Genomic DNA, 72,089 nt, shown 5'->3' with positions numbered 1-72,089 from the left:
TGAGCGTGCAGTTCTTAAAAGTTGTGCCTCTGATGTTCTTAATCTTTTGAGTAATGTTATTCATGCTCATGATCCAATTCTTACTCTCACAATCAGGAATCATTTGACATCCAAACTTCTTCCAGAAATTGAAATCCTAAGTTAGATGAAGGGTGTTTTGGAGCTGATAGTCACTCTGAAACAAAGGGGATATGGTGTTGTGAAATTTATGAAAACTCTTCCCGTTCCACCCAAAGTTGTTGTCAAAACAGAACCGAAGGGTAATGAAGCTTCGGGTTCTGGTGTTCAAGATAAGAAGAAGGGCATTTTTGGTGAAAGTGACGAAGATAATGAAACGATAGCTGAAGTCCTGAAGCGAAATAAAAGGGACAAAGTGTTAGATGATAATCTTTGTATCACTAGAGAGACAGAAGAGAGAGAAAGAAAGAAAAAGGAAGAGTATGATGCCTTTGTTTTCAAGAAGGCTCTGTTTCCTCCTTGGACTAGGGAAGGACTGATCAAAGAAGCAATTGAGTTTCCTATCATGTACTGGATGGAACCTGTTGTCTCTTTTGATTGTGACAACTCGAGGGACTCTCAATTCGATATGCATATAACCATAAATGAATTTGTATTTCACTGTTTTGATTCAACAGCTGAAGTTCCTTCTCCTCATCCTTAGGTTGATCGTGATCTTATTGAATACTATCTCAAGTTCGGTCAACCTCAATACCTAACGTGGAGTGCTCAGAAGATAACCACTATCAAGGTGATGAAACCCTCACCTGTTGGGAAATTTTTCAATATTTAGTTTCGGATAACCGAGGTTCGGACAACTCGGTCCTTACAATTTCTTTGGTAGATCTTCCTAACCTAAATCCTCACGATTGGATTTTACTGTTTAAAACTTTCTCTCACAAATTCGAAGGATTATGAGCTGATCCTCAATCATCTTAAGAGGATGTTGGCCTCTTATATCCTTGAAGTTGCAAAAATGGATCAATAGGTGGCTCATGTTATGAGGAACAGACCGACAGTGAAGCCTACTAGAAAGCCTGGAGATGTTAACAAAATGAAGCTCGATCAAATTGACTCTTCTAATCTTACTGTTATGTTCACAAGAGCCGAAGGTGAAAGGTTTTTGTTCGTTCTTGTTGATAAGAACTTGTTCTCCACTGACTTCTTAGAGCACATTCTTGATATTATTCACTGATGTAAGCAGAACATAGAGTCAGACAAGAGGAATTTCACGGACATGCTTCGGTGGTATATCACTTTTCGTCAAACTCTGTTGGCCATTATACCGAACGTGTTCAAGACTGTCAAGAAATATTCTGTTGCTCAACCGATCTAATCTCTCACCTCAATTGACGCAAAGGGGGAGATTGTTGAATATTAGAGTTGCGTCATTGGGCTTAATGTTTTATTTGTTTTATATATCTGGATTAGGCATGTCCATCCCTGTTTTGATTAGGGTTTAGCTATTTATAGTGCATGCATGTATTGCATTAACTACGAAGTTCCTTTTGTTTAATAGCTACATTGTAACCCTAAACACCTCTATAGTCAAAGTTCTTAATAGAGCTCTTCTGAGGTGTTAAAGTTTATTCATTTGACATCGTTTGAGCCATTCTTGAGTTCCTTACATTATTGTTCTTACTTTTCTGTTTAGAATCAATCAATCCAAAAAGTATATTGTTTCAACAGGATGTGTTAGTGATACCTAATGATGACGTGCAATGGTCTTAGGGTATCAGAGGGGCATCTCATCAGCCCATTGTTCCTGTGACAATCTCTTTGAGTCTTGATTTCAACCCATCATCTTCGAAGGGTAGTCCTGAGTAGTTGTTTCAGGAGTCTGATGTTGTAGGGGTGCTGCATAATGCACCTCTGTTTGTTCTGGGATGGAGTTTGCGGTCTGATTCTCCTTTGTTTGTGCTTTTTGTTGCATTGGATTTTACTCGTCATTCTTTTCCTCCTGCTACCATCGAAGATATGTATTCAATGAGTAACTCTGCCTTGGCTCACAACCTTGCTTATGCCGCTGCACATGCCATGACATACTTGGCCGCTGGGTCCCGTCGTGTGTAGCAGTTCGACGAACTAGATCATACTCACTTTGTTCTCTCGGCGAGCGAGGCTGGTTTATGGGGCGAGGTGGTGGACCTTGGTGCCATTGTTCAACGATTGGAAGGTGAGAACAAAGCTTTAGTGTCATAGAAAATGGTGTTAGAGGATGTTCGTAGTGATTTGGAAGGCAAGGTTGAATCTCTAACCCATGCGAATGAAGGCCTGATGATTCAAAATGAAAGCCTGGAGTGGGATCTTGTTGATAGCGAGCGAGAGTTGGAGGTGTTAAGGGTTGACCACGACTGGCTACTTCAGTTTGGCCTTGTGCATGTGATGGATAAACTTCTTGAGCATCACGACTTTACAAGTGGTATTAGCATATTCGTCATGATGCTTTTGTTGTTGGTGAAGAATCTGGTTGGGCTAATCTAAAAGCACAGGTCGACGTTGGGACTTATGAGCCTTCTGCCAGCGACTCGTGGTCGAGTCATTCTTTAGCTTTGAATGATGCTCTATTGGCTTTTGCGACCATGGACTTTGTTGGCTTTCTTTGGTTGGGCCACCTGGATATGGACGGGGTGTGGGCGCTATGTGCTTTTGATGGAGGTGAAGACATTGTAGAGGATTTGGGTGTTAGTGGTATGGGTGATAGAGTTGAGGGTGATGGTATTGGTGGAGCGAGTGGTGGAGTCCAAGGTGATGGTGCTGGTGGAGCGAGTGGTGGAGTCAAAGGTGATCGTGCTGGTAGAGCGAGTAGTGGAGTTGAGGGTAATGGTGCTGGTGGTACGTGAAGTTTTTTGGAGCTACCCTATTAGGGTGTGAAAAAAAAATTAATCTTTGTTGTTATGTTTCGAATGTTTGTGGCTTCTAAGGCCTATATTGCATTGATGATTTTGCTTTTATGTTCCCTAAGGCCCTTACATATGAATGGACAATGGCTTCTTGTTTGCTAGGACCTATTTTCTTTCTGTGGTTATGTTGAACCTCCCGTATAGGTTGTTTGTGTTTTTTTTGTATTATGTATGTTATCGTCTTGTCGTGTGCATGTGTATTCGCTAAGTAACCCCTATTTTGCATTTTCTATCTTAGAGATGTGTTGGTCATGCTTTCTACATTTCATACTAAAGATAATGCAATTTATTTTATTTATGTAATTCTGATACATAGTGATGTTGCACTTTAATTCCCTATTAGACTACCCTAAGTGTCCACCTGCTGGTCTGGGTGATCAATCCTACCACGAGATGTCTTCCTTGCTTTCCCTGCTATATAGGGGTTTACGACTTCTGTTCGAGAGTTTCATGCCATCATCCTCCCTTCTATACAGGGGTTTGCTATTGTTCTGAAATGGAACCTTCTCATGTTCATTGCATTCCATGTTCTTGGTATTTGTCTTCCTTTCAGGGTTTCCAGGGTGTATGATCCATTGCAATGTGCTTCTGTTACATTGTATGGTCCCTCCCACGTCTAGATTAGCTTCTCGCGGGGTTGTGCATGGCTAGCTTCATTCTTCCTCAGGACGTAGTCCCCAACCCAGAAAGCCTTATCCTTAACTTGTTTATTGTAATATCTTTTCACTAGCTTTTTGTAAGTGGCCTGGCGCATGCTCGAGCTCTCTCGCCGTTCTTCCAGGAGGCCAAGTTTTCCCTTAGATTTTCACTGTTTTCTTGTTCCTGGAAATACTCTGTTCGTACTGACCCTATCATAGTTTCTGCTGGTATCACGGTCTCAGCCCCGTAAGCCAAACTGAACGGTGTTTCATGTGTGCTAGTCCGTGGTGTGGTTCGATATGACCAAAGGACTTGTGGCAGCTCATCTACCTAGTTTCCTTTTTCTTTCCCAACCGCTTTTTGACCCCTTGTACCGACATCGTATTAGGCACCTCTGTTTGGCCATTGGCTTGGGGGTGTGCTACGGATGTGAATCTCTGCTCTATTCCTCTTTCGCTACACCAATCTCTATAAGGATTCTTGGGGAACTGTAAACCGTTATCACTGATTAAGATTTTGGGTGTCCCGAATCTCGTTATGATATTCTTCCAAACAAATTTGATTATCTGTTTTCCATTGATACACGGCAGCGGTTCGACCTCTAACCATTTTGTGAAATAGTCGACCGCTACGACTAAGAACTTCACTTTCCTTGGTGCTTCAAGAAAAGGGTTGACAATGTTGATCCCCGACTGATAGAATGGCCAGGGGTAACTATACTCGTTAGTTTGGATGGTACTACTCCTTGTGTTGGCTAGAAAGTTTGACATTCTACGCAAGTCCGAGTTAGTTCGACATCGTTTTGATGTATGTCTGGCCAGTAGAGCCCCATGCATAATACTTTGCCTGTGAGCGCCCGCGCTCCCTCATGGGCCCCAGTTGACCGCGCATGGGCTTCTTTAGGGTTTTCTTCCCTGACTCACCATCTATGCACTTGATCCATGAAGTCGTATGGCCTTTTCTATATAGTATCCCCCCCCCCCCCCCCAAGATTACATATTGGGGGCTCGTATCCTTGTTTTTTTAGCCTCCTCGTGGTCGTCGGGGAGCATGCCATGCTATAGGTAGTCCATGATGGGCGTCATCCAGTTAGGATGTGTTGTTGATGGGGAGTCTACCTGGTGCTTGTCGATACTCCTTTCTTTTAGTACCTCCACCAATACTTCCTTTCAAAGGTGCCCAAAGCACGTTGATGCTAGCTTGCTGTGGGCATCTGCTCGTCTGATGTTTCCCCTCAGGATCTGCTTTATTGTGAAACTCTTTAGCGAATTCGTGATTCGTTGTACCTCCTTGACATACTTTTCCATTCGTTCATGGAGCACCTTTTTTATCTTTTGTAGTGCCGATTCGGCTTTTTCGATCCATTGGAAGTTACTTTTTTCTATGCACCCTTTGAGTGTATAGAACAACAACATTGCTTTTTCAGTTGACTTGGAAATGAACCGGTTGAGTATTGTTAGCTTTCCATTCAAGCCTTTCACGTTCCTTAGCATGCTAGGTGAAGGAGTTTCCTCGAGCTCACTTATCTCTGATGGACTTAGCTAAAAACCTTCCTTTGTTACGTAATACCCCAAGAATTGTCCTTCTTCTACCCTGAAGGTGCATTTAGCAGGTTTTAACTTCATCTTAGCTCTTTCCAAGGTTTGTAGTGTCTCCCCTACGTCTCGTAGCAGCCTCTGCTCATCTTGGCTTTTGATGACCATGTCGTCAATATAGACTTCGATGTTCCGACCAATTTGGTTGGTGAATAAAGAGTCGATGAGTCGATGGTAAGTTGCTCCAATGTTCTATAGTCCAAACGACATTTTCATGTTGCAAAAAGTACCATGATCTGTATAGAAGGTTGTTTTCTCTTCGTCGTTTTTGCTCATCAAGATTTGATGATACCCCTTGTATGTGTATAGGAATCATTTCCGATGGAACCCTTGAAGAGACTCTACCTTCTGGTCTATTTCTGGTAATGGGTAGCAGTCTTTAGGGCATACCTTGTTGATATCCGAGTAATCGATGCACATACACCAACTACCGTCGTGCTTCTTTACCATTATCAGGTTAGCAATCCATGTAGGGAAGATCGATTCTCTAAGGATTCTGGTGCTGGTTAATTTGGCTACCTCTATGTTGATTGCCTTGTTTCGGTCCCCTCCTTGGACCCGCTTCTTCTATTTTATCTCCTTCGTTCCTGGCTTTATCATCAGCTTGTGTTCTATGATTCCTCGGTCGACACCCACCATGTATGTGGGCATCCAGTCAAATACGTGCTTATAATTTTGTAGAAGCTGGACAATTACTTCTCTTGTTTTTGCGGGGAGGGTTGTCCCTACAATCACCCGCTGGTCTGGGTATTCCCTATTGATTACTCCCCCCCCCCCCATCCGATAAATCCGGTCTCGAACTCTTGGCTTCGGTTGTGATGTCTTCGGCTGCATGATCTCGTAACATTTGAGCTCCCTTGGGGGTGTGGCTAACATCGTTCCCAGTCCTTCGGTTGTGCTGAATTTGATTATCCTATGGATCGTCGATGGGATTGCTCCGAACTTCAGTAGGGTCGTCCGTCCTAATATGATGTTATGCTCTGATGGGTGTCGTATGACTATGAAGTCTATCATGGCAGTCTGTCGCCTGGTTTTGTCTTGACTGATTAATGTGAGTGGAAGTGGATCGTACCTAAGGGCCACAAACTGTGCCCAATGAACCCTATTAGTTGGGCTGTGGTTGGCCTTAGTACATCCTTCCAGGCGCTTGGTAACTGTCGGAAACAGTGTTAATAAATGATGTCTGCAGAAATTCCAGTGTCGACATATACTCAGTGGACAACGACATCCCGAATGGATCCTTGGATGAAGAGGGGTTATCTCCGCTCCAACCAACCGGGCTTGGGTTGTGTATGAAGAATGTTAGCCCCCACATCGCCGTTGCAACGCTCCGTGTGCCTTCCGTGTGTTCTGCTCTCCCCGTTTTGTGGTGCATCGTCAAGACTTCCAACCTACGATCTGTTTTTCCAATGGCATCTTTGGGGTTTTCTGTGTCGAACTTAGCTCGTATGCTCTTGGCGATCTCTAACACGTTGCCTTTTAGTTGTTTTTCGTTGATTTCCCGTTTTAGGACTGCACAATTGATCGTGTCGTGCGTCCTGCTTTTGTGATAATCACAATATCGTATTTTAGTGCCTTTTACTGTTGGTTTCTCGCCGACTGCATAGACTTCTGCTCGCCTTCCCTGCCTTTCGTCTTTAATGAAGGGTCTAAAGCGTCTTGGCAATCGCTAGTCTCGTCCCATGAATCTGCCATCCCCCTTAGGGTCAGGATGGGGAGTAGGGTGGTGGCTACGCTTTCCAGCGGACGCTGTCAGGACGTTAAGGTATGCTTGCTTCGACGCTTCGCCTTCCTCCTGGCGTAGGAGTCGCTCCACTCACTCTTTTAGTTCGACCCTTGTCCGAGGCTGCTTGCCCATGAGTTTTTGGGATAGTGACCCTGGTAACCGTCCCCAAGTGAATGCCCCTGCAATCAGCCCTTCGTCATGCCTGGGACATCCAGCGTTGCTTTAGTGAATCTGGCGAAATAGTCCTTAATTGTTTCCCCCTCCCATTGTTTGCACCCAATGATCAAGTGACAATCGCCCTTGTATTTTCGAAGTTGCATGAAGTTAGTTAGGAAAAGGTACTTTAGCTGGTTGAAGTTGCTGATGTTGCCTGTGCCTAGTGTCTTGAACCATGTCCCCACGTTTCCATCTAAGGTAATGGAAAAGTATGTGAACCAGAATCATTCGTCTAGTTTGAGGGACGTCATGGTCCATTCGTATGTATCAATGTGGCTATATGGGCCGGTAGTACCATCGTATGTTTTAAGGTGGGGTAGCTTGGCAGTGTTAGGGATTTCATATTCCAAGAGCTCTATGACGAATGGTGATGTAACACTTCGTGATAGGCAGTCTTGGGTTGGGGTTTGCTGGTTAAAGTGATATTGTGGTTGTTGCATCGCCAAGAAGGGCTGTACTTATATGTTGTTATAGGTTGTAAGGTTCGTCGTTACCGAGCCGTAAAAGTTTGACGGCTGAAAGTAAGGAATGTGTGAGACATGGGTATTTACTGTTGGGCTATGGGTATTTGTTGTTGGGTCATGGGTATTTGTTGGTAAAGCACAAGTGGTGATGTTAACACGGCGCCTGTCATCAATGACGATTGGTTCTGCAGCTGTGGAGTAACGTTTGGGCTGGTTATAATGTTATTAACATGTGAGTTGTTCACGAAGAGTATCATGGGTGTTGTTTGAAGGTTGTTAGGATTGATGGCGTTGGAGAATAACGATGGTGAAATGGGTACAATGTATTGGTTAGATACACCGTTGTTTAGGAATGGTGGGGGTGTTGTGTGAGTCGAAGTGGGTGGTGATGTTTGGTTCTGGGTTAGAATCGATTGCGTGATTGCGGCAACAAAGGGCGACAGGTCATCTGATAGTTGTGCCGTCCTGGGATATGGTGGCGGACCACCGAATCTCGGTGTGGTCCTGAGAGATGGTGGCGGGCCGCCAAATGGCACTGTCGATTCCTGATATGGTAGCGGACCACCGAATAATGCCACTGCCTTGAGGGATGGTGGCGGACCGCCGGAAGGTGTTGCTGCATCAAGAGACGGTGGTGGGTCATCGGAGGATGGCGCTGTTGGGGTGTTAAGTGCTTCCAACGACGCCATCGGGTGTATCGGGCTATGTGGTGGTTTCGATGGCTCACCCGTCATCTTTTTCGTCATGCATGGCTGAGTTGAAAAAAAATAGAGGGTTTGCGTATCTATTGTCAAACAAACGGATGGCGCCAAATGATGCGACCTGGTTCCAAACCACCGTGGCTGCTGAGGGATGACCGCCAAAATGGAACCTGAAAGGCCACAAAGAAAGAAGAGACATCAGCCACTCTTCGGGAAAAGGCCCCGGAAAGTCGTTCTGACGGTCAAGTTAGTGAGGTAAATCTGTGAGTGTGGAGGTGGATGATCTGGATTGAATAGCTTACCTCCTAAGGCAGAGTGACCGTCCTTTTAAACTGAAATTCTTCCTCGATCCGTACGAGGGACAAGGACTGCGGTTCCGACAGGAGCCGCCATTCTTATTAGAGGTTCATGCTCCACGTTTGTATACAACCCAACGATCCATCCAGGCGATAATGCTCTGACTGCGCTCTTTGTCGCCTAGAGTCGTTATCCTTGGATTGTAGCTAAAGGACAATATTTAGCGACAATGGACTTCCTACGCAGTCGCCTCGTGGGAGTCCAGGATCGTTGAGGCGGCCGAGTTGCTGGGTCGGCTTCTCACTGCGAGCGTCTCGCCGGGGGTTCGCTTGTCTCTGGCCCGCTGTGAAGGGCGCGTCAACACACACACACACACACACACACACACACACACATATATATATATATATATATATATATATATATATATATATATATATATATATATATATATATAGGGTTAGGTTCATTTGAGACCACCTATATTTTGTGAGACCGTAAGACGCATTTTTTTATTTTTTTATTTTTATTTTTAATTTTTTTTAGTTAATTCAAGTTCCAAAAATAATCTTTAAAAAAACTATTTTCGGATTTTTCCAATCATTTTGCATTTTAAAACTATTTTTTAGAATATGTACAATGTAATATTCTATTAGAATATTTCACGTATTTTTCAAAAAAAAAAAAAAACAAGATTTTTTTTAATTATTATTTTTTTTAGTTAATTCAAGTTTCGAAAATAATATCTAAAAAAAGAATTTTTAGATTTTTCCAATTTTTTTGTATTTTAAAATTATTTTTTAGAATATATATAGTGTAATATTCTATTACAATATTTCACGTATTTTTCAAAAAAAGTGAGATTTTTATTTATTTATTTTTTTTTTTATTTTTTTTTTAGTTAATTCAAGTTCCAAAAGTAATATTTAAAAAAAGAATTTTAAGATTTTTCCATTTATTTTGCATTTTAAAATTATTTTTTACAATATGTCAGTGGAATATTCTATTAGAATATTTCACGTATTTTTCAAAAAAACGGGATTTTATTTTATTATTATTATTTTTTTGATAATTCAAGTTCCGAAAATAATATTTAAAAAAAGAATTTTTGGATTTTTTCATTTATTTTGCATTTTAAAATTATTTTTAGATTTTGTCTCACGGTCTCACAGAATTAGAATGGTCTCAAATAAACCTGAACATATATATATATATATATATATATATATATATATATATATATATATATATATATATATATATATATATATATATATATATATATAGGGTTAGGTTCATGTGAAACGGCCTAATTTTGTGAGATCGTGAGACGCATTTTTTTATTTATTTTTTATTTTTTTAAATTTTTTTTAGTTAATTCAAGTTCCGAAAATAATATTTAATTTTTTTTTTTGGATTTTTCCATTTATTTTGCATTTTAAAATTAGTTTTTAAAATATATCCATGTAATATTCTATTAAAATATTTCACGTATTTTTCAAAAAAAATGGAATTTATTTTTTTTTTTTTTTAGTTAATTCAAGTTCCGAAAATAATTTTAAAAAAAAAAAATTTTTGGATTTTTCCATTTACTCTGCATTTTAAAATTATTTTTTAAAATATGTCAGTGTAATATTCGATTAAAATATTTCACTTATTTTTCAAAAAAAAAAAAACGGAATTTTTTTTTTTTATTTTTTTAGTTAATTCAAGTTCCGAAAATAATATTTAAAAAAAGAATTTTTGGATTTTTCCATTTATTTTGCGATTTAAAATTAGTTTTAGATTTGGTCTCACGGTTTCACAAAGTTAGAATGGTTTCAAATGAACCTAAACATATATATATATATATATATATATATATATATATATATATATATATATATATATATATATATATATATATATATATATATATATATATATATATATATATATATATATATATATATATATATATATAAGGATTACTCGTGTCCACACGAAATTTGAACATGAAGCACCTCAATCAAAGCTTTAAGACATCTATATTGGATAGAAGGTATAAGTTCCTATGTATGTACCAAATATTATTCATCATCGTGTTCATCCTTTCTAAAATATACTTGCATCCTCAAGTTCTTGGAATCCCAATATGCATGTATTGAACACTTGTATTACCAAAATAAAGAGAATATATAATTGATTAATTTCACATATAAATAGCTAGGTTGATGGATGGAAACTAAGTAAAGCAATTAATGAGAATAAAGGGAAAGCCACTTGCAAAAAAGTATCAATCCCTTCTACTAAAAAGCCAAAAAGAAGTTTTATAATCATCTGATTCTAATCAGACAAAAAGATAAAGAATTAAATAACGTAGCTTGTAAGAATGTTCCATTCTTAATGCCCAAAGCATGTGTCAAATGTTCCCATTATATTTCAAAGATTCATCATGCCTATTCGTTTTTAGTAAATAGTATAGGATTCGATACATAAAGTATACTTATTAAAGGAAACGTACCATTGTATTTGAATGCAAGTAAAATTCCGCATTTGTTACAACACCTTTTGATCCAAAGTAGCTATCGTCATTTGTTCTTATGTAAATATAAAACGAAGGATAGACCTATATGTTAAAAAAGCTATGAATATGCATAGTGTTTTATAGTATAAAAATAGAATAAAAAGATTTTTTATTCTATTACAACCTAATAATTTGTTACGATAATGCATAAAAGTGGAGATTTAACGGCTTGCTGGGGAGCAGGGGAGATCTAACGAAAATGAATGGAAAAAAAAAATCGTATAACCCTAAGCCTAAGCAAAAAAAAAAGTATAACGTAAATCATTGAAAAAAAAAAAAGATAAAAACATTCGACCACTAAGTGATGTTCGTTTTTTTGGAAAAAAAAAAATTGAACACTTATATCTACACATAAAAAAATATGTTTGTGTTGTCTTGATGTTTGTTTGTTTTTTAAAAGACTACAGAAGTGAAAACATATGTGCATCAAAAGACATCGACCAATGTTTTCGGACAGGAAGATCATCTTTTGCAGGCCTATATATATATATATATATATATATATATATATATATATATATATATATATATATATATATATATATATATATATATATATATATATATGGAAAAAGTGAATATACCCTTAAGGGTATATAAGCTTAGGTACCCAAACTCACATATTATGTCGTTTTGTACCATGTATATACATTGTAATTGTCTAATGTTCTTATAGTTAAACTTCTAACTTGATTTCATTCAAAGATTTTTATAAATTTCACATTTATTTTCCTCTTACAAAATTTTCATTTTCAACTATAATATATATAGCCTAATTGATATTCGTCAAAAAGATGTGATGTAAGAGGAAGATAATAATGAAATTTTGAAAATCTTGAAAGTAAATCAAGTTAACGATTGAAGTTGAAGAACATTATAATAATATCAAACAAAACGACGTATTATGGTGAGTTTGGGTACCTAAGCTTATATACCCTTAAGGGTATATTCACTTTTCCCTATATATATATATATATATATATATATATATATATATATATATATATATATATATATATATATATATATATATATATATATATATAGGTGGGTTCAATTGAGAAACTAAAAAATGTTGAGAATGGGGGAATCATTCTCAGCCACTCATTTTATTCAAGCATAAAAAGACATGGTGGCAAACTTGTAAATATGAGAACAACCTTCAATCTCAAATACGTATCTGTAGTTCAAACTCATTCATCGTTCATCATCCAAATTTGTTCTCCAACTTTCAACAATCATCCAGATTTCTTCAATTAAACCATAATCAACATCATCCAGTGCTAATCAATCATCGATCTTCGTCAATAATCAACACGATTCAACAGTTAACAACAAAAATTCGTTTTTGGTTCTTTTAATTCAACCTTCAATTGTGCTTGAATACGATCAGATCTTCAACATCTATGATTAATTATACTCCTAACGTTATTAGATCAACATCATCGATAATCAACAAAAATCCACTTCATATCATTCATTCAACATCGATTATCAAATAAAACTTGAAAATTAAGGTTAGAAAAATATCAAATCGTTTTTTTTTTTTGAAAATTTTCATATAATTCTCTATCAATCTACTCTTTTGTAGATTTTAATAGTCAAAATATCATGTTTCTAACATTTTTTAAAAAAAAGTTAAATTGTATGCACTCCAACTGTTTAATGAAATGCATGAACTAAATTAGCACGTTATATTCATATATGAATATGTTTTCTCAGTATATGATTATTAAAACAAAAAACCAAATATGCAAGTCTGTATGTTATTCATATGTGAATAACATATAAAAATTATATATATTTGTGAAAATACCTTGTAATATTCATATGTGAATATACTGTGTAATATTCATATGTGAATATACTGTGGAATATTCATAAGTGAATATATCATCTAATATTCACAAATGAATATACTATGTAATATTCACATGTGATATACCATGTAATACTATGTAATATTCAGATATGAAAATATTATCTAATATTCATAAGTGAATATACCATCTAATATTCATAAGTGAATATACTATGTAATATTCATAAGTGAATTCATGGTCTAATATTTAAATATGAATATACTATGTTTATTAAATGCTATATTCATATATGAATGATATTTAAACTGCAAAATAAATAAATAAATAAATAAATAATAAAAATAAAAATAAAAAAAAAAATCATAGTTTTTATTCATAACTGAATAACGAATGTATTGTAGTAAAAATTTGATTCATTTTTATTCACTTATGAATAACGATAGTTGAACATATAAAAAAATATATATATTTTATCTTAAAACTATATCAATATGGATGTCTATTTGTAGAGAATAAAAAATCATGAATTTTGGTATATTTAAAACCATTTTTCGATAAAAATAACTTCTTAAAAATTAAAAAAATCGAAAAAAACTATGTTTTTGTATAGATTAAGGTAATGATTAGCATAGTTTAAGGAAACATGTTTTGTTCGAAAACACATGTTTATTCCTTTCCCATTTCGGCTGGTACGATGGAGGTTTTTGTGGCAAAAAATAAATGAGTGGCTGAAAATGATTCTCCCATTCTCAACCTTTTTTTTCTCAATTGAACCCTCCTATATATATATATATATATATATATATATATATATATATATATATATATATATATATATATATATATATATATATATATATATATATATATATATATAGTAGGATCAAATGAGAACACCAAAAAGGTTGCAAACGCGAGAACAAAGTATATGCATTTTTGATTCCATATATTCATTTATGGAGAAATGATAAATTTTTACGTATTTAATTTCAATTGAATAGAAAAAGCACATTCATGTTGATTGTGCGTAAAAATTTATCATTTCTCCACAAATGAATACATGTAATCACAAATAAATATACTTGTTCTCGCGTTCTCAATCTTTTAGGTGTTCTCATTTGATCATTTCCTTATATATATGTATATATATATATATATATATATATATATATATATATATATATATATATATATATATATATATATATATATATATATATATAGGGTTAGGTTCATTTGAGACCACCTATATTTTGTGAGACCATGAGACGCATTTTTTTATTTTTTTTTATTTTTTTTTATTTTTTTTAGTTAAATTATGTTCCGAAAATAATATTTAAAAAAAGAATTTTTTGATTTTTCCATTTATATTGCATTTTAAAATTATTTTTAGAATATGTACAGTGCAATATTCTATTTAGAATATTTCACGTATTTTTCAAAAAAAATAGATTTTATTTTTATTTTATTTTTATTTTTTTTAGTTAATTCAAGTTCCAAAAATAATATTTAAAAGAAGAATTTTTAGATTTTTCCATTTATTTTGCATTTTAAAATTATTTTTTAGAATATATCAGTGTAATATTCTATTTAGAATATTTCACGTATTTTTCAAAAAAAAAAACGGAATTTTTTTTATTTTTTATTTATTTTTTTATATTTTTTTTATATTTTTTTTATTTAATTCAAGTTCCGAAAATAATATTTAAAAAAAGATTTTTTGGATTTTTCCATTTATTTTGCATTTTAAAATTATTTTTAGATTTGGTCTCACGGTCTCACAAAATTAGAATAGTCTCAAATATATATATATATATATATATATATATATATATATATATATATATATATATATATATGGTATGAATTTATCTTTATAGAAAATTTATAGAAATTTATTTTTTATATGTTTATTTACAACATTTTAAAAACTTTTTTTACAACTTTTTTTTACTAATGTTTTATATATTTTTTTTACAAAAGTTGTTATATTTTTTATTACATTTTAAAAGTTTTTCATAACATTTTAAAAAAATTACATAATCTTTTTAACTTTTTTTACAATGTTTATTTATAGCATATTTAAAAATTTTCGCAAACCTTTTTAAAAATTTACAAATTTTCTAAACTTTCTCTACAACATAAAAAGGTTTTAAAAAAACAAAATAAAATGTTTTAAAAGTTTAAAATGTTATTTAAAATGTTTAAAAAATTAATATCTTTTTAGAGGTTTTAAGAAAAAGTTTCAAAACGTTTTTTTACAACTTATGTTTCTTCTTAACTTTTTTAAATATAATTTTTATAACAACCAAAAATTTTAATTTTTTTACTTATATTTTTTCCGGCTACATTAGGTTGTATTTTTTTAATAAGGCTTGTAAATTAGTTTGAAATAGTTATTAAAAAGGTTTAACAAAAGGTTGTGAAAATGTATAAAATTAGTAAAATACTTTTTACTAAATGTAGTTTTGAATTACGATTGTAATTTTATTTCAATGTTGTTACACTATAATTATTTTAATTTCGATGTTGAAAACTTACTTAACCCTTAAAAAATCACTTTATTTAAATTTCAGTTTATTTTAGCAATCTACAGATGTTAAAAAACAAATATTATTCTTCTTGTAGATTGCAGACATTTTGTAACACCCAAAATTAGAAAGGCCAAGAAAGAAAAGAAAACCCTAAGTCAAAGGGTCAACTCGTCGAGTCCAGGGAGGAACTCGACGAGTCGGAGCGGGATCCGGGGGATCAATTAAGTAACCGACTCGGAGAGTCGGCAAAGGGGACTCGGCGAGTCTGGTCTGAACGAGGAAAATCCTGAATCCGGGATTTGGAACCTATTTAAACGTCTCATTCTCTTCCCTAGGGTTCCTTTACTGCCTCTCTAACCCAGAACACCAAACCCTAGCCACCATATTCATTTTTGGGCTAATTCTTGCCTTGAAGAGTGCATTAATGCTTGGAGAAGGAAGAAGGATCTTGGAGGTGCGAGAAGGGGCTATAGATCCGGGATTGGGAAGACATTTCAGAGCATTTGGAGGTAATAAACTAGTACTTGGACTCCTTTGCATCTAGATCTATCTTGGTTATGAGTTTTGGGGCTTTTATGCCATGTCCTTGAATCATTTCGAGTTGGAGCCCAAATCTGAAGTTGCTACTTTAGATCTAAGTGTATCCTGGCCTAGAAAATCATAAAGCATTAGTCTTTGGGTTTGGTTGTTAAGCCTCTTTGTCTTAAACCCTAGTTTGAGCCTTGATCTCCTTAGTTATACGTAAAGTTTGCAACTTAACATGGGGAATGGACTTTGGAAGTATGGATCTATGATTTGGAGCCCCTGCATGGCTCGAAAAGCCACTAAATGGATTAAGAACTGGAGCGACTCGGCGAGTCACATGGGTGGACTCGGAAAGTTGGATGAAGTTGGGCTGGAACTCGGCGAGTCTATTCTTGGACTCGGCGAGTAAGGTCGCGAAACCCCAAACCATTCGAGTTAAGACTCGGATCAGTAAGTTGAGCGGAGACTCAGTGAGTTGGATAGGTCAAGATTCGTAAATCAGTAGACTCGACGAGTCAGGGGTTTACTCGACGAGTCGAGTCGCGAATGAAAGGATTCTGAGTTAATGAACTCGGCGAGTCAGTAGGCAGACTCGGTCAGTAGGGTTGACCTGCAAGGTTGACTTTGACCAAAGTTTACATAGTTGACTTTTGGATATCAGTTAAGCTAAGTGATATATGTTTTGATATTGGTAGCTCGGGGAGCTAGTGGAGCAGCAGTTCAGGGAATTATCGGTCAACATCCAGAGGGGTTACCAGCAAGTTCAGCAGTACCAGGTGAGTTTCTTTCCAGTAGGAACGGGTCTAAGGCCACAATGTTGGGCCGTTTAGATAGTAGTAGTTTCCGGACTTCAGTCCGATGCAGTAGTTAGTATGTTTGATGCTTTTGTGGCTCAAACAGGATTTATGTGTTATGTGTCCCGGGCTACAGCCCAATGCAGTATGCAGTATATGTGTTTATGCTAGTTGATATGTTTATGTTATGCTACGTTCAGTCAGTTTCCGGACTCCGGTACGATGCAGGGGGCAAGGCCCCAGTTAGTCCGGACTTAGGTCCGATGCAGGGGACAAGGTCTCAGTCAATTTCCGGACTTTGGTCCGATGCAGGGGGCAAGGCCCCAGTTAGTATGGACTTCGGTTCGATGCAGGGGACAAGGTCCCAGACAGTTTCTAGACCTCGGTCTGATGCAATGGGTAAGGCCCAATATGTGTTTTATATGTTATTGTATAGTATGTGGTAGTTTGGGGGAGCTCACTAAGCTTCGTGTTTATGGTTTTTCAGTTTTAGTTTTAGGTACTTCCAGTAGCGGAGGGAAGAGCTCAGGGTGATCGCATGGTACACACCATTGATTTGTCATCCTGGGATGTTTTACTCTGATAATGAACATATGTTTTGGAAATTATACACGGAAATTATGTTATGATTTATGTTGCCATTTTTATAAACATGGTTTTAGTAATGTTTTAAAAGAAATTTTTAGTCGTGATTTTTGGGATGTTACAAGTTGGTATCAAAGCCATGGTTTGAGGGATTCGAGCATACTCTCGGGTGTGTCTGAACTCAAACTAAGGGATTGGATAAAAAGCTTTCAAAATGAAAAGATAGTTTTGTAAAAAGAGTTTTTAGAAATGAAACAGTTTTAGAAAAGCGAAAAGAATTCAGAAAGAAAAGAATTTTGATAAAAGAAAAGGGTGTGGTGCATGCAATCAGCCGAGCTCAAGTAAGTACTCCCAAATTACCCATACAAGTTTATGATTATCAGTTTCAGTTTCAATTTTAGTTCCAGTTTTAGTTTCAGTAGAACAGCATACTAGTATAGGACTAAGGATCTAGGAGGATGCCTTATGTGCCTGCTTATGTGTTTCAGCCTTATGAGAATTGCATGCTAGTATTGAGTAGACAGCAATAGGATAGCCTGTTTAGGTTATGCCTGATAGTATGAGTTCAACATTGTATGCTAGTACATTTTCTTAATTATGAGAATAGTTTGCATGAGTATGTTTCCTTTATCCAAATGTTGCTTGCTCTGTGCTTAGTGGGACTCTGAGTGACGGGAGTTAGCCATTAGGTGAATACGTTACATCACATGTGATCAGGGTTGAATAATCTCAGAGTGTTGGATTTGTCCCTATTGCGCAGCTCTCATCTGAGTTAACCGTTTTGGGGATGAGTCTTTTACTCGAAGGATTATCTGAGCCTCGTCACATGTGATGGTATTCAGGTGGTGGCTAATTGGCATTACGAAGAGGCCTTCAGCAGCTGAGGACTGTTTGAGTGGAGTCAGAGGTTCCCTAGGGCAAGCCTAGGATGAGAGTAGCAAAGATTAGCAGTAGAGGAAAGGGATTTGGTGGAGTTGAGGTAACTCTTGAGAAAAGTACGGATAGATGTGGAAGGTAGTATGGACCCGTACTACTGAAAGAAGAGGATCCGTACTCGATTCAAGAGGGGCCGAGGCAAAACCAGGGAACTAGTAAAGTGTGTGAAAGATCCCTCAGCAGTGGTATGTATATTGATTAGTTTTGTGATGTGTTTCCATCACAGTGACGTTGCGTGAGATATCAGTTGGCAGTTCAGGTGTCAGGGAGGGATCTGGCTCAGGCTCTAGAGCCGGACAGTTTGATGACCAAATGAGAGATGTCATTTCTACAGAGATTATGCGCAACATCATTGATCAGACTCTCGTGATATTTGGTTCAGTTAGGGAGGCCATTATGGAGCTTTTGGACAATCGTCTTGAGGCCTTTAGGATCGTGATAGTTTCAGGGCAGTTTGGGGCTCGTCTAGAGCCCGATTCTTATGGAGTTTAGGGATCCATCAGGGAGGGAGATCCCATTTTTAGCTCTTGCCATCAAGGGACGGGAGTGAGCGGGGCACCCTGTCTCCAGGAGAGACCTCTACATGATTGGATAGTCAAGGAGGTTGCGTGAGCCATTACGAGGAGCTGCCCAACATCGTTGGATAGATCACTGGTAGGTTGACCGCGAAGCTCCAGGATCAGACAACAGTTGTTCAGACGATGGATGGGGTTGACGAGGTAATGCATGAACGAGAGTCAGGCAGGGAGTCGGAAAGGAAGACGAAAACGGATGAGACTCAGGTAGCCAAAGGTTTGGACAAGTGGACCAAGGGGTTGGATTAGAGATCGAGGGACTATTAGAGCCGCAGTCGATGTGGGAAGTGTGGTAGGATGCACGAGTTCTCAGGAGGCAGTCACTAAAGCAAATACAGTGAAGGATTGAAGAGCGCTCAGTTAGTTAAGCAAGAATGGTTCGGATCTGGTAAGGGCTAGTTGGAGTGCCAACTAAGGTAACCGAGGGCGGGTAGCATATTGACCCTTTTTCATGGAAGGAAGGTTGGGGAATCCTTTTGACCATTGAGCAGTAAGGAGTTAGCCAGATCCAAGTGGGGGAGAACCCTCCGAGTATACAAGGGTAAGAGTATGTAGACCCAAAATAAGTACGCGGCCTCTGAGAAGAAAAGATAGTAGCACAGCGATGGATGGATTGAGGAGTTCAGGTTGGGAGTTTGAGGAACTTCCTAACAATTAGTTCATGTGATCGAGATGGTTAGTAGGTGGTTGGGAATCCAGGGTTGGAGGACCGCCTGTAGGACTCTAGTGAGTCGGAATGAGGATCTTGAGAACGGTGAGCAAGAGATGCTTTCGTGTTAGTAGTTAGTGGCAGAGACAGCCAGCAGAGCATGATGGAACGGCAGGAATGCCGCAACATTTTTTCAGCAATAGCCAGTTAGTAAGGAAATTGTTGTAGCATTCACTAGCAGTCAGATAGTAGTAGAATGTTGTAAGTCTGTGGGGGTAGCCATAGCATTCACTAGCAGTCAGATAGTAGAGAGTGTTGTAAGTCTGCGGGGGTAGCTGTAGCATTCACTAGCAGTCAGATAGTAGTAGAGTGTTGTAAGTCTGTGGGGGTAGCCGTAGCATTCACTAGCAGTTAGATAGTAGTAGAGTGTTGTAAGTATGCGGGGGTAGCCGTAGCATTCACTAGTAGCAAGATAGTATTAGGGAGTTGTAAGTCTGCGGATGTAGCTAGAGCATTCATTAGGTTAGTATTCAGTATGAGCGCATTGTTTGGACACGGGGGAAGCAGTAGTACCCACCAGTTCGGGTGCAACAGTGAGGATATGGGAATCCACAGGTTGGATGTCGGATTTTCAAAATGGTTCAACTATGGTTAAGTCGGCGATTTGTCATTGGATCGTCACCACAGTTATGAGATCAGGGAAGTAATGGACCGTTTGGGGTTCGTGTATGTTAAGGACTACCGATAGTCTGGGAGCCATCATTTTTAGTCTTGGATTTGATGATGTCAGGATTCGACGTATGGACCCGGTCAGTTGGATCGGGAGGTTGTTAGGGTCATAGTGACAGGATGACTAGTGGAAACTAGTTCCAGAGAAAGATTTCGTTTAGAAGTCGTGGAAGTGACTAAGTAATGAGTCCTTGGGCTCCACAGTTGAGTTGGAACTCGGTGTTGCAGATAACCGACGAATGATTGGAGATCAGGAAGGTCTTGAGATATTTTGGGAAGCAGCCATATAGCAGTTCAATGTTTCAGCCAGGTCATTGCTTCAGTTAGTTTAGTGTTTCAGCCAGTTCAGTGCTTTAGTCAGTTCAGTGTTTTAGCCAGTTCAGTGCTTTAGCCAGATCAGTGTTTCAGCTAGTTCAGTGCTTCAGTCAGTTCAGTGTTTCAGGCAATTCAATATTGTAGCCAGCTTAGTGTTTCGGGTAGTTTCAGTGTTATGGACAGTATTAGTATGAGTGTTGGAATGCAAGTGTTGACGGTATAGTTGGTTGATTTGGAAATGGCAAGTCCCTCTCAGCAGGATCAGTTGAGTCTTCTGCCAAGTATAAGTGATCTGCAAGGATAATTAGGCAGGTAGCCTTTCTTTCAGGATGGAAGGCTCGAGTTAGTGGAAGTTGAGTAGTCAGATGGGAGATAAGCAGGCTGGTTCCAGTAGCATCGATTCAGTATGAGCGGCAAAGTGGATAGAACAGTTATAGATAGTTGAAGTATCTTCAGAAGTTGCTGGAAGCGACTAGGAGGTTGCGATGGGGTGTAGTGATCAGTGGGAGTCCGGTAACCAAAATATCAGCAGATTAGTTAGACCAGGGTGGTCTCAGTGCATCCGGAAGGCGGATAAGGGACAACAGAGATTTTCAGTCATTGGCAGTGGAGTTAAGAAGTGTCCAGTGGATACTGGCGGTAATGAACCATACTGGAAGTAGCGGGGGTGATGGAGTTGGTGAAGGATAGAAGCTTCACAATGACAGAGGAAGTAGTTGGTTATGGAATGTTGCCTTGGAAAGGCCGAAAATCGCACAAGGAAGAAGGGATGAATCCCCAGGGTGTTCAGCATGAGTACTTAGGGAGTACCAGAGGGTTTGTCAGTTGAGTAACTTGTGTTTCCAGGATGACCAGGGTGATCAAATACCATTCAACCTTAAGATCTTCCATCCTCTGAACTCGTGAAGAGTACTCTTGAAATATGGTCGAGTCTGGCACCTCAGTCCATTTCCCATGTCGTCAACTGAAGGCCTTAATCTTCACCCTGGCTGATGAGTCCTCCTTCCTACTTCCACACTTGCAATGGCATCGTACTCTAACAGAACACAGCCCATGCAAAATTACCATTCTCTTAAACATCCAATGACCAACCACTTATGCATCTAACATCTGCAACTAATGTTACCTTCTTTATGCTACCATTCCTATCCTAGCAACGGTAGTGCCTTGAGCTTCCAAATTTCTTCCATAGACAATTGTTGACCATACCTGGATCATGATAGAACCACTGAACGCTAACTTCACTGAAGAACTATCACTCTATCCCTGGTCGGATATCCTCTCACTAATACTCCTGCACAGATCCCGAAAAAGATCCAGAATGATAACGGTACATGCGGAACCCACTCTGCAAGATGCGTCCCTCAGTGGGTTCATAAAGGACTTCTCGGCATGCATGATGGCATATATGATCCTTGATAACCCATACACTAGCAGAAAATTGACTCGAGGTCTGAATTATTCAAACTCACTCACAATTCCAAAGGGATACGTATTCCCAACATCCATCTAGTAGCAGTAGAAGATGACATACCCGTAACATCTGGAGGAATACAGATAACCTTCAGCAGACATGATCAACCCTACCACACCTATAGCAGCCTAAACCCTTGGAGCGACAAACTCCCTTGTACATTTTCCCGTATGTGTAGTACTAACTCCGGCCCTGCTGGCCTTTCACATGAGGATCAGAAGTCATGGATCTCTTCCCGGGACCCCCTACTATATGTAACTTGCATGACCCTCTCTTCCCAGGGTGCTCCAAATCAATCTCACATCTGCAACTCTTGGAAATCATATCCTTAAGGGTCTGGCACCCTGTCACGCTCACTAACTCACTTTCCAATGGCTAAGCTACAACAATTGGAACATCCTCTGTCCCGAAACCGGGTCATAAACTCCTATCAGTAGTACGGGCCCAATACTACCTTCCACACTTATCCATACTTTCCTCAACAATCCTAACAAATTCTCCAAGTCACTGCCTCAAACTGATGCACCCAAGTCTCGCTAAACCTCACTACTAACCCACAAAAACATACTCTAGGTTTTCCTAGATTCCCTAAATCACCCAGTCCTCAGCTGCTAAAAGATTCCCAGTAATGTCAACAAGCTATCTCATGAATATAGCTAGCTCACATTACTAATAATCCTACAAAGCACAAAGCAAACATCATTCAGATAATGGAAAATCTAATCATCACATTTTAATCAAACCATTCTATCCTCTACTCAAGAATCTGTACATGCAATTCAAAGGATCATACAATCAGACATAACCTAAACAAGCTATCATATCACTGATTGATTAGTACTAGCATGCAAGTCTACAAGCACATACGGCATATAAGGCATCCTCCTAGATCCTCAGCCCTAATCTAGCACATACGGCATATAAGGCAAGTTTTGAAACCTTTTTCAAAACATGAGGGTTTTAACTATTTAAATTTCAAAACAACAAAACTTTTGAGTTCAAATTTAAACTATAAAACCTAAATGGGAAAATATGAAACTTTTCATAACACAAGGATCAAATAACAAATAATCTAAATTAACATTTAATTACATAATTATTCATATTTGATTTATTTAATGATTTCTTGCAAAACAATTTACCAATTTAATCAAAATAATTAATCAATTATCACATAAGGAAACAAATATTTTATTAATTGATAAATATCTTCAATTAGCTCAAGAATATAGTCATATATATCATAAAATCGGATTCATATTGATCTAATGTGATAAAGGCAAGTATCTCAAAGATAAACAGCAAGAAATCCCGAAAATAGCTCCATCTGACGCTCGAACTCGCCGAGTACCCCCATGGACTCACCGAGTAGGGGGGGCAACTCGCCGAGTCCATCATGCAGAACCACAAAAATCGAATTTTTTCAACATACAAGGCATCAATACAATAGAAACTAATCTAGGCTCTGATACCACTGATGGGTTTTGGTCATAAGAACATCCTATGTGCTCATACAAACCTTAATGCTTGGATCTAGGTTTCTCTATTGTACATGCAAGTTATCTAAGACTATAAACCCTAATTCTAACATATGGAAATCGATATTAACATATAATTAGGTTTAAGATATTACCTTGATTGTTATGTAGCAATAACAATCTCAATTCCTCCTTGTATTGACTTTAGAAAGCTTAGAGTCACAAATGTCACTCCTCTAATGGTTCACAAACACCAAGAGCAAGAGGATGAAGAGGAGAGAGGATGGAGGTTACCTAAAAACGTGTTCTAACCCTAGAAGAGAAGTTCCCCACGTTTTTGAGCCTTAAGGGTTCTATATATAGTGAGGCTATTAGGGTTATCTAACAAGGAAACCCTAATTTTGATGCTTAAGCCCTAAGCAACCCATGGACTCCTTTAATTAAGGCCTTGGACGATTTCCTTATGGGCTTCCCCATAGAATTCGTCCACTCCTTAATTTAAGACAATCCATAGCCCAAATTGCAATTATCTTATAATTACAATTCCAGTCCCTTAAGTTTAATTAATCTCTTTTAGTCACAAAACTAATTACTAATTAATTCTTGACTAATATTAATCAAACAATATGATTTCTCCTTTAATATATTAATAAATCATATTTAATCCTTTCTCTCCATAATTCATCCTATCAAGTTGCTTTGGTGAAGGCAACCCAAAAGGACCATGCACCATCGGGTCAAGTACATACCAAAATAGTTATGGACTTAGACACTAATCCAACAGATTGGACCCTTAGTATGTTGTTTATGATTATGTGTGTATTGTTGTAGGTATGGGTATTTTGGGGGAAGTCACTAAGCTTTCGGGCTTACAGTTTCAGTTTATTGTTTCAGGTGTATCAGGGGATCCTGGCAAAGCAAATGCGTGATCGTACAACTCCTCAAAGTTTATGATTTTATTATTTGATTCTGGGGATACTCTGATGATTAAACTATTTTGAAAACAGACTGTGATAACTTAATGGTTTTAAATGTTCTAAAAAGTTTTAAATTGACTTGAATTTTATGGGTGTAACAAATGATTTATGTGTTTATGCTCATTTCTCTTAAGTCATGAAATTGTTTTCTCCAAAATGGTAATGAAATGATTTTGATTTCCTTTTGAATTTGATGACTATTAAACCTTAATGCTAGTTGAATTTCACAAATTATACGTTTCATTGATTTATAAATTTGACTAAGAAAATACATTAAGAACTTCTTTAACTATTATATTAATTAAGAAGGGTTTATGTAACTTAGGTTTTTAAGTTACCATAGCCAGATTAGAGTAAGTTACAAGTATAATGATATCTAGTGGAGCTCATTATGCAAACTTTTTTTTATATCTTCATATTGTTTCGAATAATTGAAACGAAGCATCAAAACATGAAAGATGCTTGGTAGTCTTAAATATACAAATGTAATTTAAAGTGATAACTTAAAACCAGCTTCTTCTATAGAGAAGTAATTTGGTGAATTAACATTTGTTTCATTAAACAGCCAAGCTAGCTATAATCATCAATCACGGATTCCCATACATATTAAAAGATGAGTATTTAGTTATTTACTATTACTAACGTCATATCTTGAAGACTAAATAAACCACATAAACCTTTGTTAATTTAGATCCAAAAGTTTTTGAGTAGCTAAAATTGCTTCATGTTCAAACACAATACGGCTGCATTCATTAAGCAGATATATCATCTTCTCAGAAATGTCAACACTTCCTTGGCTCACCTCTGCTCCTGCTGCTGCTTTCTGATACTTGTTTGCATACGTTGTTTCTTGATTCACCTGCTGCTGCATATGTGAAGAGATGACAGGAGCAGTTTCCTTGCTGCCTTCTTTTATGCTGTTGGCAAAAGGATGTAATCTGTAGGAGACATGAGTTTGACCAAACATATTCTTGAACTTGACCACATGCTCGTAGGCTTTCTGAGCATCAGACTTGTTCATAAAGACCACCTGGCATCTTGCTTTGAGATAACTGACACGAACACCTGATAAGTCCATTGGCCCAAATTTAGCAAACTTGGCTTTCAGTTCTGAAACTGATGGTAGGGCAGAATCCGGAGGGAACTTCATTGATAGGACCATTTTCGGCCCCTTTTCTACTATGCTAATGCCACTCTTCTCTTCCTTCTTTCTTTCTCTTTCAGAAGATAACACCAAAGCCAATTTCGGACCCCCTATACTGCTGACTGATCTCCTTCTCTGCCTCTTCTTCAATGGCACACATTTTGTGGTTGTGGTTGTGGTTGTGGTTGTGATTGTGGTTGTGGTTGTGGTTGTGGCCTCAGGTTGAGGTTGAGGTTGAGGTTCATCTTGCTGCTTATCATCACTGGTGGTGGTGGAAATGATATCCAGATTTTTATTAATAATCTCAACCTTCACCTGTCTCTTCTTCTCGGAAACATCATCTTGAGAATCATGATGCAGATTCCTTTTCACCTTGTGACTTGTTTTAGTAGCATTTGGTTTTGGGGTTGCAAGGCGTCTTTTCTTTTTCTTTTGGAGTTTGACTGTAGGCTTTTTCTCATCATCAGCTGGAGCTGCAAATTATAACAATCAAACAGTAAGGGTTGCAGAGCCCAGAAAAACATAAACTCATTTTAAAGTTATTAAAAATGATGAAACATGCTTTAAGTTTAATGTAGGCCACATCTTACTATGATTCAATCACTAAAAGCAACTGATGGCATGATTATTAGCAATAATACCTTGAAGTAAAGCTGTCTCCTGTTGATTTGAGGTGATGCTAGGATCCACCAGTCGTTGAGGATGCACCCCAAATGCAAGAAAATAAGGTTCATCAACCTCTGCATATTTTGCTTTACGAAAAGCAAGAACTCTAGCTACCTCCTTTGAAATGCTAGGATCCTGATGCACATTTGTGGGATCCAAAGCCAATTGCTGGATAAATGAAAGCGTTTGAAGTGATTTGAATTCTTGTCTGAACCCTTTAATCTGTTGAACTGAATAAACCCCTCCGGTGCTATATCCATCAATATCAACTTCTAGAAAACCTTTTACAAATGCAGGTCTATAGGATGAAAAAAATTGGCAAGGACAAGTCAATCCTAGAGCAGCTCTGTGATTGATCTCGTAAACTGCTTCATTCAGGGCTTTCAAGAATAAACGAGAACTAGATCGATTTGAATACAGGCTAAAATTCGATTCAAAATGAAGGAGTTTCTTTGGATCTAACCAGTTATAGGAATTATCGCCAAAAAATGAAACAAGCATCAAACCTTCTTTCTTTGCTTGTTGAACGTGACTACTTGTTAGGGCTTCATCGTAAATGATGCTAGGCCACCAAGGGTAACAATTAACTTTCACCCAAACCAAATCTCCCACATTGAATTGCTTCTCCTTCTCCTTCTCCATGAATCTTTCTCTGTTTCTCAAATTGCTAAGTAGTTTAAAGCCCTCACATTTCATGTTGTATACCGATACCAAACAACTCCTTTCAAGGCCTTGTCATCACAACCAATCACAGAGTGACACGTTGCACCAAGGGTCCTTCACTTTTCAAGAAATCTTTGTGTGAAACATGAAGAGGTTCTTCCCGTGATTCGAACCACTCACCTATGGCCACAATGTCCGTTCTAATTCCAAAACAAACCCTCGATTTCTTGAACTTAACATTTAATGATTTTACTACACGCCCCAAATTACTACCACCATAATCAATTTTACAATTCAAGACTCCACACTTAAGTTTCCTATCTAATTTCATTGAATTATCACATGACATCTCATAATAATCACCATAAAGAACTAAACCTCCATCTCATATCAAACCACCTGGATAGCATACCTACTTAACCCAAGTTGAATAGGAAACAATTGACGGAATGAGCACATTTAACACTTTCTATCAAGTCCTTATACTAGATAATATAATTATTGTTATCAACTAATAATACAAATACCTAAATAGAAACTTACTTGAAAGCAAAACCACCTCTTTGATGTTAAAAACACAAAATGATGATGATATCCTATATACAAAGCAAATGGAACTCTTCTTCATAACATGCATTTAAGTCAGATAACATCTTATCTTAAATTAGGACTAAAAATGAAGAGAGAGAAACAAGCAAAAGCACTGTTTTCTAAATAGAAACTTCTCACCTCTTAAGAGGATAATTACAAGTGAAAGCAATAAGATTTGGAAATCTGCAAACCCTGAAAACCCTATGTATATGTTACATTCATTATGAGCTACCCCATGAAAACATCAATTGTTGATGACAAAAGTCACCGAATTCGAAATCACAATGAAACCATCAACGGCTTCTCCTAATCCTTCTTCTTCATATGTTTCTTACTTTTAGTATGAAAATGCAATCAGATCCGCACCCAGAATGCGGTAAGTGGCAAAATACAGAATTCAAACCTACCAATTCTAAAAGAGCTGTCGAATTCATCGTATATAACTACATCTATGGAAGGTTTTCTAGAACTTGAAATTCCAGGATTTGAATCCAGAGGGGTTTACACAGTCCGGAAACAGTTCAAGCGCTTTCATTTCTACTAGCACTGGTTTTGTGCCTTAAGAATCAGGATCTTAACCTTTTAAAAGGGAGTAACTCTCGCCGACGCAATTCCAGGAAATAAGTCGATTTCCTCTTCGTAAGACGCCGCACCATGATCGTCAGCCACAACACCAGCATCTCAATTCTCAACGCTTGTGCCCTCATTGCTTACCATGCATCTGCTGATCCGACCGTATATAAACCCTAACTTATTGCCAAAAGCCCAAAACAACAACAAAAATAATAAAAATAAAATGTGTTTATAGTCCAATAAAGTAGATGATATAACCAACTCAATCTTTTGTGAAAAAAAAAAAATGTCAGTTTTTTTCACCTGTTCGCCACACCGTAACCATAAACTATCAGTTTTGATCTTATTTGTTCATGTAATTATCTTTTTGAATATTATGCACTCATTGTATTTCAAAAAGCCTTCATTAAAGTTATTATCTTATAAATAAAGTGATCACCCGGTGACATTGATTACGTGGCTATATCAATAAATTTTGTGTCGTTTTCTTGGCCACACGTGTCAATCAATATGGAAAACAAATACCATAAATCCAATACTTTCCAGTCCAGCGGTATCCGGTGTTGTTCTCTTTCCTTGAGGTCGAGGGTTCAAGTCTCGTGAGGAACATAGGTGAAGAATCAGGAGTAGTGTAGAAGTAAAATAGATTTGCCGTTCAAAAAAAAAAAAAAATCCAATATTTTCCGATTCGATTCATTTGTGTGTACAAAAACATTCTTTATGGATTAGAGCTTTTGAGAGTTATCAATTCATTTTTGCATGTGATCTTCAAAAAGATTGTGTGTACATAATGATGAATGGAAATCCAAAAAGATTGTGTGTACATAATGATGAATGGAAATCCAGATGTTGTGTAAACAAAATCTTTATCGATTAGAGCTCTTGGGAGTTATCGGTTTATTTTTGGTGTGGTCTTCAAAAAACTATGTGCATAATGATGAATGGAAATCCAAATGTTCTATGTTTGAGAGTTGATCAACTTCAATATATTATTTGTACATCGTCCCTTCACATAATCTGATGACAAGCACTTCTTATTTTATTATCAAGAGTAAATCTCATATTTTAGGGTTTTTTTTGTCATCTAGGCAAAATCATATTATTTTAAAGTATTATGAAGTTTTTTTTATGAGGGGAAAGTAAGAGAGAATGGTGCTCTCCCGAGTTTCATTAAAGGAAGGAAGTGGAAGGAAATGGAAGGAAAACTTTCCCTCCTAACTTTCCTTCCGATTTGGAAGGATTTGAAAAGAAAGAACAAAATGTTTAACTTTCCTTCCATTTCACTCCAACTCCGGAGCACAAATGATAATTTCTTTTTCCTTTCTTTTCTCTTCTTTTCTCTTCTTTTCTCTCCTTAGTTTCTTTTCTCTTCTCTTCTTTTCTTTGCTACAACTCGGAAGCGGGGTGTAAGGTTTAAGCACTTTAAAAAACGATAAGATTTCAAATAGAAAGTAATAATGCAAACAAAAGACCAAGAACATAGTCTGGATCATGATTTATTTTGATATCGAATTTGATAAGCCACGGAAAATTTCTTCCTACCAACCCATGTAAGTTTTATTCCACGTTACCCAACTCGTAAAAGAAAATTATTGATAATTTCATATGATTTTATACAATAATTTCATATGATTTTATACACGACTATAAATGAGTTAGTTTGATTCTATTGAGTATAGTATGACTAATTATAAATTATGTATTTATACATGGAAAACAGAATAAAAGGGTAAATCGATTCTATGGTATATTATGACTAATTGTAAATTATGTATTTATACATGGAAAATAGAATAAAAAGGTAAATCCCCTCACAAGTTCTATAAGGCTTACTAGTTTTATACCTCAAGCAGCTCAGCTCAACTTAAATCTTAATTGATATTCCCAATTTGGCTCGACTTTGGACTTTGGTTTACAGGATAACCAAACTTTTACGTTCGAATTGGTTTATTTTATATATAGAAACCAAACTGGGCTGAAATACCACAACATACATACGAAAATGTTCAGCTAAAATGTACATAAATGTTTGTCCAAAAGAAAGAATTTCCAAATCCAAAAAGCATGCAAAGATTCTAACAAGCTTACAGTATAAAATACATGACTAACTGTGTAGAGGTGGTGACACACACACACACACACAACTATTATGGTATATGCACATGAGACACTTTATTTTAAATAACATTTTTTTTTAAAAAAAAAAATGAACCACCACTCAATTCCGCTTCAATTCCCAGCTGGCAATGACCCCATCCCATGATGAGCTGCCAATCATCGGATCAAATGGATGCCAACTGCAATCTCTTACAATTTGGTCATGGTATTTCAGCTTTGCTACCTGAGCTCCACTCACCTAATTAATTCAAAAGTGTTCTTAAATACATCAATATACAACTCTTACCATGTAATTCAACATATATACTCAAAATCAACTTACCATATCATAAATATAAATGTGCGCATCAGCAGATCCAGTGTATATATACTTTTGCCCAGTGCTGCCAACAGATTACAATTATATTACAAACTTTATATATATTAACTTTAATCAATCATTCAATAATAATCTAATAATCTGGTAACTAAATAAAAAGCATACCTGTATGATGGTGAGAAATAGCATCTTATGAGTGTTCGCAAGACTCTGTGACCTCTATATGTACACACTGATAAATCATTTGGATGTTTTCTGTTTCTTAAATGTGATGGATATTCCATCCATCTATAATCCCACTCAATGTGTCTAGGAGGGGCGATACTGATATTGCTGCATATAAAGAAAACATATTGCTATTTTTCAACACGTGTATATCAAATGCTATTACTCATAAATAGGATAGACAGAAAGAAGGCATATATGTATATACCTGCGTGCATTTGAGGACATTTTCCTGATATCCCAAAGTTTAATAGCCTGATCTTTTCCATTTGAAATCAAATAATGACCATCTCCGTGACTATCAATGAATGTAATGCCTTCAAGATGTCCAGTCAGAACACCAGATTCTACTCCTCTTGTCCCAAGGCATCTTCTATCCCATACCTAAACTACAACATACTTAGATATACACATACATACATACATACATACATACATACATACATACATACATATGCCAAAACTAGAGGAATTTACCTTACAAAGGTGATCATCACTCCCAGAATATAAAACATGACCAGCTTCATCAGCAAAGCAAACAGCATTAACATCGGACTGCAAGGTAAACATGCTATAAACCATCAAAACAGAAAAGAAGCCCAATTCTTCAAGAGGATCAACTTTAACTTGATTCTTTGTAGAGCCTTTAAGAGTATGAATAATAATATTTGTGATATGAAATGCATATTTTATAATTCATACCCTGTGTGCTGGTATGCGAACATTTAACTTGTTGGCTGCAAGATCATAAACATATATTGAATCATCACTACTTGCAGCTACAAGCTCCCGCCCATCAGTTGAAAATTTTACAGAGAAAATCCCAAATGAGTTATCATCTTCCTCATCATCATCATGACCAGAGAAATCCAGACCTTCATGTATTTCCTGCATACAGACAACACTTCAACTCAACACTTCAACAAACAGAAGTTGTGGTAAGCAAAAAAAAAAAGATTGTTGCAAATACATACAGTCACATTTGCAACAGACTCGGTCATAGCTGATCCAATGTTCACAATATGGACAATAGGGGACATACTGGAATAAACCTGCAAGAATAAGAATGTCAGTGAGAATGAAACTGGAACACCAATTCATGTTCTTGAAAATCAAAGAAAAATCATAATACAGAGAACAGACCATGAGCATCAATTAGCAAGAAAACATCCTTACTATATGTCCTGAATTTATAGGTTGTTTCTAAGTTTCAGTGTTTGCAGAGACTTACAAGAAAACGTTGGTCAGGTGAAAGAGATGTATCTGTTATTGTCCACCTTAAGCTTCTGGCACGGATGTTTTTTTTAACTTTCCAATCATTGTCCACATTGTATATCTTAATATCACTATCCTGTACATGGGGAAAATAGCAATTATTATTACGACATCGAAAGAAGAAACAGTAGGGTTCCATTGGAGATGATTGCATAACGTACTTGAAATCCTGCAACAAAAAGAGTCCCATCTGCTGAAAACTGTGAGACATAAGCACAACTTGTCATTCTATCGATCACAGAAGGACCATTAACTGGCAAATATCTGCTCGAGAGGTGACAACGATCTGCAGACGTGAATCTACTTCTCCCGGAGTAATTACCCTCTCGACCTGCCAACATTTTAACTGGGGAAACAGGCATTCCTTCTGACTTTCTGGGCAATATTCGGCTATAGAACTGATGGGGCTTTGACCTAAGCTTCGTAACCACCCCAATCTCCGGTAACCCTTCATCAGAGGCGGCAATACCGCCTATCCCACTACCACCATCCCGGCCGCACTGACGAATTGACTTTCTGGACCTACTCATCCTTTACAGGACACAATTCCTAAATTCCAGGCTCAGATACGATATTACACCACCGTTCAAGAATTCACAAAATTATTGGTACGAGATAAACTAGTAATTACCCAATATATATTTAGTTATAATTGACTGAAACTGGAGCATCATAAGATGAAAAAGAAGACGCTGATTTCAGATAGTTTATCTAGGGTTCGAGATTAAGAGGGGATGACACACACACGGAGTAGGTGACGTGGAAGAGATTGCAACGTACGATCGATCATATTCTGGATTGACGGCGAAGGAAGGGACAATCCATGGGGTTTAGGGTGAGGTGAAAACCCCAGAAAAAATTGTGTTGGAGGTAGGAACTAGGAAGTATGATGTGTTGTTCGTTTCCTTCGATCAACAGGGGCGTTGAAGTGAGTAATTTGAATGTATGTATGGGTAGGATCGGTATATGCGAATTTTCTTAAATTTGACAAAAAAGACATCAATCGGGGAAAATTGGGTACTGATCCACTTCCTCAAGTACTTTCCATTACCCTTTTCATACTCCTTTCTCACCAACGCTTTTTAACTATCCATTTTTCAACGGTATCTTCCTATAAATAGTTTCATGATTAATTGATTTTAAGGTGTTTTGGACATAGGAATAACTTTTTTTAACATTAGCTTAATTCTTATATTTTTTTATTTAATTAAATCTTAAAAATCAATAATCATATTCAATTTAATCATTTTATTCGGTAAAAAAATCATCCAACTTTTAGAAATTATATTTTTTATCCAGATTTTAAATATTATTACAAATTTGATCCAAAATTTACAATTTTTAACCTAAATTTTAAATTTTATTACAAATTTGGTTCAAAAATTATCTTTTTGATCTAGATTTCAGAATTTTATTATGAATCTAACTTTAGTATTTTTACAATATTTTTTCTCAAAAAAAAAAAATCAAAATATGTTTTTTCTTCAAAAAATCATATTTATACAAAAAAAAACATATTTTCACAAAAAAAAAATCTTAAATTTTCTATATAAAAACTTTTTTTTAATATTTTTTTATATATGAAATACTTATTTATAAAAATAGGTATTTATTAAGTACATAAATATATACAAATCCGTTTCATAAAAAAAAATGTATCCAAACACATAGTTTACAAAAAATAAATAAATAAATAAATAAAATCCATACAAACACCTATTTTATTATAAATACATTTGTATACAAACACATATTTATAAAATATGTATACAAACATCTATTTCATAGTAAATATATGTGTGTGTATATACACATACACACACTAGCCTTTTACCCGCGTCAAACGATGGGTACGAATAGTTTCTTTCGATATTATTTCTATTCGGTAACAAGTATGATTCGATACCCAACTTTGACACAAATGTAATAAAAAGGTAAACCCATAACATTATAATTTGATTTGGAAGATGGTAACTTATAATTTGGAAATTAACTCCTTTTGATAGATTTTTTTTGGGTTTAAAGCAAAAACATGTTTGAATATATTTTTTTATAAAAACATGTTTGTATACATTTGTTTATAAAACGTGTTTGAATACAAATACGTTTATTATAAAATAGGTATAACACCCGGAAATTTAAGGAGCAACTTTGGATATAATCACCTTCTGAGGATTCGACACGGCGTGTTGGAGGCACCAACACGGCGTGTCTATGTTTTGGGGTTATGATTGGATACCCAACTTTACGTAGTTTTACATCTCAAAGACGTCAGATCTATGTTTTGGGTTATGTATTTATGGATTAAGTGCTTATTGGTTAAGCCCTTGCATTTCTAAACTTCTTGGATTGGGTGTTGGACATTTTTGGGTGTTCTCAAAAGATAAAGTGGGAAACTTTATCCTGATGGATCACATTTCAGCCTAGATCTCAGCTTTAGAGCTCTTGGAATCAAGGAAAATGGTTAACGTATTAAGTAGTTGGATCTTCGGCAAACACAACATGTTCTAAGTCAACACGGCATGTTGTGTGACAATAGTCAATTTCGGGTCAAGTCAAAGTCAACAAGTCAAACCGATCGACTCGATTAACCCTTGCATATTAGGGTTTACATTGTGTAATTACTAATTACTAAACAACTCGCTATTTTAATGAGAAAACATCATTTGGAAGAATCGGGTGTTTGAATTTCCATAGTCGTGATAATGCTAAACATTGAACCAAAGGGATAAAACACTATTACACACTCATCGGGAGTGTGTAGGACACTAAAACATGGCTTAATGGGGTTTACGGACCTTGCATTGCGAAGCCGGACACTCAAAAATGCCACAAACGAAACCTCTCTCGATCACTTTTACGTTATCTCTCTCTATTACAAATCTCTCCCAAATCTCTCTCAAAAGTTCTCGTAACTTTTTGTAATCATTCGGGTCATCCCAACCCTTAACCGGGTCAAAAACGACTTGAAACGGGGTAAAAACGAGAAAAATAGGCTTAAGGATCCGAAGCACGAAGCCTCAGATCCGAATCCGAAGCCTGAGCCTCAAATCCGAATCCGAAGCCTAAGCCTCAGAATCGAAGCCCGAAGCCTAAGCCTCAGAATCGAAGCCCGAAGCCTTAGCCTCATAATCGAAGCCCGAAGCCATAGCCTCAGATCCAAAGCCCGAAGCCTCAGGATCCGAAGTCCGAAGCCTCTAGGGCCAAATCCAAAGGGCTTCGCAGGAAAACCCATTTTTTCCCGGTTTTCGACTACGACTTCATTTTAAGTCCGTTTTTCATCATATTAACGCGGATTTTCATCCAAAACTTTATTTTAACATATAAGGCCCTATATTTATTAATTAATCACGTTTTGGGGATAAAACTTATCCAATAAGAGTGGGGGAAGTGCAAGAGGTGGAGTGTTGACTTTTCTTTAGTTTATGACACAAGCAACCTCCCATACCAACTCCATGACTAACCCACACACCTCCCCACCATACCTTGTCACTTCCTTGTACCTTTCCACTCAATTTTCAGCCTCTCCCACGTCCTAAGAGCTGGAACAACTCATCCTCTCTCCTCATTCTCACTCACTTGTTCTCATTTCACCAAAGATCAAACTCAATTTTTCTCTCAAATTTTCTCCCTCAATTTCAGGATTTCAAGGCTGATCATCAAGCTTCCTTACACTCTTGGTAAGTATAATTCATCCTCCTTGTGATAATTACACTTCATTCTACTCAAATCATTGATTGCTTACACAAACTCCATCATTATTGTGTTAGATTCTTGAATCTTCAAAGTAATCGTTGAAGTGTTCTTGAGTTGAACACTTCTCTTCTTCAACATTCATCCACTGAAATCACTCAAGGTGAGTTCATACCCCTACATTTTCATATTTTCTTAAGTTTTAAGGGGGGAATACAAGTTAAAGCACCAAGAACACAACTAAATGCTTCTAACAGCTTTCATCAGAAAAGTTGGACTCTATTCACGGACTGTTTTGGTCAAATAAAACATTTTAGTTTTCAAAATTGTACAAGTTGCAAGTAGTTCAAGCTCTTAGCTTTAAAATGGATACTTGCACATTTCCATACGATTTTTCTACAGTTTATGGTGATTTTTACAAAACTGCCTATCATTTCAAGAACCAATATGGACCAGTCTGTGTTTATGGACATTTTCACCTAAGTTCGAGGACACTAAAAATCATGGAAAATTTTATGAACAAACTAGACTCATTTTCCTAATTCCCAGAATTTACGGATTCTGATTTGGACCTGTTATGAATTTCCTATAAACTTTATAAGAACAGTAATGGAAAATGTTAATAACAGGAAAAAAAAATGTTAACAATTTCATTTCACCTTGTAACCTGTCGAGCAAGGTGTATATCTTTATGTGAATATATGTTATTGCAAATAAATGACATTTTGTCTTGGTATATAAGCATGCATCAGTTAATAAATGGATATATATATATATATATATATATATATATATATATATATATATATGGGATATAAAAGATAACAAATTGTTATAATCAAAGTACATCCATTACATACAAACATTTGAATAAACTATGTTAAATATAGTTTACGTACATTACCACTACTACCCTTGTTTTGATAAACTATAATAGGTATAGTTTATGATACATTGCATAACACACTCATACAAAAAGGGTAAATTTATACGAAAAGGGATTTTCATTACATTACACGTAAATTCGTTAATGACTTTGTGAGACATTCGCTTCACATTTACCAATAAGTCTCGTATTGTAACCAGAGTCTCCTAGAGGGAGAGCGTGATAGTTGTATATAGATCTATATTGGATTTGACAAACCCACACCTTAACTGCATGCAACAGTTAGACCAGCAGGTCTGGGGTGACAAATATCATAACATTTCCGACGCCTGAAGAACGTCGTTTCAGGCCAACTAGGTCATAGCATGGTTATAATAACTCACAGAAAGTATTAACAAACATAGGAATTTACGGGAATTTCATTGAAATTAAAAGAGTTTATGCCGATTTAAACTTGCATTATTTACTATAAGTAAGAAAGGGTACTTATACATGTTGGTCTCTGGATATAATACTACATTACACATTTTAAGGAAAATATCGGATTTTTTTGGAACAAATATTACATTTACAAGAGAAAGGCTTTTATCAAGTTAAAACAAAAGCTTATGAACTCACCAACCTTTGTGTTGACACTTTTTCAAACAACTTGTATTTTCAGGAAATCACTAAACAGGTAATCAAGTGCATTTTGAGGATGGGATGTTAAGGCGTCAACATTTCATATTTTGTCAACATATATATATATATATATATATATATATATATATATATGTTGGTTGTGTTTGCTTAAATTACTATTGCAATTGTGGTTATGATACTATACATGAAGTCCTCCACCCCCGAACGTTTCCGCCATCCTTGGTTTGGGGGTGTGACAGATTGGTATCAGAGCACGGTTTATAGTGAATTAAGTATATCAAACCACATAAGATATACAAACTATAAACACATTTGGGACTAAAAGTCTTTGATTTTAAAACATTTTAATGGGTTATACTTTTAGAAAATAAATAGTTTTCTCGTTTAAAGTATACCTACATGCATTACATGCTCGCGTAGTGTCATAACTAGGAGAACATAAAGTAAAAGAAGAGAAGTTGTACATTATGAATATGCCTTAGTATATGTGAATCGAGTCTGGGAGGGATATAGTCTGATCAACTACATCTATTCGAGAAGTGACTTACATATACCAGGGGATAGTCGTAGTGGGCAACAAATCTAATAACCTAACAAATCTAATGAATTCAAACATATTTTTTTCAGATCTAAAAAATAAAACAACACATTTTTTCCTGATCTGCAACGTCAAAATCAAGAACAACCAGAGTTTTAAACCCACAAGAACAACCAGATCTAAAACATAAAACACTTGATCTTCTTCCCATCTATGGATCTCTCTCTCTCTCTCTCATCTTCTTCCTCTAAGCTGGTGAAGATGAACAGAACTCCGACGATATTGGTGGCTTTACGTGTGTAGATCTACGATCGCAGTGGTGACGAACCCTCCGATCTAAAAATCTTTCAGTTGAAACCCTAGGTCGTTGTCCTTCTCGTTTCCGTTACGGGTTCAAGCTATGGAATCATTCGTCGCTGCCCCTTTCTTTGTGTTCGTCGAGGTCTCAGGAAGGTGGTATCCAGATCTGTTCATCTAATGAAAATGATGGTGTTGTCCTTCTCTTAAACGACGAAGACGATGTCGCTTTCCCCCACCAGAGACATCCTTACGCAACTGCCACCCTTCGTCTTCTCTGTTGCCCATATACATTCACCAAGCTTCAACGTCTGAGGGAGAGAGAGAGAGAGAAAGAGAGTCCTTTCTTCTTCTTGATTTTCTAGCTCTGATCTATGTCCCCATTTACCGGCTTCGGGCAGTGGAGGTTGTGCTACCGTCGGTAGCTTCTAGTGATGGTGGTTGTGCTTTGACCGACGGCGACTTCAAGTGGGTGTTTACAGAAATATAAAAGGGGGAGGGGTGTTTACATTTTCTTTTTTATTTATTTTAATAAATAAACTTAATAAAAATCTAAAAAAAGAAAACACCAAGGGTAATTCTATCATTTTAAATATTTTCAAAATATTTTGGACCAAACTCGTAATAAAATGAAAAGTTTGGACCAGTAGTGTTAGTCCAAAACTTTTTAGACCAATGACAATTTTCAACTAATGATAGGACCATTTGTAGAGTTTTGTCTTTATAATAAGTCAAAATAGAAGGCTAACCATGGAATAAAGACAAAATTGAAAGCAAATGCTTGATGATTACTAAGAGCGATAACATTATAACAATGAAACCAAAACTAGACAAACTTTGCACTAATATTCACAACATTGAAACCAAAACATATTATAAAACTAAAATGGTAATTTCTTTAGGCATTTCTCATTAAGCCAAAACAAGAAACAGAACATCTCATGAGTGCTACATCAAGCAGAATAACAAACATTGTTTAGGCATAAAGCCACTAACACAAAACGACTAACTAAGATTAATCACCATCATTAGTTATGATTCCTTCTTAGCTAGTACCAAAAATATTATAGCTGCTCCACCAGAGGAATACAAAGATGGTACTTGTTCTAGTCTCTTGCGATATGACTCAAAGAGCTCATCTATGGTTTCCTCTTGGAGACACCCCTTCAAGACTCCCTCAACACCAACCCTTACACCCATTGCAAGACGTCCCGCAGCATCCTTGGTTTCAGGCTCGGCAATGTGAGGCATCACTTCCATTTTCTCTATCCTAAAACAACCATTTCTATCAACTATTTCCTCTAACTCGTTTGGGGATGAGTAATATATGGGGATGTTTAGAGAATCTACTTTCTCTTCCTCAATCTTTCCCTACAAACAGAAGCAAATTTTCAATACTTTGTTATTAATTAGAATTAGAATGTATTATAGTTTAACCATTTACCTCTTTCGCCATAGCCAACAAGCAACAACCCAACACCTCAAACAACACATTACCAATACACTCTAGATGTGGAACCCCATTTGGCCGGCCTGGCACCAAAACCACCACCATACCACCGCTAGCCACCTCCTCTGCTCGAGCTTTCAAAAACCCATCCACATCTTTCATGTGTTGTTCCCGATAGGCCATAACCACCTCATTATCAGCGCCACCATAATGAAGTCTCCCTTTGTTCCAAGCTCTCGAGTCTTTTTCTATCACCCCTTGAGGCACTTTTGAAAGCCAATGAAGAGCGAATGAAGAGTGGATAACATGAAGAGATGCCCGAGGGAACAAACGAGTGTAAAACGAGCCTGGAACACCAGCAGCATGGTAATGTTTATTGGAAGGAAGGGTTTTGAAGAGGGTGTTGAAATCGTTTGAAGCGTGATCGTTGAAGAAGACTTGGAACTCTGGTGTTGGGAAAGAGTACTCATCATATTTGAGTTGCACAGATTTTATTATGTTTTCTACAACAATCAAAGTGTTGGGGCCAATGGAACAACCCAAGTCTGCAATACGGAAGGGGGTTCCACATGCTAACACATCAAGCTTCTCAGCAACAGCATCGCTGATGAGTGACATAGCAACGTCTGAAAGTGACTTCTACACAAGACATCTTAATTGAAGATACACGGATCCTCAAGAATATCGAAGATATATAACAACTCATATTTGATGGATATTATACCTGATAAGAAGAGTTTTTGGTGTAGCTACTGATACCATCTCCACCCTTCATCGGATAAGCCTTGCTGCTGTCCATGCTTCTTATTTGTTGATTTCTCTTGTGAAGAATTTGAAAATATTAATGGGATGTAATTTTTACTTTTGTATTCGTCTCAAGTTGTATAGGGTGAGAAAACCAAAGATCTCAACAGTTTGTATCATCAAAAGCATCGTACGCAACAACAAATCAACTTCATTGTCTTCTGGTGCATTGAAAACCGGCATAAATTCGCATATATATATTTTTTATTAAATTTGAGGAGTGGCCCCTGCAGTTTGATGAATATCATAATTTTTAGTCCAAGTTTTCGCCTCTTTAACCCAATTTTTTCCAATGTCAGTTTAGCCTCTTTAACCCCATTAAAATTTTCTATCAAGTTGATGCTAAATGCCATTATACCCTTTATCTTTGAGTTTTTTTCTTTTGAGTTTTTTTACCAGATGCGTATTTTTTAGTTTTTGACTTTGAGTTTTTGTACTTAAAACATTGTACCTATATTAATAAAAAAAAGTCAGAAAAGTAAACTGTTTTGGGTTCTTGTAATGCTTTGAGATACACCTCCGATTTTATGAAATCAACTCATTCCGATCTAATACAAATCAAGATAGAAAACAATTCATAATTATTACAATAATAACAATTCATAATTATTACAATAATACAAGCAAGTCATCAACATTAGAGTCGCTACATCGCACAATATCCAGTTTCTTGATGAAACTTATTCACCAAGTAACAGAACCTATTAAGCTTTTTTCTTTCAATATTTTTTCGCTGTTTCATAAGATAAAACAGCAGAAAATCAATGAATCCTAATCAAACCAATTGATCATTTCTAGCACAACAAGGATATCTTCACTCTTCACCATAATCAAACTCACACCAAATGAAAAGAATTACATAAATAAATAAAACCTTTAAATCAATTCTTATTTGGATAGTTCCCGAGTTGCTCCATCTGCCAGCTCTCGTGAGGTGCAACATGATCATGGTCAGGTGTGTATTCCTGCATTTCAGATAATAAGTTACATAATTCATTATAAAAAAATAAAAATATGATCATAAATCAATTAAAGATTACATACCTCCATCTTTGCAAGCAAATCTATTGCATTAGGGGCAGATATGACAATTTGTCTAGCACCTGGCTTGATGAAGCCTTCCTTCACTCCATTGTCAAATAATGCAAGCAAATTGTTGTAATAACCATCAACATTTAGGAGACCAACCTATAGGTACATAAACTTAAAGGTTATATCATATATATACATATATGGAAACAATTCACTAAAAAGTTTTTTTTTTTTTTTAAATGGTGAAATGAAGTTGAACTCACAGGTTTTTTATGAATTCCAAGCTGTGACCATGTGATCATTTCTAATACTTCCTCCATGGTTCCATAACCTCCTGAAAGTGTTTTAATTCACTCACACCATAAAAATATAATTTACAAGTTGAAATGAAATCTAGAAAGTTAGATGTGATTTGAATGATACCAGGGAGTGCAATAAAGGCATCAGATTGTCGAGCCATTTCGGCTTTCCTTTCGTGCATGTCTGAAACAATTCGTACTTCTCCAACAGTTTCACCGGATATCTATTAAAATTAGCATCTTTGAAAATCTTTTCCAAAAGTTTCATCTTTATCTACACTTTTACATTATTTTAATCACTTTGTACATGGGATAAACTCTGATGTTCTGTTTCCTGAGCTAAGTGGCTTGGAAGAGCTAGGGGATTCCAAAACAAACCTTACAAATCATGTTTTCTCTAACAAGCTTAGAGACTATTTCTTTTTTGGAACAAAGTGTGTGGATGTGAGTCAATGACTATTTTACCCTTTGGTTTAAAAGTGATGCAGAATAACAAAAGGGTATAACTGCCATTATTTACTCACATTCAATCCAAAAACAAAACGTTTACACATATAAATCACTTACTCTAGACAAACATCATTTATCCATTCAGCAATTTACCATACAGCACTTAATGGAAAAAAGAACAAAACATATGCCCTTAAGCTATATCTTTTATCCTACAATAGTCTAACTAAGAAAGTTTAAAACTTTTTTCCAAATTTGTGTTCATAAACCATAATCTAACGAAGGGAAACATAAAATCTTTTTTCTTATTTGTGTACAAAAACCATAAGCTAACAAAGGAACTGAGCAATTCTGGATCAAAAGGATACATGGGTACCTAGAAGAAACTCAAAAAAATGTTGATTTATAAAGGGGAAATACCTCAAGAGGAACAAGAGCTTTGGGAATAACTCTGCAAGTGAGCAAGCAACAAGGATTTCATTAAAGCTGCAAATTTATGACAGAGTGATGAAATTATACACAGAACAAGGATTGAGGTTTATGTATATTAATTACCCAAGAACATGGCAACCTCCATCAAAAACTCTCTGAGATATCATACCCATTAGACCAACACTTCCACCACCATATACCAAGTCTATCTTCCGATTCACCTGTAATTACAAAAGCAAGCAAATTTTAATTAAAATAAGAAGACTTAGTGACACCAATTTCATGACAAGAAACGAAACTCTAAGAGTCTTTTTATCAAACAGATGGTGCACCACCAAGGACAGTCACATATCGCATTCAAATCACATCTAATTGCATAAAGAAACTAAATAATCAGAAGGTTCGATCAGAAAAGGGAAGACTTAATGGTGCAAGAATCGAACACCGACTTCATATCAAGAAACCGAATTCTAATTTCTAAGAATCTTTTCATCAAACAGATGGTGCACCACCAAGAACAGTCGTATATTCAAACACCAGTTTGATAACTAGAAATCAAATTCTGAGTCGTTTAATTAAAAGATGATGCGCCACCAAGAACAGACATGCATCCAAAATTAAAAAGTCAGCAGCAAGAAGAATCACAATAAAGATAATAAAAGCAAACCAATCAACCATTTCATCTCCCAATTCAGTAGCAGCAACGCTGAAGACTTCCCGATGACCAGGATGACTACCACAGAAAACACATAGTCTCTTGAACTTGCTGCTCGAGCCCCTTTCCATTTCAACCTCTTCTTCCCAAAATTATCAAACCCTTCGAGTCCGACAATCTCTATGACAAAAAGAAAAGGTAAGCAACAAAGGTCTGCGCATTTATCTATTTAAAAAACTTAAGCGCAAAAAACTGAGATTACATATATACTTTTTTAATTGAAGACACAAAATTTGAGGTTCGAAATTCAATTTTCGGCAATATGTGATGAAGGGAAACAACAAAAAGAATCCCACATGCTCTATTCACTATCTGTTTGTCGCCTCTTTAAAGAATATCTAATTATGGAAACAATAGAAAAGCAACAAAAATGGGTAGTTTTGAGTTTTAATATCTTCGGATGCTATCCATCATCAAATGGGTTGGGCTATACCCGTGAGTCCCACTCATATCCAGTTATAAGTGTAAAACTCACCTTTAAAGCCCTTTTATATTTTTGATATTTAGTGAATTGGGCCCTTCTTCTCTTCTGGAGCCTTGATTCTCTAGCTAAATGTAGAAATTATTCTATATATCGATGCATTTATTACATACATTGCTGGAAAAAAAAATTATGGAAAAAGTATAACCAAATGTGACCTAGTCATGTGTTGGGCTCGATTCATTTTTCTCTCTTTTCCTGGATATAACACTAATATATATTTGTACACACATCTCTCACGAAGATCTACTACTCGTGTCCATGTCCACATGTGTGTATGAGATACTCTAACTTGGACTCCCGTCTTGGTAAGAATAGAGGTGACAAGAATATGATCCAACCTCGAATCAATCCAAATTTAGTGCTAAAATAGCGGTTTGGGTTTAAATTTTTAGCTCTTTCAAGTTAAAATGGACCAACTTGTTTAACCCGTCTATTTAAACGGGTTCAATTATGGTTAAATTTCCAATTTGATTTCAAGTAACAAACTCATTTAAATGTCATATCTCTATTTATTTTTTAATTATTTAACATGGAGAATACTTTTAGTTATTTCATATTTAATAAATATATAATATAATAACCTTAACAGAAAAAAAAAGTATGAGTCACACATTTTCATCTCACATTATCACTTTGTTGATTCAAGAAGTCAGACCCTACGTAAGCCCTCCAGTTCTTCATAAGTTATGGTATCGGCCTCAAGTCATCATAGTGTTAGTCTCCCTCAAATGGTTAGACCTTAACAATTAAGTCACCTCAAGATGGTGACCAGAAAGGGTGTTGACCGAGTATACCTTTCGGATTTCAGATAGTTGAAGTTGAATAGGTCAGGTATTTTCAAATAAAAAATTAACTGATAACTAGACTATATTAAATTCGGATATTAGGCTATTAGGTTAGGTTCGGTATATTGGGTATTCCCTTAAAAAATGATAAAAAAAAAAACTGAAGTAAAAATAATCAAGATGTTATCTAAACCATAAAAGGAACGACTTCTTTCTTAGAGCATGATGTATTGGTTACTTGTACCTTTTAAGGAGGATTGTCAATGTGATTTGAGGATTTCAACTTCTATATGAAATCAAACTAATATCAAGTCATTTATTTAACATGTTGTGTTGGATTGACAAGAACAAAGCATATCAATAATCTAGTAATTAAATATCTACTATCCAATCACCCTTTAACCGAACGTCATCAATGGAACCAACAAGTCAAAATCCATTAAGTAATAATGTTGATTACATTTCTTTCTAAACCATATTTAACATGTATTTTTTTTCGTCATGAAAGTATTTAAGTTGTTTACCTTTCAGTCCATTTTATTTAAGTTGTTTTTATTTCAGTTAATTCTAAAGTGCATATAAACTTTTTCTCTATAAAACTATCAAATTGATTTAGTTTACCTTTTTAGTGATGAAATCTTGGAATAAGACTATATTCAGCCTCCTCCACCCTTAGGAGACCTAATATGTATATTTCATTGTCATTTTGTTATCTACTTTTAACCCTTATTAAAAACTCAATCGTTAGTGGCCTTATTTGCTTCTCACATTGGGGTAATTTAGCCTTTTTACATCTCATTTAACGCCCCGATTTCCAGGTATTGATTTTTGATATAAGAATTTCTTGATTTCAAGGTCTACTCGACGAGTTGGTTGCTCGACTCTTCGAGTAGCAGCGGGTTGGTTCACGTGTTTAAGTGACCTACTCGTCGAGTCCAATAAAGGACCCGAGTACCGAACCGAATTACCATAATCGGTACCGGTACCGAGAATGGTACCGGTTTTCAGTACTAGTACTGGTACCGGTGGTACCGAATCCCGAATTTCATGTATTTGGAGTACCGAGTACCGTCCCATTATTTCAAATTTGGTACGGTTCGGTACCGGTTCTGGTACGGGATCAGGATTTGGGACAAACTGTTCATCCTTAGTCTGAACTCAAACTGAGGATTTGGTAGATTTTTCAAAAACGGTTGTTTTATAAAAAGATTTTTTTTTCTAACAAAAGAAAGCCGTGTGGTGCATGCAATCGATCCAACTTAAGTAAGTTTTTCCAAAATAGCCATACATGTTTTATGTTATGCTTTGAATTATGAAATATGTGAATCGTATGCTAGATTAGGGCTAAGGATCTGCTCAGTATTGCATGATAGAATGCTAGGAGATATATCTTTGTATGCCTACTGTATGAGCTTGTAGACTTACATGTTAGTACTGATCACTCGGTGATAGGATGGCATGTTTAGGTTATGTTTGGTTTCGATTACTCGATGCTTGAATATTGATTTTTTTTATACTTTTAGGAGTTCCCTTTGACATTAGCTAACTAGTAAGCGAATATTTTAAGTTACATATTATTGAGACTAGATAATTTCTGAAGGTTAGGTTTTAAATCTATTGTGTAGCTCTTGTGTGAGTCCAACTGTTGTAGTGTGAGACCTTTCATTCGAAGAATTATTTGGTGTCGGTGATATGTAATTGTATTCGTGAGCTAGCTAGGGGGAGTTCTTTCTGCAGTTGATGGTGGAGAGCGGTGAGGAGGTTACCCTAGGAAACCTACGAAGAGATTCGGTGCGGGGAGCATTGGCTTGTTGAGGGTTGTATGTATAGATGAGGGAGTGGTTTGGAGGATTCGGTGGGATCCTTGAGGACAATACAAATTGATGTGGAAGGAAGTATGGGCACGTACTACTGGAAGCATAGGATCCGTACTCGAATCAAGGAAAGCCGCGATGATATTAGGAAGCTTCTGGAGTATGGGATTCCTTAGTGTGTGTATGTGTGTGTGTTCTGATGTTTTGAATGGTCTATTTCCAGTATGGTGGTCATACAAGGAGGATCTCGTAGTGGTTCTGGTGCTATTGAGGGTTCGAGTTCGAGCTCTAGGGTCAGACATGTGGATGATTAAGATGCGGAAGTTCATTTCGTTAGATATTGCCCGTAGTATTGTTAAATAGACTCATGTGATCTTTAGCACGATCAAAGAGGGTATTCTGGATATTCGGGATGAGTACTTGGGCGCTTTTCGTTACGAGATGATGGTGATTCTCGAAGCCCGCTATTTGACTTTGCGCAAGTTTTGGGCATGTGGGGCTCCAGAGTTCTTCGGGAATAAGGATCCGATTGCAAGTAGGCGTTGGTTGGTAAACGTCGGTAATGCCTTCTAATCTAGTCTTTGTCCTGAGGAGGTGAAGGTTAGACTTGCGTCCTGTCTTCTGAAAGACAGAGCTCGAGACTGGTAGGAGGAGGTTGGACATGCCTTAAGAGGTGAGGTGATTGAGTCCGTGACTTGGGAGGATTTTGTGACGAGGTTTCAAGCTGAGTTTGCACCTGTGATTAAGGTCCAACAGTTGGTGAGGGAGTTTCAGGACCTTTACCATACTGTTGAGACAGTGGATGAAATCATTTTTATGTTCCATGAGAGGGTGTTATTGGTTCTGCAGTATGTGGTGGATTAGGAGAAGAAGAATGTGAGGTACCATGAGATGTTGAGGAGAGATATCAAGAAGTTTATGAGTCGATCTAGTTGCAAGACACTGGAGGATATGATAGTGAGCGCCATTGAGAGTGTGATTGACATGGAAATGGAGAGGAAGAGGAAACCGGATTAGGTTCAAGGTTCAGAGGGTTCGGGCACTATGCCCAAGTTATTTGATACGAGATCAAGAGGCCAGCAGGGCTGGGGCCGATGTAGCAAGTGCGGCAAGATGCACGATGCAGCTTTTAGGGGTGGTGGTGGTTCAGGCTGCTATAAGTGTGGAAAGATTTGGCATTCTAGTTGGGATTGCACATCCACTACCCAGGGATCGAGCTTAATTTTCTTCCATTGCAATCAAAGGGATCATAAAAAGGTTGATTGGTTGAGTCTAGCAGCAGCAAGACCGGTTGCAGCTCCCTCTCTGGCGACTTTGAGGATTACGGATAGCCGCCAGGGCAAGGTGTATGTGTCTGTTGTGAGGAGCAGGGCTTTTCAGCTGACAATCAAAGAGGCTCGTGCAACACCTGATGTCGTGACAGGTATGCAACTTCTCTTTGTCTGTTTATTTATGCTAAACTTTCTTCATATATTTGTATGTTTTGTTTTAGTATCATTCCTTTTGAATGGTATCTTTGCTTTGGTATTTTTTTGATTCGGAGGCTAACCAATCTTTTGTATCTCTTGCGCTCAGCAAGAGGTTTGTAGATGCTCTGGGGGAGCTAGATTGTCCACTAGAGATTGAGATTGCCAACGATCGTCATGTACGAGTATCTAGGGTTCATCAGGGCTATGTTATGGAGTTGTTCAACTAGTGGTATCCGATCGATTTGGTTTCTATTCCCCTATGGGAGAGCAACGTTATAGTGGGGATAGGATTGGCTTGAGCCCCAATAGGGAAATGATTGATTGCGAGCAGTAGTTGTTGCATATCCGAGCCCTGGGTGGGGGGAGAGTTGGTGATTTAGGGAGAGGGTGTTCAGCGTGGGTCGATCTTATGTTCAACTGCTAGGTCCATACACTATCTTCAGTAGGGTTGTTCTGGATTTGTCTCTTATGTTATGGATACCCGGGAGAAGGGTAAGGCGTCTGTGGATGATGTACCAGTTTTTCGGGAATATCCGGATGTGTTCCCGGATGACTTGCCTGGAGTGCCTCCGGAGAGGCAATTGGAGTTTCGGATTGACTTGCTTCCCAGTGCGGCTCCAAAGCCAAAGCACCTTATTAGTTAGCACCTCCAGAGATGCAGGAGTTGTCTACACAACTTCAGGAGCTATTATACAAGAGATTTATTCAGCCGAGGAGTTCGCCATGGGGACCGCCGATCTTGTTTGTGAAGAAAAAGGATGCGACGCATCAGATGTGTATCGATTTCCAGGAGCTGAATAAGCTAAAGGTGAAGAACCATTATCCACTCCCAAGGTTTGACAATTTATTTGACCAACTTTAGGGTGCATCTTGGTTTTCCAAGATTAATCTTCATTCGGGTTATCATCAAATGAGGGTCAGAGAGGAGGATACGTAGAAGACGGCCTTCCGAACTTGTTATGGTCATTACGAGTTCATGGTGATGCCTATCGGGCTCACCAATGCTCCAACCGCATTTATGGATCACATGAATCGCATATGCAGACCTATGTTGGATCGTTCTGTGATTGTGTTTATTGATGACATCCTGGTCTATTCCAAGACCAAAGAGCTTCATGAGGAGCATCTGAGGGGAGGTATTGGAGACCTTGAGGAGGGAGAGATTGTATGTGATGTTCTCCAAGTGCGAGTTCTAGTTACACGAGGTGCAGTTTCTAGGACACCTTGTCAACCAGAACAATATTCTGGTCGATCTGGCCAAGGTCGAGGCGGTGATGAGATTGGAGGTTCCGAAGTCTTAATCTGAGATTCAGAGTTTCCTTGATTTGACAGGCTACTATCGAGATTTATTCAGGATTTCTCTAATATAGTGGTTCCTCTGACTCAGTTGACGAAGAAGACTGTCACGTTTCATTGGGGGCATAAGGAGCAGGCAACATTTGAGACTTTGAGGCAGCAATTATGCTAGACTCCGATTCTGACCCCGCTTGAGGGTGTTGAGTATTTTGTGGGTTATTGTGATGTGTCAATCATGGGTTTGGGTGCAGTTCTGATGCAGAGGGGTCGCATTACTGCTCACGCTTTGAGGCAACTGAAGCCTCATAGGGCAAACTATCCTACACATGATTTGGAGTTGGGGGGGGGGGGGGGGTTGTAGTGTTTTCCCTCAAGATTTGACAACATTACCTCTATGAGGTCTGTTGTACTATCTACATGAATCACAAGAGCTTGATGTATTTGATGGACCAGCCGAATCTGAACATGAGGTAGCGTAGGTGGTTGGATGTGTTGAAGGATTATGATTGTGAGATCCTTTATGACCCGGGGAAGGCCAATGTGGTGGTCGATGCTCTCAGCCGCAAGACAATCAAGGCTCCGATCAGGAATGTATGTTTGAGGATGAAGTTGATTGCTCCATTTTTAGAGCGGATCCGAAAGGCTCAGGTTGAGGCTATGAAGGAAGAGCACCAGAAGAGTGAGTGCATGGTGGGTCAGGTGCCTTCCTTCGATTATGATATCCGGGGGTTATTGACCCTGCATCGTGTTGGATTAGGTGTCTAAGCCCATAATTATAATTGGTATATACTTAAATTGATAGTAGCATGATCCTTTTAGATTGCCATTAAAATTAACAACCGGACAAGATGACTTTTAGAGAGAGGCTGAATTTATTATTTGATTAATAAATTGATATAATTGATTTATTAATGTATTATAAAAATAATATATTAATTAGAAATCATATTATTTAATTAATAGTTAATCAGAAATTAATTGGAATTAATTTTAGGATTAATTGAATTAATTAAAAGTGCAGGGGTTCTCTGACAATTTATTGAGTTGAGGAAATTGGGTATAGAACCTCTGATCGGTCTGTATTTATAACACAACAAATTGTACTAAATATGTTGAATTGACGCATAATTGTCCAAAAAATGGCACTACTTTGATGAAATGTTGAACATTATGTGCAGGAAACTACTTAGTGCTATAGTGGGTGGAAACTACAAGAAAAATGAGCAAAATGAAGCTAACAAGCATGGGAAACGAATTGCTAAAAGAATGAAGAAAAATGGTGCAGATAAATTTGACCACTCGTCAATGTTTTGATCATATCTTAAGATCTAGAGCTCCAGTTGACATGAATGAAGAAGTTCTAGAAACTAGACAAAATTCCCTACAACTTTCATGATTTGCGTTTTTATTGATTCTACCATTTTCATCACCAAAAGGGGGCAACAAAAATGATGGACGTCCTAGAACGCATCTAAGACGCCTACCCATTTTAGGCCATTTTCAAGTGCAAATCAGGGACGAAAGAAAGCCTGTAAAATGCCACAAAGGACGAACAGACGTTCTATATGACGTCTAAGACACCCACTATGACTTTTACGCAGAAAACAGCTCCGAAAATCAGTTTTTCAGCACCTATTTAAAGGAGATTTAACCCCAATCGAAATTGGACTTCTCCCCTGCGTTTTCCCCAATTTTGGAGGGTTCCAAACACGTTCAAAGCATCTTCAAACACGTTTTTGATCACTCCAATCCGGTTTTAAGACGAGAAATCATCAAGTTCATGAGGATTCAACATTAGAAGATTGTTCAACCAAGGATGTTCATCATCACCACTACAACGTTAGAATTTCCTTACTTGTTGCTCAAGGTTTTATTGTTTCAAACTTTGATAATCATTAGGTTATAACTGTTTCATGATTTCAAGTTTGTTATTGGATTCTATTATGTATTTTATTTATTTCATTCAAGTTATTTGTTTTATGAACTTAATGGAAGGCTAAATCATTAGGTTACTTCCGGGGATGTTTATGACTTTTTGATGAACACACTTGATTATTACTTGATTCTAGTTAAGTTCAATTGTTGTTTTATACTTCATGTGATGATCTTTGGTAATGATAATTGAAATTGGGTTGTATGAAATTGTTTGATGTCATAATTAAGATAGTCTATTTTCAATTCATCATTTGTTCCAAGTTCAAATAGCTTAGGAATAAAGAAAAATGATTGAATCAACATATATTATTCCAACTTAATATATTGAATCTTAATATGGTAATAGGTAGTTGGAAGACACTTTATTGTGAGTTCACTAATTGTTCCTAATCCATTTCGACATAGGGAGTAAGACAAGTAGTTGAATGAACATATTGTGTGCCCAAAATTATGTGTTACAAGATAGTAAACCCCTATTGTATCTAAGTAATTGAATTAGGATTTCTAGGGAAGAAAGTGTGTGAATCTAAACTGTCTATAAATGAACCAGGAGTACTCTAGTTTTTTCATTTAGATTTTCGTCTTAATTAATATATTTCCAAGATTTTTATCTGATCTTTTTTTAAATCCTTTTCGTGACAATTGCTAGGAATACATTTTTTGTTGATTATTTTGACACAAAGTTTAACCACGAACTCCTCGTGGATTCGACCTGACTTACCCTATCTACTTAGGTTAGTTGGTTTATTTTTTACCAAGATAACGACCTCGATCAACCTCCCTAGAAGAGGTTGGACAAAAATCTATAGAAAGGCCCTAGAAGTTTCATCTAAGGGCTCTTAGATGGGGATTCTTGGGTTGCTTTGTCCCTAAGCTAAGGGAATTAGGGTTTCTTCCTAAAACTCTAGCTTTAGCTCTAAGCTACCTCAATATTTAAAGGGCCTTACCCCTTCACATTTTCGGCCACTTGATTCCTTAGAGGAATAGCCAAAATTCCTAGCACTCCCCTCATCTCTCCTCTCTCATCCTCTTGCTTAGTTTGGGTGTGAACCATTAGAGGCGTGACACTTGTGACGCTTGCTCTCAAGGTTTAAAGAAGACTAGTATTTCATTGTTATTTCTATATAACAATCAAATGTATGTTTTTCTAACCCTAGATCTAAATTTTGAAAATAACATAGGTTTCCTTGGGTTTTCCAATTGATGTTCAAATGTTGTATGTTCAATTAGAGAAAACATAGATCGGGAAAAATAGGGTTACATGCACACATAGGTTTTTGTTTGTTATGCTCAAAACCCATCAGTGGTATCAGATACGGGTTGTTTTCTATTGGATTGCTTGCAATTGTTTGAATTTGATCAATTAGGGTTTATGGCAAATAAACCCTTTGGACTTAGGATTTTTGCAATTAGGGTTTCTTAACCCTAGATTTCAAAATTTTGAAAAAGGGTTTTAACCCTTTCCCTTGTGCTACAAGTTTTGAAAATTAGGGTTCCTTAACCCTCTAGATTTTCAAATTATGGCAAGGATTGAAATCCTTGCCTTCCTCCCCAAGATTTGCCATTTTTCGAAAATTAGGGTTTTGGTAGGGATTTTTTATTTTTGGTAATTATCTCCTTATTTGATTAATTAGATAATTATAAGATTTGGTGTATCCCTCCCATTATTTTTGAAATTTAGTGGGGAGAGGATTAGGTTAAATTATCTTGATTACTTTAATTGGATAACCCTCAATTGATTTAATAAATTAATTAAATGTTTAATTAATAAGATGATTATTAAATCATTTGTTTTTAGATTTTTATATTTATTTATTTTTTTAATTTTGAAATTTAAGATTTTAAAACCCTAATATTTTGAAAAGCTTAAAAATCCATCCTTATGGATCTTATTATTAATTTAATTAAGTGATTAATTAAAAGATAATTAATAAATACATAAAAGGTTTAAATTTAATTAAATTAATGGTTTAATTAATCAAAAGATTAAACCCTTAGTATTTTAAAATGTTTAAAATACATCATATACTATATGTAAAATTAAATGTTTAATTTTTACTATATGTATAAGACAAGTCAATCGAGCCGCTAGTACGCTCCATTCACGAAGTCGATCTATAAGGAGCGTTTAAGGAAGTGACCTATAAAATAACAGTCATTGGGTATCCATTCTTACCCACCACTCTCTTGATTAGTGGTGGCTCGTTAGCCGAACAAGTTTGATAGGACATAACCTCATTAAAAGTATAATGATGAAAAGTAACTAAACTATTTTTTATAATCCTACTCTTAGTTACTTTAGGAAAAATATGAATTTGATTCTAATCAATGAAATTGCACATTACGCTTTATAAGTCATTAGTGGAGCGTGTGTGACTAACCGACATACTAATACGGGACTACAAAGAGTGGTACTGGGTGTCTCGAAAATTATTATTAATTAATGAAGCATGTATGGTTAATCGGCACATTAAAAGGAGATGATAAATGACATCGAGAGTAACAAATTAATCTGCATGGTTATTCACATCTCATTTGTGATACTCGACATCCTAGTCACAAAGTGAAAACATAATCGAGATTAAACATGTCATTGATTAGATTAAATGAATCTCAAATGATCTAGGAGTTTCACGAGATTGAAATTGGTAAATCCTTTACCCGCCTAAAATAGATTCGAATTTAATTACAACATCACTCTTCAAAGTTTGAATAAAACATATGGATCCTAGACTTAATTTAATTTTATGGGTTAATAGTTAAGTATTAAAATCAACTAACTTGAATTCTCTTTTCTCCTATTAAAGATGTCAAGTTCAGACAACAATAGTCTTCCTCTTTCTTCTGGAAATGTTTTTCCTTCTGAAGATGACCTTCCACATTTTAGTAAATGTGAAAGAATATTTCCTTCTTCTAGAAATGATGGAAATGGAGGTCATGCTTCTTTAATTCTTCCTCCTCCTCCTCTGACTCTCCTTAAGTCATGTTTCCTTCAAGCTAAAAAATACGAAGTTATTCATGCCCTATTGGCATTTAAACATCAAGATGAAAGTTTGTGTGTGCACATGTTCTGAAAATAAAATTGTACATTGACAGATTGGGTATGTTGGGTGTCGTTTTCCCAAGGGAGCTAGCCATTGACTTGGTTCTACTTTCGCTTCCTGATTCATATAGTCAGTTCGTTAAAGAATATTATATTACTGACCATCATGTGACCCTAATTGATCTAACACATATGTTGATTGTTGCTGAAGCAGAAATGCTTAAAATCACAAGTGAAGCAAAAGTGTTTGAAGAATCTATTTCCCAAATTTTCATGGACATTGACCATGGAAACAATGGTAGTCCAGAAAAGGTTACTCTTCCCAATGGAAAGGGATCGGCCAATGTCAAATTGTTTGACCATGTGGTAAATAGAAAAACTAGTTCTGAGATAGTTCCATGTGATAATCCTAAAATGTCTATATGTTTCTATTGCCAATTAGAGGGGCATTGGTTGTGAAGCTTCCCTGACTACCTGAAAGATCTTAGAGATGGTAAAGTTAAATCGTGTGACTCCACTTCAGGTACATGCATTATGTAACTCCATTATTTTATTAAGTTCTTATTCATAGATTCTTAATACATGATGTGATGATCACATTTTGATGTTTTGCAGAATCTAAGAAAAAGAAGGAAACTTAAGAAGAGTGAGTTAAATCTGATCATGAGAGATGGATTTTGGTCGCATGGTTCAATGATCAAATTTTGGAAGCTGCTCTTTGGAGTTATGATGATTTAATAGATTGCTTAGGAAATGTCTAGAAACATTGATTTCGTATTTTTCATTGTAAGGACAAGTTCTTCCGCTTATTATCAATAAAAGTGAAATTTTGATTTATCTAGTTTACTTTATATTTCCTTACAATGGCATTTATAAAAATTGGTGATTACATTTCTATTATTAGTAATGTTAAATGTGGATTTGATTATTGATTATATCATTTGTGGTATTTTCATACTTAACCAAGTGAATAGGAATTCTCGTTGCCCAAGTTTCAATTGGATAGAAACTTGGAGTCATGCAATTTGAATAGAGTGTCGTATCATAATCTTGAGCATTGGAAAATTATGACTAATTCGTTGATCACATGTGAGTCAATTGAAGGACTAAAGGGTCTAGTACACATTAATATGGACTATTCAGACCTATCACAAAGAATGATAATTTTATTCGTCATAATTTACTGATGTTTAAGTAAACATGGTTGTGTTTATAAGATTAAGTATAATTCTAATACTTTGAGAAGTTTCAAAGAGTGGCAGAATGAATAATAAGAATTTGTTAGGAAGAAAGATAAAGGTTTCTCCAATCTAAAGGAAAGATGAGTACTTTAGTATCATGTTTTATGATCATATTAGTGATTGTGGAAACATGTCACAATTTGATCCTCGAAGAACATCTTAGTGTAATTGTTTGACTAAGAAGAGGAATCGAATATTGTTGAAATGGTTCATTCATGAGATGAGTCATACTTCGTATCCAATTAAAAAATTTAAAGTCATACTCTAGTAACTACTAATCGTATCTTGAAGCTTTTTTCGTACAAATTAGGTTTATAACACCTCATGAAATGTGTAGTAATAAATTTTTCTTACTCTAGCACATTGGAATTGGAAGTTGTGATGTTTTGGTTAAAACAAATGATAAGTTAAAGACCAATTATGAGAAGTGTTTTCTTGTCAAGAATCCACACTAACTTTTGAATATTTGTTTTTGCTAGTCAAGGAATGTTCCTTGCAAGAGAACTTATATGTCAAGAAGTAAGTAGGAGTCTCAATGATCTTGAAGATTTTTCAGGAGTCAATCAAGAATAAAATTTTTAGTTATCACTAGCACACGACCTGAGGTTGATAACATATCGTCTTAAGTTGACACATTCTTGTTTCTGTGCATCTTTTATTTGAATTGACAATGCTTATGAGTTCTATGGTTCTCATTTGACTACAAAAGGAAGAACACGTTGATTAGTGAAAGTACATTGATCAATATGGGTGAACTGCTTAACAAATAGGAAGCACTGTTAGGCCCTTGTGCTACCAAAAGGCAAGAAATCAAGAACAAGTAAAGTTCAGTCCATGAAAGCTAAATTAAAATTTGAATTTGTCATAAACCTTGTCTTATGATTGTAGGTTAGAAATGATAGATTCACATGGATGGGAACATATACACCATAAAATCTAGGTGGAAAAAGGTTTCGCTCTAATTCATGAAAATTATTATGAGGAAACACTTTTGCTAGTAAAGTTTGAAGATTTGATAAATGTCATTTTGGTTAGTTATAACACCCCGAATCTAGAAGAGAAATAAAGGAAGGAAAAGCCCTAAATGATGAAGTCAATTTGTCGATTCCATGGAAGAACTCGGTGAGTCAGAACAGTTTCTGAGACACAAGTTAAGTGACCAACTCGGTGAATTGGTCAGTATAGCACCTGGTTCTTGGTACGTATTCTCTTATTTATATTTTTGCATTTTGGCCTTGGACTCGGCGAGTTGAAGGACCAACTCGCTGAGTAGAAGCGTGATGAGGTGCGGGGTTTAAGTTGTGGACTCGACGAGTCGGGTCCCAGACTCGGCGAGTAGGCCATGTCTGGACAAAAACCCTAACCCGAGGGTTTGCATCCTATTTAAACACATTAACTCGGCCTCCTTCGTCCCATTTGCTCCCAGAAGACCCCCATATCAAACCCTAGCCGTTATTGAAGCAATCTAAGGCATTTGGAGTGATTTTGGTGCTTTTGTGACACAAGGAAGGAAGGATAAGCTTGAAGGATCAAGAGGAGGCTAGAAGGATCCGAGTTTAAGCATCATTTGCAGTCTACAGAAGGTATAAAGTCTATACCTTGTTTGTTCTTTTGATAGATCCCATTTTGTGGAGTTTTAGGGATTTTCTAAGTCAGTTTGGTCACCAACCATGATTGCAAGCATGGTTTGGAGTTGGTTTTTTGGATCTAGGTCCTTAGAGGGGTTACAAGGCAGAAAGGAGTGGCTCTTGCACTCAAAGAAGGCCCCATGCATTGAAAGAACTTGTTTAAGGACCGTTTGAACTTAAAGTCCCATGCAAGCACATAAAGGTTGTAACTTTACGTGCTAGATCGATTGTAGAAGCATAGATCTATCTTTTGATCAAGGGTTGTACATCAGAAATCGAAGATTTAGTGAGTGGATGTGACTAACTCGACGAGTCCATTCTTGGACTCGGCGAGTCCAAGGTTTTGTCCCATATCAGTTGAGGTTCATAAGGACCCATTTGGGTATGGAAAGGTTTTAAGGGGGTTCCGGGGAGTGACCCAACGTTCTGGACTAAGCCATTGTTCTGGAAGTTCATGGGACTCGGCGAGTGCATGAGCAGATTGGGCGAGTCCAAGGCAAACTTCTTAAGGATGAAGATGAACTCAACGAGTTGTTCATACAAGTCGGCGAGTCAAGGACAAGACTTGTGTATCACTTGAAGATGAACTCGTCGAATTGTTCATACAACCCGACGAGTCAGATGAGGATTCAGTCGATGTTCACTTAGAAGGAAAACTTGTCGAGTCATCACCTAATTCGAGGGTAGTATGCATAGATGAGGAAGATAGTATGGGCCCGTACTACTGAAAGCAGAGGATACATACTCGATTTGAGAAGGGCTAAGATAAAATCGGGGAACGTGTAGTGCATGTGAGATCCCTCAGTAGTGATGAGTATTCTGATAATAGTTATGTTATGTTGCAGAATGGTGACATTACGGGAGAGACCAGTGGACGATTCAGGCGCTAGAGAGGGACCAGGTTCGGGTTCAGGAGCCAAGCAACTTGGGGAGCAAATGAAAGAGTTTATATCAGCTGAGATTACGCACAATATTCTAGGCAGACTCCTATGATCTTTGGTACGGTCAAGGAGGGCATATTGGAGATTTTGGATGAGAGGATGGGAGCCTTCTGCGTTGAGACAGTGACCATGATGGGGGCGCGTGCACTGACATTCCGGGAGTTCAGAGCTTGTGGAGCTCCAGATTACCATGTGGCTAGGGATCCCATTGTTAACAGTAGATGGCTGGTAGACGTCACCAACGCTTTTCGCACCAACAGATGTCCCAAGGGGCACAATGTCCGACTCACATCCTGTCTCCTGAAGGACAGAGCGTGTGAGTGGTGGGAGTAGGTTGGACGTGTAGTTGGAGATGATGTCGCATTGGATACGATGACATGGACTGACTTCTCGGCTAGGTTTAGGGTCGAGTTTGCACTAATTATTAAGGTGCAACAGTTATCATGGGAGTTCCATGACCTCCAGCAGACTACTGAGACAGTGGCAGAGATCACCGCCAAGTTCAGAAAGAGAACCCTCCTGGTTCCGTAGTATGTGGTGGATGAGGAGATGAAAAAGGCTCGGTACCACGAGATGCTGAGGAGTGACATTAGGCAGTTTGTGAGCCGGTCCAGTTGCAAGACACTGGAGGATATGATAGCTCAATCCAGGGAGAGGGAGATTGACTTAGAGGTAGATAGGAAGAGAAAACCAGTCGAGGTGTAGACATCTGTGGGGTCGAGCAATAGGCCTAAGACGTGAGATTCTAGATCGAGAGGTTATCAGGACCGTAGCTAATGTGGGAAGTGCGACAGGACACACGAGGGTGCATGTAGGAGTGGCATTGGTGGTGATTCTGGTTGTTTCAGGTGCAGCCAGATCGGTCATTGTAGCAGGAACTATACAGCTAGCACCACCCAGGGATCAGACCTTATCTGTTTCCATTGCAATCAGCGGGGCCACAAGAAGGCCCAGTGTCTGAGTATGGTTACTGCAGGACATGTGATATCACCTTGCCCTGCTACTTTGAGGATCACCGACGGTCGTCAGGGCTGGACGGAGGCACCCGCGGTGAGGAGCGGGGCATTCCAGTTGGTTACAGAGGAGACGCGAGCAACCCCTGATGTGGCAGGTGCGTATATTTCCCTTTCCTATCGGCTTCTATTTGTGATTTTATTTGATATGGTACTACATTGATGTTAGTAAGTGTATTTTAGAGTATTATATTACTTACTTATAATAAAGTTATATGCCATCTGCATACCATGGATGTTAGAGTAGTAGTTCGAAGATGTTTCCCTTAGGGCAGGTTCTCAGGATGTGGTCACTGCAACAAGTATGGGTGGGGGTCGAGAGGTGTTTTGTTAGTCTTACAGAGTGGTTCAGATTTAGAATTGGTTAGTTTTGGAGCACTAGCAGTGGTAAGTGTTGGTTGTCAGCAGGTCAACCATTAGATGGAAAGAAGAATTGAGAATCCTTTCCAAGCTGGGAGCTGTAGGGATCTAGTTAAATAAAAGTGGGGGAGAACTATCCCAGTGGTCAAGAGCAGAAGTAAGTGCAAAACGTGGATGAGTTCGCAACTTTTATGGGTAGGAAAGCAGCCTAAGTGGCTGTTTGGATAGAGGAGCATGCGAGTTTGGAGTCTGGGGAACTTTCCGACATTGATTTCATGTATTAACGGTAGTAATAACTGGTTGGGAACCAGGTTGGGGGTCTCCTCGGCAGGACATGACTTTAGTCAGGATGTAAAACTACGAGATATTTGTAGCATTCACTCATAGTTAAACAAGTGTGGGATGTATTTTAAGACGATGGAAGGGCCATAGCATTCACTAGTAGTGGGGCAGTGTAGGAAGTGTTGTAGGACTGCGGGTGAGTTGTAACATTGTTAGCAGCCAGTTAAGGGACGTTGGGTGAAGGCCCGTATCTCCTAGTCAGCAGAGTGTAAACGAGGCTCGTATCTCCTAGTCAGCGGGGTGTGGGAGAGGCCCTTGTCGCCGAGCGAGTGAGATTAGGATCAGGAAGGATAGTAAGTTGAGAATCGAGGAGGAGTGGGTCTGCATAGTCCTAGATAGGTGAGACCTGTGGGAGAGGGCGCTCTGAAATCTAGTTGGGTGAGACCCGTGGGTAATCCCCGTGTACTTATAGCAGCATAGGTGGGATCTGGCAGAGACCGTAGGGTCAAGGTAGGGGATCGAGGATGCCCGAGTTTATAGAGCCAGAATGGCAATGTGGATAGAGCAGTTTGAAATAGCCGAAGTTTTCTTCGGAAGTCGCTTGGAGTGACCTAGAATTTGTGCTTGGGTTCAGTAATCGGTGAGAGTCCGGTAACCCAGAGAGTGATAGATCAGTTGGGACCAAGGTGGTCTCGGTTTATCCGGAAAGTGGATAAGAGACAACAGAATCTTCAGGCAGCGATAGTGATAAAAGAACTCATGCATGGAGTAGATAGTGGACCGAGAGGTGCTAAGCCACCCACGATAGGATTAAATAATCTCAGAGTATGTGATTTGACTCTGTTGTGCAACTCTCGTTTGAGTCTAACCATTGCAGGGATAAGTCTTTTACTCGAATGATTATCTGGTCAACCCGATGGGTTGCGTGTTCAACACTGGGACATAGTAAGTGGAATCAAGCAACGGGTAGCGACGGAATGACCGGCACGGGGAGTGTCCGAGATTGCAATTATGGCAGAAGATTTATTCTTTGCAGAGATAGAAAGGATTGTTACTTCGGTGCAATTGCCTTGGGGAGGCCTTGGACCGCGCAAGGTAAAGGGGTGAACCCCTTAGATGTCAGGTGTAAGTACTCAGGGAGTACCAGAAGGATTGTATGTGGGGTAAGAGTGATGTACCCAGGATTGTTAGTGGTTAGAGTGTTCTCGAGGTCTTACTTCTAAGGATTTACTTATGCAAAAGGATCGGACGGAAGGACAATGGAAGTGGTCCTCCGAGGATTGGATCGAGCGGGCGAAGTATGCATCGTATATGAAGGCTGTGAGAGGTTGCGGGGTGGTTGACCGTAGTGGACTTCGAGGATGAAGTCTAGTTTAAGTGGGGGATCTTATAACTTTTAAACAAAAAGCTTTGTTTGGTAGTATGAGCGTTTAACTTTTAATTTAAACAAAACACTCCAAATTTAAAAGCTACTCATGTAGTGTTTAACAAAACGTTACTGAGCTTTTGAAATCAATTTCCATAATTACCCTTAAAAATATATTTATATATTTATTTATTTTTAATCAATTTTCATTTTATATATATATATATATATATATATATATATATATATATATATATATATATATATATATATACTTTCAAAAGCTTCTAGCTACTTTTGTCAAACACTCATATAACAAATAAAAGTTATAGCTTCCAGCTACCAGCTACCCGCTACCCGCTTACTTTTGCCAAACACGCCCAATATATTTTAGTCTTTGGTAATATATTGTTTTATTACAATATTTATTGTTTTAATTATTTCTTATTAGGAGATAATACTTTGAAAACATACTTAATTATAATTAGGACATGTTGGTGAATTGTTTCACTGATTGTATTTAAATGTAATGGATTGATTTGTTGACCAAAATCAATCTTGATGGATATTAAACAAGCAAGGAAGGTGCAGAGTGCACACTTGTTTAAATTTATTCAAGATTCAAAGTAGACTATCATTTAGGGGCAAAGCCCCTGAACGAACGAGAGTCTGAGGGAAACACCCCTGAGAGCGGGGTCCAAGTGGCAGAGCCCCTGACTGAGGTCGATTTTGTAACAGGTTTTAACTGTTACAAACTGCCCTGTGACAATTTTGACAATTTTAGAATATAAAACCGTTGGTGACGGTTTTCAAACATGCAAGAGATAATTTGTTTTTGTCATATCTTTCTGGTACACAAAAATCATACTTCTCATTCTATATTTGTGTTCTTTGATTTTTTCAAGTCTTATCCAATTGAGGATTTGGAGAGTACCATCAAAATACTTCGATATGAAAGTGATTACACAATTCTCAGAATTTTCAAGTGCTTTTACTCCTAAGTTTCTAACAGGAAAAATCATACAAAACAACTGTATGTAGTGTGTAAACTTTAAAAATAAATGCAGAAAAATCCAACAATTTATCTAAAAGCATTCAGAAAAGCCCTTATATTTTGTTTATATACAGAAAAAACCCTTATATTTTCAATTACTTTTCAGATTTATCTAAATATTCATTTTTTAAGAAGTTACCCGATGTTTTGTGTCATGATATTTGTCGTGTTTTTTTAGGTTGACATGGAGAGAAGATAAGCGATATCACTTATTTTTGCTTGAGTTATTAGTCGTTGAGTAAATTGTATAGTTCTCATGTTTTACTTTAGGCAAGACACACCATTACTTTTTTTTTTTTTTCGTATTAACCTAAAATCGAAAAAGCTAAATGTTATGTTATAAAACAACCGATAATTTCTTTAAAAAATCAGATATTTGGGTTAATATGAATCGTAACTGAAAATATAAAAGTTTTTCTGTATATAAATAAAATGTAAAGAATTTTTCTAAATGTTAATACATAAATGGTTATAAATAGTTATGCGTTTCTATTTTATTCTAACAATAAATAGTTTTTTTTTACATAATGCAAGCTTTTAATGTATATCTTCTTCTTGCTAACAGACGTTTTAAAAAACAAACAAAACTATGAGTAAGTACAGACGTTTTAAAAAACAAACAAAACCATGAGTAAGTACATGATTATTCAAAGTCAAAAACCTTAAATTTAAACATATGTTTTAATAGCTGTGAGATAAACTAAAAAAATCAAACATGTTAGTGTAATGTTCTGTCACCCATGATTTATCAACTTGGCCTCTCTAAAACAAGACAAAAGATATCGAAATAATTATTCAATTGTTTCCGACTTAAAATTTTTAAGGTATCGTTATACATATTCAAATAATGAATCATTTTATTTACTAATTATTATAATTAAGAAGGATAATGATTTAAAAGAGTAATGTATTTTTTATTTGTACAATTTGGTCACATAGTATTTTTTTCGATCATAATTATCTCTTCAACTTGTTTAAACTGTATATATTCAGTCCTTATGACCTGCTACTTCAAGTAACTTTTTCAATCTCATATTTTAACGATCTTTATATCCACGCTTTCTTATTTTAGTCTACTACAATTTTCGTTTAGATTACTCTTGTTAAAAAGTAATATATTTTCATTTACAGTCTTTAAATGAACGTTTTCTTTATGAATGTATGCATAAATATATTTTTATTAGGAGTTTAACGAATCATGAATAATATGTGGATATAAAGATCGTAAATAAAAATATATTAATTTAGATTACTCCGGTTATTAACGTTAAAAAGTAATATATTTTTACTTATGATTTTATAAAAAGAAAACGTTCACACATACATTCATAAAGAACGCATGAATTTGAAGATCGTAAGTAAAAATATATTACTTTTTAATGGGAGTAATCTAAACGAAAGTTGTAATGGACTCAAATACGAACGTGTGGATATAAAGATCAAAATAATCCAATATCGTATAAAAAAATCACGATGTTTAGAACACAAGACCTAAGCAACTAAGCAGTCGGGACGGCTGGGGCCATACACATCAACAACCCCGAACACCTCATTAATGACTATTTCATGTAGAATGTCATGAGAAAAACTTAAAAACCAGTCATAAATACTGAACGTAAACAAAAACAACAAGGACTTATATATATATATATATATATATATATATATATATATATATACACACACACACACACACACTAAATGTGTATAGTAATAAATATATTATTCTATTAAGTCATTTTTCTAGGCTTAACTCGAATAGTCGGTCATAAAGACTGAATATATACAATTTACATGAGTTGAAGGGGTAAATATTAACAAACAAATCAATGACCAATTGTGTACAAATCGAAAAGTATATTATCATTTTAAGTCATTATCCCAATTAGCAAATGATGTTATCAAACTTAAATATTTATATTTATAATTGGATGTTATTTTTTCTTTTAAATGTTTATCGAGGTAAAGAAATGTAATCAATTTTTTAGTCAATTACATGAATTGTCCTTGTGGTTCAATCAAATCTGCATACTCTATCCCTATAAAGAAATTTTAATTCAGATAGTCCCTACAATTTGATTTTGTTTCAATTTTAGTCCCTAACATATATGAAATATTTGTTTTGCATTGACTATTATGCACCCACAAAATACTAACCTCACTCGCCATGTATCTATTCATCGTCGCTTTGTGTCTTCCTTTTCAACCAACCACATTGACGTCACTTTCATGTAGTTGTTACCCCACAATCTTGACGTAAGAGAGAGAAACATAGGGATGTGGTGATTCAAGGGTCATTAAAGGTGATTTCAAGGATCTATAACTTGATGACGAACACATCACAACTAATCGATAAAATGAAATTTGTTTGCATGTTCTCAATACTTTGAAAGAAATCACCAGGGATCGAGAAGTAGTACTATAAACAAATAAATCATCAATTTATAAGCTTATGGTCTAATTATGATTTTCTTATGTTGATCCCTCCATGTAGATTTCTCTCCATTCGAATAAGCTAAAAGCATTCTGCTTGGTCCTAACTAGGGAGGTAAGTAGCATCATTTATCTGTCTAACCTTAGATATTTTCCATATGGATATTATACACACATACTTATATGTTGATATGATTCATAATAGTAAGACTTGTTTTGATCTATAAATAATTAACGCACATGCCAATAATATTTTGTTTTGTTAAATATAAAGTAAATTACACAAATGGTAATTGTGTTTTGGATAGTTTGTGTGTTTGGTACCTAACTTTTTTTTAAGTCGGATGATACCTATAGTTTGGTTTCATTTTTCGTTTAGTCCATACCATAGATGAAATGATTATTATCTTTATCGTCTTATTTTTTAACCATTTCTATTAGTGGCTTTATATTGCAGTAATATTAAATTAAATAGGTCCCACTTCCCATCCTCACCCTTTCATCCTTTCAATGTTAAAGGTTAGATGCAACCCCAACCTCTTCATCACCAATCATCATCCACCACTAACCATGACCATCGACTATCCAGTTGCAAAATCAAACACAAAAGTAAAACTAAAACAAAAATTAAACACTTATTTTATCCTTAACCTAAAAATAAAAATCAACACTAATTTCTTCCTTAGCAATGTAAATTCCAACATAAATGATTATTATCTACTTGTAACATCCACAAAATTTATGAAAAATTTAAACTTTTAAAACCAATCCACAAATCATCATTGTTTACAATTTAGTTTTTAAAACATGTTTAATATCAAAGTTTTCCCAAAATCATAAATCAAAACAGGAGGAGGTGCACGATCACACCTTTGCCTTCCTGGGATCATTTGAGGTACCTGAAACATAACCCAAAATTGTAAGCCAACGCTTAGTGAGCTTTCCCCAAAATACCAACACACAAAACATATAACAATAACAAACAACATGCATATAGAGCCTTCAGCATGATTGGACTGCCTTACAGGCCTTCAGCCCATTTGGACTCTCTTCGGGCCTTCGACCAGACTGGACCGCCTCGCATGGCCTACAATCTACCCGATCCTCCCCGAGTGTCTTCGCTTTTAGTACAAAGCAGGACTGCCTCAACCCAACCAACCATGACATGTTGACATACACATAACTAATAAACATTTAACCAAACATCAAACAAACAGGCAAATTCATAGATCACAACTGCATGCCAACATCCTATCTACCATGATACAGATCTAACAGATTACTACAGTACACAATCATACGATAAATCGGGATAACAACCCAAATGGTCCGGCCTTGGTGCCTTCGACCAGTAAGGACAGTGAGGAAATGTAACGTCCCATTCTTGGTACACATTTAATCTATTTAAGTATTTAATTTTTAGAGGTACTCGACGAGTTGGTAGCCCTAACTCGTCGAGTAGATGCCAGATTGGACGTGGGCCTTAAGTGATCTACCTGACGAGTCGTAAGCCTTGACTCGACGAGTAGGTCCGTCAGGTGGAAACCCTAATCTTTGAGGTTTGCACCTTATTTAAGCATCATAACAGGTCTCTCCACCCCAGCTTCCATCACCTCCACAGCCCAATCTCGAAACCCTAATCTACCTTAAGTGATCTTGAGCTATTTCTTGCCATTTTGAGTGTGATTTGTGCCTTTTGAAGCTTGTGCAAGAAGAAGAAAAAAGAAGCCTCAAGGGGGAAGGAGTAGATCCAGGAACTACACTCCATTAGCTACATTTTCTGGTAATCAAGTCTCTAACTTGATCCTTCTCCTCTTAGATCTTTTTGTTCCCATTTTGTGAAGGTTTTGGTCCAAGAACCTTGATCTTTGGGATTTGAACGTCCCAAATGACTTATATCTCAGATCTGGAGTTAGGAAGGGTTCCATGGCATAAAGGTGCAAACTTTATGACCATGGAAACCCATGCAAGCTTATATGCAAGAACATGGCCTTTTTAGCCCTAAAAGACCATGCATGAAAGGAAAGTTTGGAACTTTACGTGTCCAACAGATGATATCAGCCTAGATCTAGTATATTGTGCTTTAGTTTAGGAAGTTATGGCTTATAGATCAAGATTTATGCCTTAAAGAAGCTAGAGTTTGGGTTAAACCCATTAAGGACTAAGGACGGGTAAAGTTGGAAACTTACCCTTAAGAGTGTATTCCAAGTATGTAGAAGAAGTTTGGGGCATAAATCGAAAAGGTAGGAGCTTAATGATTTTGGATGTCTCATTCAGACAGGGGAACTCGGCGAGTCTAGAGAATGACTCGACAAGTTGAAGCAGGTTATCTCGATGATTATGACAGGAAGAACTTGATGAGTCTGTAAGGGACTCGACGAGTTGACTCAATCAACCATGATTTAAGCAGTACAGGGACTCACCAAGTTGGGAGATAACTCGACGAGTTGGGTTGACTGGGAGTTGACCTTGAATTTGACTTTAACCAGGGGTAAAATGGTTACTTTACCCTAAAGAGGATTATCAGATTTTGATTAAGTGTTATTATGGAATTGATAGCCGGAGAGTTGTCGGAGCAGCAAACCGGGATTCCTCACTCGAGTTTTCAGCAATCAGTCTTGCGAGGTGAGTTTCCCTCTAATGGAATAGGTCAAAGGCACCAAGGCCAGACCGTATATGTTATGTGTATGACCAGTAGCGGAGTGTGGGCGGGGCCCGTATCTCCTAGTTAGTAGAGTATGGGCGGCGCTCGTATCTCATAACATTATTTGAGTATGGATATATATATATATATATATATATACATACATACATATATATATATATATATATACATATATATATATATATATATATTTATAATTGTTTGATAGCTGTAGATGTACTTGTTGTCTGTGTGATACTTGTATGTATGTTAGTAGCTGAGTGTGGGTGGGGCCCGTATATCATAGTAGTCGAGTATGGGTGGGGCCCGTATCTCACAGTAGCCGAGTGTGGACGAGGCCCATATCTTATATTAGCCGAGTGTGGGCAGGGCCCGTATCTCATAGTCAGCAGAGTGTGGGTGAGGCCCGTATCTCCCAGTTAGTGGAGTGTGGGTGGGGCTCGTATCTTTTAGTTGAATGTATATGTGTATGGTATGTGGTAGTTTAGGGAGACTCACTAAGCTTCATGCTTAAAGTTTTTAGTTTGATTTCAGGTACTTCAGCTAGCAAAGGGAAGGGCTCGGGATGATCACATGGCGCACACCATAATTTCAGCCTGGGATTGTTTTAGACCATGATATTTTCTCATATGATTTCAATACAGTATTTGACATGATGTTTTGAGATATGGTGCTTGATTTTCTTTATGATGATGGATGATTATGGTTTAAATAATGATTTTTAAAACGAAATTTTTGGATTGTATTTTTGGGTTGTTTCAGGAAAAGTCACCTCGCAAACTGAACAAAACTAATAAGGTCCGACTCCGAATCTCAGCTCTCTAACCGATACCTAATTCCATCAAATGACCAATTCCATAAAAATCCTAAAATACCCAGAATACCCTCAAGGCCAAACTTAGTCAAAGTCCACTAGTCAAACCCACTAAGCCAAATGAGTCAACTCAACCGAGTCAACTCACAAAGTTGTTCGATGCGAGTACACGGGGCATACCCCGGATGTACGCTTATCATACGCGAAGCCTCGCATTGACCACCATCAGGGTGGTTGACCAAGTACACGGGTTTAACCTTGCAACCCCAAAACTTCATTAAGTGCTTCATAACTTGAGCACTCAAGCCCATACTTCAGATCCACGGTCCAAATGAACCTTAGAGTCATAAAGTTTCCAACTTTGTGACTTCCCACGCCTAATAAGAGATCAACACAAGGTCTTAATCTATTAGGACCTCCTACAAGATGCATGGAGCAAAACTAACTAAATGGACTTTATTTTTATGGCTAAGGACCCCTCCTAGGGTCTGAAAGGACAACTCAAAATGTACAAAACATGCCATGCTCAAGATGAGACTTTTGGGACCAAAAAGATGAGATAAAACCCCCATAACTAAATCTAAGAGACAAAGGTGCAAGTTGTATACCTTGGAAAGCTTGCAAATGAAGGATGAATCCAAGATCTAAAGTGCTTCTTTCTCCAAGTTGAGCTTGATCTTCTTCCTTCCTCTTCATATCACACAAACACACTCTTTTATGCTTGAAATTTCCTTACAAGGTGCTTCTAGGGTTTCAAATCACAAAAAGAGGGTAGAGGTTGGTTAGGTGAAGAGAAATGAGGCCAATAAGATGCTTAAATACCACCCAAACCCTAAAAATTAGGGTTTCCATATTTCTTTAGTACGCCCCACGTACATGAGTGTACACTCAGCTTACTAGGGCGCGCCTTAGTACGCTCAACATACACACACGTATGATTAGCGTACTTCTCATGCCCTAAAATTACGAGAATGCCACCAGGGCTTCAAGGCACATTCTCTTGTACTTTAAGGACTAAAATTTAATACCCTGTTTTAAACCGTTTCCCATCTCAGGGTGGTTATCAAGGATTGGGTATTGAAAATCTTAGGACCCTTAAAGAATTAAGTTTTGGGCTCTTTTGGAGGTGGATGATGTTATTTGGATGATTCGGGTATGCGGTTTGTGTTTTAGAGTCAAAGGATATTTTGGTAATTTGTCAGCTCGGGCTTCAATGTAAAATGGATTTTGGTTAGGGTTATTGTAAGGACAGTATCAGTTGATTAAAGTTTAGATCTTCTTGTTACCTTTTCATAGATATAAGGATCGTTGGAATTTGATTTATAATGAAGAAGTTATGGCCTTCGGAGTGTTTAAGGGTTTAAGGGGAAACCCTAGTATGCGGGGCATACCTAGGAAGTACGCGCAGCGTACTGATGCAAAAGGCATTACAATGGGCGTAATGTGATGTACGCTTAGTATTGTGCAAGGGTGGAACGGGAATGTGAGACCTCATACGTTTGGCGTATGAGGAGTACGTGGGGCGTACGAGGGTTAAAGGAAAAACCCTGATTTGGAAATTGTACCCAATATAAACTCATTAAGTCTTTAGGGTTGGCCTCTTTAAAAGCCTCAAAGTCCCCCAAAACCCTAGAATTCGTCTCTAAGCATCCATGGTTGTGATTTTGAGCTCATGGTGTGCATTTTGGTGTTTTGGGTCATTTCCAAGACGATGGATTTTGGTGCAAGGTTGTGGATCAAGGAAAAGCTTTTGGATCGATATTATGTGCTTCATTTCTAGTGTTTTTAAGGTAAAAATCTTTGATCTTGTTCTTTAGAATCTTATATATTCCTTGCTTACGTTTTGGACCATTTTTGGTCCCATAGATGAGATCTAGTAGTTGATACCACTCCTAGAGCTTAGAGTTGTCACGCTTCGTGTTTATATGGTCCTAGATTCATAAAGTTGACACATTTAAGGCTTAGAATCCCCTATGCTTGAGTTTGAGTTTATTTAATGGATTTGGAATGTTATATTTCGAGACTAGGTTCTTTTGGGGAATGCAAAGTCACCAAGTCAGTGACTTTATGGTTTTAGACACTTATGTGGACTTATATCTGTGGTTTGGACTTCTGGACTTAAGCATTAAGAGCCTAATCTTGAAATTGGCTTAATGGATGAGTACGTTGGGCGTACAAGTCTGTACACACAATGTACAAGTCAAATTAAATGTACGCTTGGCGTACAGCTGAGTACACCCCGCATACTCAGTCATAAGGGTTTTGCTTTTGGGGATATATGTTGGGCTTCCTTTTTGGGCTTGTGTGTTTGAGTTCTTAATGGGTCATCTAAGTACAAGTGTTTTGAACTAGGGAAATTGGTTTGGATTTAAGGTAAGGCCCATGTAAGGGGGTTCGGGCGCGATTTGGAAAATTGGGCCATATTTGGGCCTTGTTTGGTTATTTGGATTTTGGGCCTTTCAGGTTCTGAAATTGGGGATTAGTCTTCGACCAAGCTAGATTAGGGGTAAAATGGTCTTTTTACCCCAAGTATAGATTTATAGTTATGGATTGGAACCCAACTATTCATTGGGTGTTGTTTTGATATTGATAGTTCGGGGATCTATCAGCCAGCAGCCAGGGATCGTCTGTGTGATTTGGCAGTGCGAGGTGACTCTGCTCACCGAATTTAGCAGGTCGAAGGCACTAATGTCGGCCCATGGCTTATATGTCAGGATGCATGATGTTTGTTCGACTCTTGCAAGTTTTATATGATGGTATGCTTACCGAGCAAGGCCTGATATCAGGTGGGCCCTGGTGAGGATATCGTATGCTAGTTATCAGTATGTGTTTTTATGCTTACTTGGTGTGGCTCGAGGCTGGGTGAGGCCCGATGACTATATGGGGTGCAATAGTCTTTGTGATTATTGCATGTTCTAGTAAGGTTATATGTTTATATGATTAAATGATTATGTGTGTATCAGGTGGGGCCCAATGTCTGGCGGGGTCTGGTGATTGACAGATCTGTAATCCAAGCGGGGCTTGATGCCAGACGGGGCCCGAGGCCGAGTGGGTCTCATGACCAGGGGAGGCCTGATGGAGGGTGTAGGCCCACTATGTGATTTATGTATGCATGATATATGGTATCTTTGGGAACTCGCTAAGCTTTGTGCTTACGGTTTTCAGTTTATGTTTCAGGTGCTTACGGTTTTCAGTTTATGTTTCACTTGGCAACATACATTACAAAGGATTCCAATGGAGATCAATTCCATGAAAATGAAGTCTCAAATTCAAAGTACATTCATTTGAGCATCCTTCTTGCATTAAGTTTTTTAATCTCGTACATATTTAATGGATAACTTCCACCTATGGAAACATTTCCACATTCCCATTTTGACTATCACTTCTGAATAAGAGTTGCATCCTTTCAGAATATGTCAGTATGGTCCTTTCCAAAAATTTACACCATACTTCCAACTGTCCATGAGCAACCAATCTTTGGTAAACCTCAGATTGTCCTCGACAATTGCTTAATCATTTTAGTTATATCCAATTGTAGACCTTTTCCCCTCTTAATGCCCTAGGCATTTGGAAAAATTAAAAAGGATAAATAGTATAGCACATGTAGTCGATCCTATACCCGAAGTATATGGGACACGATTAATGATGTCTCACATAAAGACATGATCCTAGACCAGTCTTTTGCTACAATATTTTATTATTTGTTTGCCATGTTTTCATAATTTGACTATGAAGAGGGATGTCGTAATCATAATCGAATTTGAAAACGCAATATATACATAATTTCCTTATGTTGAACCATTCCAACAGAAAATTCATATATATATATATATATATATATATATATATATATATATATATATATATATATATATATCCTTGACTAAAGATGATTAAAATCTCAATCTAATCTTTTAGAATTGAAATGAAGTATAATTTCATCTCCCTTAATTATATCAAAATAACTTTTCCCAATTGAAACTTTTGTTTTCTATAATTAACATTGCTAACTTGCAACACTTATCATAATTATCATGCTCCCACTAACATGATAATTATTTGCATAACACTTATGCTCCCACTAGCTTTGACATGTATCCAGAAATCAGTTGGATTTCTAGAAATCAATACTTTATTGACTTTCTTACCAAAGTTC

General features: G+C 36.8%; 4 protein-coding genes across 4 annotated transcripts; all 4 read right to left on the bottom strand.

The window, feature by feature from the left end:
• Positions 1–25,075: 25,075 nt before the first annotated feature.
• Positions 25,076–28,372, bottom strand: LOC145034814 (uncharacterized). Its single transcript, XM_078983332.1, has 2 exons — positions 26,284–28,372; positions 25,076–26,115 (listed from the first exon to the last, which is right to left on the bottom strand). Exons 1-2 carry the CDS (start codon positions 27,002–27,004, stop codon positions 25,181–25,183), a joined length of 1,656 nt encoding a protein of 551 aa, XP_078839458.1. The 5' UTR covers positions 27,005–28,372; the 3' UTR covers positions 25,076–25,180.
• Positions 28,373–30,106: 1,734 nt separating this feature from the next.
• LOC145034813 (LEC14B homolog) lies at positions 30,107–33,137 on the bottom strand. The gene is made up of 9 exons (XM_078983331.1): positions 32,234–33,137; positions 32,029–32,148; positions 31,772–31,849; positions 31,500–31,685; positions 31,275–31,352; positions 31,006–31,181; positions 30,738–30,905; positions 30,576–30,636; positions 30,107–30,491 (listed from the first exon to the last, which is right to left on the bottom strand). The coding sequence occupies exons 1-9, from the start codon at positions 32,600–32,602 to the stop codon at positions 30,354–30,356; spliced, it is 1,374 nt and encodes a 457-aa protein (XP_078839457.1). The 5' UTR covers positions 32,603–33,137; the 3' UTR covers positions 30,107–30,353.
• A 5,942-nt stretch (positions 33,138–39,079) lies between these two features.
• On the bottom strand, positions 39,080–40,466 carry LOC145033469 (loganic acid O-methyltransferase-like). The gene is made up of 3 exons (XM_078982073.1): positions 40,303–40,466; positions 39,573–40,217; positions 39,080–39,499 (listed from the first exon to the last, which is right to left on the bottom strand). The coding sequence occupies exons 1-3, from the start codon at positions 40,375–40,377 to the stop codon at positions 39,161–39,163; spliced, it is 1,059 nt and encodes a 352-aa protein (XP_078838199.1). The 5' UTR covers positions 40,378–40,466; the 3' UTR covers positions 39,080–39,160.
• Positions 40,467–40,946: 480 nt separating this feature from the next.
• Positions 40,947–43,656, bottom strand: LOG8 (Putative lysine decarboxylase family protein). The gene is made up of 8 exons (XM_078983330.1): positions 43,521–43,656; positions 43,271–43,430; positions 42,719–42,816; positions 42,584–42,614; positions 41,838–41,937; positions 41,678–41,748; positions 41,427–41,570; positions 40,947–41,347 (listed from the first exon to the last, which is right to left on the bottom strand). The coding sequence occupies exons 2-8, from the start codon at positions 43,379–43,381 to the stop codon at positions 41,264–41,266; spliced, it is 639 nt and encodes a 212-aa protein (XP_078839456.1). The 5' UTR covers positions 43,382–43,430; positions 43,521–43,656; the 3' UTR covers positions 40,947–41,263.
• Positions 43,657–72,089: the final 28,433 nt, after the last annotated feature.

The sequence above is a fragment of the Lactuca saligna genome, chromosome 3 (assembly GCF_052625555.1).
Source record: "Lactuca saligna cultivar CGN05327 chromosome 3, ASM5262555v1, whole genome shotgun sequence".
Classification (NCBI taxonomy): Eukaryota; Viridiplantae; Streptophyta; class Magnoliopsida; order Asterales; family Asteraceae; genus Lactuca; species Lactuca saligna.
Note: the sequence above shows the minus strand (reverse complement) of the source record. Positions and strands in the feature narration are given on the sequence as shown.

What these genes read in the sequence shown, in the direction of transcription:
- LOG8 (XM_078983330.1), bottom strand. Translation starts at nt 43,381, where the DNA reads ATGGAAAGGGGCTCGAGCAGCAAGTTCAAGAGACTATGTGTTTTCTGT. An exon ending in GGAGGTTGCCATGTTCTTGG is followed by an intron (nt 42,615 to 42,718) that starts GTAATTAATATA and finishes GCTCACTTGCAG; the next exon opens with AGTTATTCCCAAAGCTCTTG. An exon ending in ATTTGCTTGCAAAGATGGAG is followed by an intron (nt 41,348 to 41,426) that starts GTATGTAATCTT and finishes TCTGAAATGCAG; the next exon opens with GAATACACACCTGACCATGA.
- LOC145033469 (XM_078982073.1), bottom strand. Translation starts at nt 40,377, where the DNA reads ATGGACAGCAGCAAGGCTTATCCGATGAAGGGTGGAGATGGTATCAGT. An exon ending in CCAAAAACTCTTCTTATCAG is followed by an intron (nt 40,218 to 40,302) that starts GTATAATATCCA and finishes TGTCTTGTGTAG; the next exon opens with AAGTCACTTTCAGACGTTGC. An exon ending in TGTTGGCTATGGCGAAAGAG is followed by an intron (nt 39,500 to 39,572) that starts GTAAATGGTTAA and finishes TTCTGTTTGTAG; the next exon opens with GGAAAGATTGAGGAAGAGAA.
- LOC145034813 (XM_078983331.1), bottom strand. Translation starts at nt 32,602, where the DNA reads ATGAGTAGGTCCAGAAAGTCAATTCGTCAGTGCGGCCGGGATGGTGGT. An exon ending in GTGATGATCACCTTTGTAAG is followed by an intron (nt 31,182 to 31,274) that starts GTAAATTCCTCT and finishes GTTGTAGTTTAG; the next exon opens with GTATGGGATAGAAGATGCCT. An exon ending in ATGTCCTCAAATGCACGCAG is followed by an intron (nt 30,906 to 31,005) that starts GTATATACATAT and finishes CTTTATATGCAG; the next exon opens with CAATATCAGTATCGCCCCTC.
- LOC145034814 (XM_078983332.1), bottom strand. Translation starts at nt 27,004, where the DNA reads ATGAAATGTGAGGGCTTTAAACTACTTAGCAATTTGAGAAACAGAGAA. An exon ending in GGAGACAGCTTTACTTCAAG is followed by an intron (nt 26,116 to 26,283) that starts GTATTATTGCTA and finishes TATAATTTGCAG; the next exon opens with CTCCAGCTGATGATGAGAAA.